Raw genomic sequence first — 60,948 nt, forward strand, 5'->3', positions numbered from 1 at the left:
AGTGTCAAAAGGCCTGGTACTTTTTTCCCTCCAAATTCTACTACCCCTTTACATCGAACAGGTTCTGTACGAAAACCTGGGTCAGCATCATCAACTACCTCTTCACATGCTGGTGCAGTTGACGAAGAAACATTCATTCGATCTTTTGAAGATGTTCCTACTGTTCAAATTTTTAGTGTAAGAGATCTTGATGAAACAATGAAAAAGTTACATGAAAGTATTCAAGATGGTAATGAACAATGGAATAAACGAGTTGAGTCATTAAAAAAAATTAGATCACTAGTTTTAATTGGAACTACAAAATATGAAGAATTTTTTAACAATTTAAGGTATCTAGAACATTCCTTTCAGACTTCTGTGAAAGATTTACGATCTCAAGTTGTAAGAGAAACTTGTATCACTATAGCATTTTTATCTCAGCGTTTAGGTATTAAATTTAATCATTTTGCTGAATCAATATTTAGCAATTTAATTGATCTTATTCCTAATTCTGCCAAAGTAACTGCATCATCTGGATTAGTTGCTATAAGATTTATTTTGGAACATACACATGCTTCTCGTATAATTCCCATTCTAGCAAATAGTTTAAATTCCAAATCAAAAGATATCCGTCGAGCATGCTGTGAATTTTTCGATCAAATATTACGCACGTGGCCAACTCATGCCTTAGAAAGACATATAACTATACTTCAAGATTCTATTAAAAAAGGTATAGCTGATGCTGATTCTGATGCTAGGGTATTATCACGTAAGGCATATTGGGGGTTTTGTGAACATTTTCCTGATCAAGGTGAAGCGCTATTGAACAAATTAGAACCAGCATATCGAAAAGTATTGTTAACAAATTCTGGTTCTAGTTCATGCTTACCCAAATCAATAATGGCTGAGAGTACTAGAATGCCCTCTAGACGTCCTGTTACACCTCAAAGTACTATTTCAATGAGGTCAAGTAGTGCCATAGATTTGCAAGCAGCTCAAAGAGCTAAAGCACGAGCACAATATGCAGCATTAGCAAGACAAAAAGTTAATCCAATGTCATCTCCACAGCTAATTTCTAAGAAAACTGGTGAAGAAGAAAGAGTAGGAAGATCCAGAGGTCGAATGTCTATATCTCAACCAACTAGTCGTTCTGGATCACCATCATCAAGATTTGCATTTGGTCAACCAAAATCTAGAAGGGGTAGTTCTGGAATACCTAGATCTCAAGATACTAGTAGAGAAGCAAGTCCTAATCGGTATAGTTCTTTAGGATCACATTCAAGTAGTAGAAGACCTCCTATTTTACCTACATCAAGGCCAATAATGGCACAAAAAATACTATTGCAAAGTAGGGAAGCAGAATCTGCCTTGGCTGATGCTCTGGGTACTACAGGGAGTCATAAGTCTCCAAGAAAAGTGCTTGGAAGATCCTTAGAAGATCATAGTGATGAGAGTGAAACATCAAGTATTTGTTCTGAGCGATCAGTTGATTCACACAGAAGACCATCAGATTCATTTTATTGGAATGGATCACAGCATAGGTTGCATAATAAAGATATTTGGGAAAATGCTAATTTAGACATAGTAGACATTATTTCAAATTGTGAAAGTTCATTTTGGAACAATCGAAAAGATGGCCTAGTAAATTTACAATACTATTTACAGCAAGGCAATAAAATAAGTGAAATTTTGTTAAGAAGATTGACAGATGTATTTACCAAAATGTTCATGGATTCTCAAACTAAAGTTATAAGTTTATTTTTAGACGCTCTCAATGAATTAATTGTAACACATAGCCAATATTTAGAATACTGGTTATATATTCTATTAGCAAAACTTTTTAACAAGGGTGGTTCTGATATATTAGGTTCTGTTCATTCAAAAATTTTAAAAACCATGGAGGTCGTCAGAGCATCATTTTCTTGTGATGCTCAATTAACAGCCGTTTTCAAATTTCTTACAGATCCTACTCAAACACCTAATGCTAAAATGAAAATAGCTGCTATGAGTTATATTTCAAAATTAGCAGTGACAACAGATCCTGGGTCAGCATTTCCTTCAGCCATTGATGGAAAAAAAGATTATGCAACTTTAGCTTTAACAAAAATGATTGGTTGGACTATGGGTAATAATATTAAACAAGGTCCAGAATTAAGACGTGTTGCTCAAGATGCAATATTGGCATTATATAGCTTAAATGCATCTCAAATTACACTGAGGCTATCTCAATTACCTGAAGAATATCAAGAAGCTGTGTCTGGAATAATTAAAAATAGAGTTAGAAGAAGTAGTGTGGATCAGTTGTTGTCTCCAAAATATAACCGTCAGTCACCAACAAACTTAGCTTCTCCCCCTCTACAACCTGACACTACAGATGCTTTTAATTCTGAAGAAATTTATAAGTCATTAAAACAAACTTCAGCTGAAATACAAAAATATAGTTTAGAATGTCATTTTACTGGTGATAGAGAAACTGCTTCCTATGATTCTGGAATCAGTCAAATGTCTTCTCGCACTGAAGTTGAAAATCATAACTTAAATGGCTACAAAAACGGACATACAACAACCACAGCAGATGGAATTGTAAAAGTTCTTGATGATTTGGACAAAGATTCTTTACAGTTAGATTATAAACAATCAAGTCTAAATCGTTTGAAAGAAGTCATTCGAGATGGACCTTCAGAAATACTAGTTAAAAATTTCAAAAAAATAATCAAAGTAGTTTTAAAGTTATTAATGGATAATGAACCTATTATTAGAGAGCAAGCAATATTATTAATAACATCTCTAGTCCAGAGACCAGAAATGGCTCCATGTTTTATTAATTTCACTGAATTAATAATTCTTAAAGTACTGAACATGTGTTGTGATCCTTGTAAACCAGTAGTTAAAGTTGCAGAAGAATGTTCATTTGCTTTAAGTGTGTCTTTACAACCAGAAACTGTAGTTAGAGTAATAACTCCACTTATATCTGCCAAAGAATTTCCTGTAAATTTAATGGCAATTAAAATGATGACCAAATTGGTGGATATGTATGGCAGTCCTCCTGTTGCTTCCCAAATGAAAGAAATAATGCCAGGACTTTTGCAAGGCTATGATAATCCAGATAGTGCAGTTAGAAAATCAGCTGTATTTTGTATGGTTTCTCTACATAAAGTATTTGGTGAACATGAATTTGCACCATATATATCTTGTTTGAATGGTGCAAAACTTAAATTGCTTAATTTGTATATAGAACGTGCTCAGCAGTCTTCTCCAACATCACCCAGAACTAATTAGTCAACTGATATTATTGTGAATAATTCATAATTGAACAACAAATGAGTCCAATGGAAATTAATTTCTAGAATTTGTAATACTTGCACATAATATAAATGCAAGTTATTTCTAGTAATTTGACCAACATAAGGATGCTCAAGCTAACTGTTAAAATTTCATTAACAGCTGTATTTTAAATTCTTAAAACAAAAAAGTGCTTTATGATTTTAAAATACAAATAAATATTTCAAAAAATATATTGAATATTTTAAAATACTAACATACATGACAAAAGTTACCAATAATTAACAGTACTTGCGTCATCAATCAAATCACATCATACAACTCACAACTAAATATATAAATTTTTTATTAACAACCCATATTGGTATTATATTTTATTCTGTTGTATTTTCAAAATACATTTACAATTTAAACCCAAGGCTAAAATTGTGTTATTGATAATTTATAGTACTATTGATTTGTTAATACATTATTGTAATAATTTTTTATTATTATTTATTTTTAATGTAATTCTTGAATGTCTATTTATAATAACTTAAGTACTGATTTCCATTAAATAATATTAACGTTTGTTTTTATTAGTTTTTCAAGTTTTTGTTGTCTTATGGTCATTTATGTTATGTCTCATGATTCACAATGTTAGTGCATACGTAGATATTTTTAAAAGATAATCTTAATTATCTTTTAACTCTTGCTATTTATTTTAAATCCTAATTTTTTTCTTACTTACATTGTAAAGTATAAAAGTTACTAATGTGCCACTTTTATTCAGTCATTTTATTATATAAATAAAGTTATGATAATGTTATAACATTTTTAGTCTTATTTTATACTTCCATTTTATACAATTGTAATATTTTATACAAACTCTACACATTAATTGTAAAAAATATGAAATTTTTATAATTTTTCACATCCATTTAAATTTTAATATTTTTTTTAAATATAATACTATTTTACTCTTATAGTAGTTAGAGTACCGTGATAAATATTTTTTGCTAAAACTAAAGATAAATAATTTATTAAACTTTCATATTTATCAAAAATTGCTTCCAAAACTCAAAAGGCTTATTATTTTGTAAGCCATTAAAAGTTTAAGGAAAAGACATTTACATTGTACTAATGCACAATTAAATAATTGATTATGTATATTTATATATATATATAAGTATCATAATAAAATAATATATATATATATATAAGTATCATAATAAAATAATATATATATATATATATTGTATTATATTATTCTCTTTTGATACTTCATGTCTTATAATTAACTATACAGTTTTCTTCCATCATAATTTTGTGATTTAATTTAAATATTATTGAATTGTTATTTTAATTTTTGTATTAAAAAGCCATAATAAAATTTAAAAATATGTATTAGTTTAATATGATTAATTGGTATCCAGTTTTTTCAATTAAAATAATAAAACAATTATCTCTGAAAAATATCCTACTCCACAATATCGATATTAATATAATGATTAACAATACGAATTGCTGTTTCAAGTACTGTAAAACAAACATGAATCATCTATTATGCACGGCTAAAGTTGAATATTTTTGATTTTAATATTATTTTATTATACAAAAAGAATTTTGATTAATTGCTTTTATATAAACCCTTTGATTAAAAGGTACATGCCTACTCTGAAAAATAAAGTTATCTAAATTCCTACCCAAAGTATTCATTTGGACAGTTTTTTTTCGAAATGTGTGGTCCGATCATTAATGTAATCGTATAAATAATGCATAAAAACTGTTAAAAAATATCTCAAGACTTGGACTAATGAAGACGAAAGAAAATGTTTTTAAATAGAATCGGCATCTAATTTATTTTGTAGTCTAGAATTTAATTAGAAAATTAGTTATTTAGACGAAATTTCATTGTACTCCATATAAAAACGTTATTTAGTTAACGTTTACATATATTTCTTTCTGAGTTATGACTTACAAATGAAAATAACCGACATAACATTATGCAATACTTTTTCATTCAGGATGCCCAAAAATGGTTATTTCAAATCATTAATAACCGGTTTGCATTGTAAGAAGTCAATACAGATCAGTATTTATTATCTGATTTATATATTCACATAATATAATAATAATTAATTATTACGTATCATTTTAGATCTAAATTTTCGTTAAAAATATAGAAATATCGGCCATTAATAAAAAAAGAATATTTGAGTTAATATTGTACGACTACAGGATATGTGAATGATAGAACCCTAAAACTATCAATGGAAATGTCAAAAATCGTATTCTGAATACGATAATAAGTATTATCTTTCTGCTCTAAAACATTAAAAGTTATTCTTTTGATAAAAAAAAAAGTACAATTGATTATTGGACAATAAAATTGAATGCATGCTGTACTATTATACGTTATATATGTTTTTAACGTAGCCTAAGAATACATTAATTATTATTAAAAAAATTCAACAAAATATTAATTTTATAGAAAGTTATAAAAGTTGTCACTTAAATTATTCAATCAGGTTAATATTTTATAAATAAAATGTATTTATTCGTGTTAATTATATATAATTCACTATTCATTAGAGAAAAAAATTTCTTATTACCAAGTTGTAATAAAATATATCTTATCAAAATTTTGAATAATTTTCATGTATAATTGTGTTAATATGATAATGAAACTTACAGTATAAGTTCTTCAAAGACAAAAACAAGTAAGAAATTAACAATTTAATTTCAATTAATCACAGGGTTATATTTAGTATTGATAAGAACACTGATAAATAATTTAGTGTCCAAACACTACTGGAAATACACTCATATTTTTTAAACTGAATTAAATTAGTATTATTTTAAATGCGAACATTTTAAAAAACAAAGTGTTTGTAATTTTCATGTAAAACAAATTACTTAAATTATAATATACAGTAAATTTGTTAAAATATAATATGATACAAATACCTCGTATAATTATTGTTTGCAAAAAAAAAACTTTAGATCATTATTTTCTTGAAAACACTAACATTAGATTACAAGCATAAATTTTATTCGATTATTTAAAACTATTTCCCTATAGGGTTTAATATAAATAATATTTATAACACCAAGTGTTTTAAAAAGTATTGCAAAATTGTCAATGCTTATAAAACACAAGGTATAGACAAAAATTTCAATAACCAATATTTTAATTCTAAGTATGATTACATAAATATATTTTAAGTATATAAAATAATTAAAATTTAATAAATATATATAATATATGTATTATACTAAATGTTTAATACTCAAATTTTATAATCGGAGGGACGATTGTGGTACCAATCAACCAAATAATATATCATACATTATGGAGAAATTACTGGTAATTTAAAAAAAAATCATTTAATTTGATCACATTAACAAATCAAAGTAATCAAATTTTATTAATATTACAACAATCTAAGAATCAGGTACAATTAGTGATTATTATAAATATATATATATATATANGAAAATATACTTAAATAATAAAATAATAATAAATATAATATTCCTCTGGCATTTAATACCTTAATAATAAAATCAGACATAAGTGCAACGCATTTAAACAGATTTCAATTTGGGTTAAAATAATCCAAGTTTCCCTTAGTTGGTCTAGCTTACATAGTAAGCTAATTTAATGAACATATCAATATGAGATTGGTACCACAATTTTTTGGTCTTAATATTATGTTCAAGCTAATGAGCCGCGTAGAAAATGAGAATATATGGTTAAATTAAATTAAAAAAAAAGAATTATTAGAATGGTTACCAGAAATAAAATAAAATTATGAGATAATCACAATTAAAATTATTTAAAATCTAGTATCAAAGAAAATAAAATCAGATAAGTAGAGATTAAGTTGGCAGGAAAATTGGAATACAAACGTCTAATTACTATGACTATAATACACACTTAACAATAATAATCATTAATTAATTAACTGTAACAATTACATTTTTATAATACAATAATCATGAATTTGAAAGGAGGAATGCATTTTTCATTGCTGCCGTTGGTTGAAACTCGAAAACAATATTCCGAAAAAACCTGTTAAGACTAGAATTTGCGCACTAAGATACTGGAAGTAATTAAGTGATGTCTAATTTTAATTAGAAAAAGAAGAAAAATAGGTAACAATACAAATACTAGCAACAACGCAAATTTAACTTTGGAAAATTTCTAAGAACTAGATATAGTTGGGAATTAATTAAAATACATACAAATATTTGTCAGAGGTCAGTAAACATAAAAAAAAAATTTGGTCTAGTTACATAGGCAATGATTGGCGGGTGGGACTTTGATGCCTTAAATTTATCATTTAGATAAAATTTTTTTTAATTGATTGCTTAAGCAAAGTACATAACTTTTTTGGTGTCAGCATGAACTGTAATGGCTCGAGCCATTGCACCAGGTGTTCTATCTTCACTACAACCAGATTGGTGAGAACCCTCTCCACTAAATCAATATCAATGTATTAAAAAATCATGTCAGTTAAAAATAATAGAATATAATGTAGTATAATACCTGTCATGTTCTTTTTCAACCAAATGATACCTCGCTCTAAATGCTACTAGATGAGCATAATATGCTGGGGCGGGTATTGATACAGAACGAGTGCATCTCACATAAGTATGACACAATTGATAAGTCAAACATTGTAACTCATCAGATTCAAAATGATTATCATCCCATAATACATGATAATGACTTGGCCTACTGGTTCCCTAAAAATAATTTTTTTTATAAAATAAAACTTCTAAATAAATAAAAATTAAAAAAACTAAGAGAAAAAATAATTTACAAAACATTTTTCAACAATAATTACAGAAAATAATAATACTAACTTGAATTCCTTGATGACTGCATAAATAAAAATCAAATTCTGTGGGATGAGTTATTCCAACATCAACTGTTGTTCCAGCTGGTATATTTCCAGATTTACCAGATTGTTCTTTTTTATCAGCACAGAATAATCTAAATAAAAATTATTATACATATTAAAATCAATATTAAATGTAGAAATATTATAATCTTAATAATCTAAATAATACAAACCTAGTGTGGTGACGTTTTTGAACTATGATAAAAGTAATACCAGGTTTGTAATCTCCTTCTAATTTAATACATGCTTCACGTATAGCTGTTAATTCATGTTGTAAAACCTAAAAGCACATATTTTAAATAAAAAAACCTAGCACAGTGGTGACACGGCATTATTACGACTAGTATGGACAATGACTTTTTATTATTATTATTCTATGACTGGCATACTATAGACAGCCCTAGAATTGCTGTTATGCTTTATTTTAAGGCGGGCACACATAGTCTCTAAAAATCACAACACAGCATGCCTTCCCATTAGTCAGGTCTTTTGGACATGCTGTACAATGTTAGTGGGAGCAGATATTTGCATTAGGTCAAGGCTTAGAAACTCATAAAATTATACATGTAAAATACATTTATGGTACCCTAATGCTCTAACCTAAACCAACATCTCAGGTTTTTCTAAACTGGCCAGTACAGCTGTTTTTCAACCACAAAGTTAAAAAATAAAATCACTTATTAATACATACATGAGGAAATTGTCCTTCAGATACACCATCGCGGTATAGTATAATTCTATGTGGTTTATATCCACCAGTGCTCTTATAAAACATAATTAACAATTCTCTAAAAATTAAAAATATTCAATTAATTTTTCACATGATATAAAAAAGTATTTCCAACAACATACCTGACCATAGAACTAAGCTCTTGTATTATTTCTTGCCTATGTTGTTGAACACGTACTGTTGCTGCATATCGACTAGGATGTGCATCCATTGATCCAACTACAGCAGCAATAGATGGTTTCTTGTTATCTCCAGCTGGAGGATGAGTAACATCTGCACCCAAAAATATAACTGGCTCATTGAAAACCTACATTAAAGTTATACATTAATTTGAATAGTATTATAATATATATATATATATAATATATATATATATAATGTTTATAATAGTTAAATAACCATACTTTGGGTCTAATGCTTGGTACAAGAATACTATTGATGCCTCCTAATTTAACATTAATTTTCAAACATAAATTGGATAAAGTCTGAGGAGAAGTTTTATTAACATTTTTAGCTTGGACACATTGAGTAGCCATACCAAGAACAGTATCCCCTACTCTTTTAACTTCCGCTAAATAACAAATAACACAAAATTAGTTAGTTAAGAACTAGTGTTATTTGTAGTAAAATTTACCATATACAGGTGTTTTTCCAGGTAATACAACCACAACAAGCTGTAAGCCAGTAAAAGTTGATTTTAAATACCGGAACATTGGTTCAACTTGATCTGGACCAGTGGCATATTTACCTTTATACATTAAAATTTATAAAGAATTATATAAAACTAGTATATTAACAAGATCATCTATAAAATGATTTAAACTTATCTTATAAGAATAATTTACTAGTGATAATTAAATACATATAATAAGATATAGCCGTAATACTGCAACAGTGCATACCTCTGTTTTTCTAGGTTTATAGGACGATCAAAAACAAATTTGAATTTTTAACACACATTTTAATAATAGAGATGATTTTTTGACAGAAGTATTCGTTTCACAAAAATTATTTACGAAAAAAAATGTTCAAAAAAAATTCTTTTATTATTATTGTCAAAATTTTTTTACAAAATTAAAATTATTGACATTTTTTTCAAATTTCGAGATACATGCTGTTGCAATATAAGTTGGATATTTTTTAATAAAAATTACACATACAAAAACAAGGCTGTCCAACAATTGGCATTCCTGCATCACTACTTATCTTTTGAAGTTGGGTTGTAAAATTTCTAAAATTATAATTTTGAATTAATTTTATTAAAAAAAAAAAAAATAAAAAATAAAAATAAAAAAAAAAAATGAAATTATTTTTGTATATATATTTACCTTAATGCATCCTCACGAACAGTTCTTTGTGGTGCAAAACATGCAATCGCCCAATTACGGATTTCAACTCCAGTAAAGAATTGTTTACCTCTCATATCCCAAACACCTTGATTAGGTAATGCTTGTTGTTTAGTTTGTTGGACATTTAATCCTCCCTAATATTAAGCATTAAAACATTAATATGATATGTATAGTAAATAAAAAGGTCACACAATGAATGAATACAAATTGAATAAATTATTTCAGAAAAATTCAAATACCAAATATTAAAAACATGACAATCAAGTTTAATTTATATATAACTAAATATATATATAGCTAATATATATAGTTTAATTATATACAGTTTTAAAAACAGTTATCAATCAAAATTATGGTTTAATACTCGACAGGTTACTATACAAAATAATACACCTATTATCAAATGTTAATAAATTTAGTTCAGGTCATGCTTATAATTTTGGCACAAAAGGACAATGTAATTAATAAATTTCAATGAAAATCTTAATTTTCATTAAAATTTAATTAGAGGAAAATCATATGAACTTAAATAAACGTAGTAAAAATATTATTTTATTTCATACCTGATTAGGTAATGTTCTACCACCATATTGCAATTTAGGAGGAGGTAAAACCCGACCTCTTACTTCCATCATGCTGTTTGAAATAGTAAGACCAAATTCTTGAACATACGAGTCATTGTTAAAATCTGCACGACGGACTAAAGAATTAATTTCACGTTCACGATCTGGAGCACTTCGCGCTGTTGCTTTGATCATTGTGGATGTTTGCATATCAGTTAATTTTTTTATACATCTTTGTCCCGCAACAATATTACAAACCTGTAAAATTTCAAAATAAAATACTCATTTTACTTCAAAATTAAAAAATAATTAAGAAATTTACTTCCAAAGGAAGATAAGTGTGTTTATGTTCTTGGCCAACTTGAAGACAGGGCAAATGTGGATATCTCAGTTTCATCTTATATTTATCCAAGAAATATTTAGCAACAGTACATTCTACAGTTTGACCATTTTCTAATTGTAAGGGAAAACTAAAAATTGATTTTAAATATTTTAAACTTAAATTTTAAACTAAAAGTAGATTTAAACAAATAAATTAGTATTTTTAAATCATTAATTTATTTTACTCTCTTACGATTGCATTTGAGCAGGTCTCCTGGTAACATTGCATACTCTGTATTTTCTGCGCATTGCACCACAGTGGGTAATTTCAATTTTTAATCCCTTAATTTCTTTTGTAAATTTGACTCTTTGAGAATCAGTTAATGGTTTTCGTTGCTCTCCAATATCTCTTATATCCAAAACTTCACACATAAACTCAATTACTGGCTGTGCTTTATAAAAGGCAGTTGCAGAAACTAAAAATTTAATTTAACTTTAAATATAGCAGATATTTTTCATTGAAAGTTCATATCACAGGATTACCATCAATATTAAGCATCATTTTCCATTGTGAAGGCCGAACTGACTGGTGAAAACCAAACCAAACTTCTCTACCACCACCTAATGGATGATAGTAACCTTCTGGTGAAGAAAAAAATGATCGACCCACTGGAGTATAAGTCATTGAAGGTAGATGTCTCATAACAACATCTAAAGCCTAATCATTTATAAAAATAAAATGAATTAAAGCATGCTATTTTTCAATATCAAATAATATTTTAACTTACTAAAATAGCATCATAAGGTATTTGTCTAGTACGACCTTCAAGAGCTTCTTCTAATGCAAATAAAGACACTTGAGCTAACCATTTTATATTAACACGAAAAACCCTATCTTTGCCTTCACCAGGTAAAGTAACCTTACAATAAATTATATATATAAATTATTTTATTGAACTAAGGTTATTTAAATCTTATGTTACATACTTCTAACTCCATTCGATCATTTCCTATAGGTAAAGGATCTCTAGTATATAAATTATTGCGTCCATCAAACACTGGTCTTAAGTTACCAAAAAGTTTGCTGTAAGCATGAACCATTGTTTCAATAATTTCACGGTTCACTTTTCGTGGGCACTTATCAGGTTGAATATTAATATCATAATGATGTACATAGCCACGGGGCATCGATATTTGGAAATGATTAGCTCGTAGTACAATAGGGCGTCCTTCCCGTCCCAAATTAGGACGACGGGGACAATTAAAAACTATAAAAATTTTAACACTATTACATATAACAATCACTTTATGTTAATAAAAAATTAACATAAAGGATAAAATTTTAAAATGATAATAAATTAGTCTATGAAAGTTGTTAGGTTAGAGGAAAACTACTAATTAAATGTGTTTACTTCACCTGGTACATCAACTAATTGAGGTTGTAAAGCAGGAGCTTGAGGTTGAATTCCCATTGCTCCAGGAACACCTACTGGTACTGGTGCAGCCACAGGAGGAGCCGGTGCTATAAAATAGAAATGAATATATATAAATACTATTTATCAAAAAGGTACAATATATTGTGATAACATATGTAAAAATAAGGTTAAGAAACATTTATATCATTGAAATAACAATTTTATAGAATTATAAAATCAATTATAATTGATTTGTTTTTTTTTGTTTAATTTTAAACCTTAACAAAAAAAAAAAATTTATTAGTGAAAATTAATATAATGATTTAATTTTACAAAGAGTTTATTTGGAACAATAAATATAAAACTTATTTTCCCATTAAACTACAATATAAAATACAACCAATAAACTATATATTAATGAGAAAGGGATCGAAAATTAGAAGTTTCAAAAACAAAATTTTATAGTAGAACAAATTAAAATATTTATTTTCTAACACAAAATAACTTTCATTAATTTTTTATATCATTATATTATTATATGTGGCCGACCCCAAGAAGTTGGGATTAAGCGAGGAGGAAGAAGAAGAAGATTATATTATTATATGATTCAATATTATAACTCATTAATTAAAAATAAATGATCTATAGACAACTCAGTCAAGTAATTTTAGTTTTTAAATAAAATCTTGGACTTGTTATAATAAAAGTAACTCAAGATTTGGGTTTAGCTTATATAGGTGTTCAGGAAGTAAGGAAAATGGTTTCTATTGTTCTTATTGTTTATAACAATTTACCTGTTTCCTTACTTACTGAACACTCAGTATAATAGTTACATAATTATCGATTTATTAAGGACTTATTAAGCATGAAAAATACTTGAATTATACAATTAACATAAATTATTACATTAAGAAAGTATGTATAGATAGATATTAGACAAGAAAATAGATATAGAAAAACTAGACTGAAGTCCAGATTCATAACATATAACACATACAATAAAGCCTATAAAAAGTAGGACTTTTAAATTAAAAAAATTGACAAAGATTTAGAATAATAATCATAATTTATACATTTTTATAACAATGACACAAAATGGATCAGTGTAGTACTGAAAAATAAAACATATAATGAAGAATTAATTATCTAGTTAATAGTTAATTTCCACATGAACTAAGAAAATTATAAAAAAATTACACAAACTCAGAGAGGTTTTAATCTTTGAATATACTAATATGTTGTGTTAAATACAGACTTAACATATTATAAAATAAATTATAATTCCGAGTTCCTATCGGCATAAATGTCAGCGCGGCATCATGGAAAATAGTCAATTCCAGTCACATTTATGAAATCTTTAAAAAAATGTTGAACAGTCAAAATTATTTTTATCTAATTTAAAATAATTTTTCATTATAAAAGGACTTTAAGACTTTAGAAACAAACTTTCATGTAAATTGATAATGATCAAACCGATATTCTAGGAATGGAGGTCATTGCCTCTGTTGATCAAATATAAAGCTTTAAAGCATAGTTCGTGTACTCACGTTGCCCAACGGGATACATAATTGATTCCGTCTTGGCCTATTTGCGTACTTATTTCTAAATATGATCCGTTTCAACGACGGTGTTAGATAATAGATCAACTTTTCGAATACATTTTTTGGAAATTAAAAAATAAATGCCCAAAGGCTGATTAAAATTAAACAACCACAACAACAACACGTAGATCCAAACCCCGCGACCAGTGTTGCCCAACTAATTTTTTTCTCGTTTATTCTATCGATGCAAATGGCGGATAGCTACCGCAACGTTGGTAAACATCAGTTACCACAACTGGAGTTACTAAAAATTAATGGTAAGTCGTAATAACACAACCAAATACCAAAGTAATATATTATTGATATAACTCAGTAGCGGTTACGGTTTAGGGCAAATTTTATGTTGGACGGGTGATTTTATTGATTAGTTTCCAGAAAAACATTACTTTATTCATGTTGTTACTATGTCTTTAGCTTTTTCTGGTTCAAAATCTAAGTCTGCTGGCGTTGTAAGCGCAATTAGGAAACAAACTCTTCTATTAAATCTCAAACCAATAAAAAAGGTGTCTGTCAAATTTGATCCTTTTAGTCAAAATGCAGTTACTGTCAGGTAAATACAAAACCAACAATCAGTTTAATACATTTACTAAATAAAATTGGGAGATTTATTTTTTTTATAAAATAATCCATATTAAATTTTTTATATTTTATAATTAGCTATTTAATTTTTCTCTGTACATCTTAGTTCTCTTATATTTAAAGAATTTTAATTTTTTTATATATATTATTATTACTTACATTTATTTCCATTGCAATGCCCATTTATATTTTCGTAAACAGATTTGTAAGTAATTGGTTCTTGACATAAATCTGGAGGTACTATAAAATTAGGATTTGCTTCCATAGTATTTACTTATTAGAATCTAGTCACCTGAAAAAAATTCTTGATTTAGTAAATTTTACATTTCATTTAAAATTGTGAATTCTTACAGAAATTTTATGTACTACTTTTTGTCACCTAAAGTAATCAATACAAATCCTTCATGCATAGTTAGAAATCAAGTTGTAAATGATCGAAGTGAACCAACAATCGATGTAACTTTAAGTAAGATATTATTATGGCATCTAACACACACAAACCAATATAACTGTTAAAATTATTTTGAATTTTAAAACCTAAAAAAACTTAATTTTTAGCTAATGGTGAATCTATTTTATTCAAGTGTAATAACTTAACAACTTTAGAGATATTACAACAGTTTAATAAACATATTACACCACTAGCCCCCCAGGAAGAAGTAGTAGATACTGCAGTTACAAAAGCAGATAAGAAAAAACGTTAAATAAAAAATGGCAAAGAAAGAACATTATACTACAACCATTATCAATAATTTCTATAATCAACTGCCCGCTTTCACTGACGTATTTGATGAAGAATCCTGGTATTTATTTGTGATATGTTTTGTAACATTTACATTAATAGTTGTTTACATTTTATCAAAATTTATCAAATTACAACCTGTAGACTGGTAATTGAACAGAAAATTATTTGTTAGTCTTTATTAACTATTATAATTTAACATAATATAAAACTATGTCAATGAGATTTTAAATCTTGTAGTTTATTTTTGTTAATTCTAATTTTTTCTTAAAATAAATAAATAAATGTAACATATAACTAACAAATTAAGTCTTGCATATTTGATTTAATTTTGTAAATTTCTTTAATATTATTTTGATTTACAACATTACATATAATATTAATAAACATAACTTATAATGTAACTTTGACAATGAATCTCAAAAATACTATCTTTGTTTGTAAATATCATGTTATATGAAAAAAAAACATCATAAATATATAAGTGATTTCTTAAAATATAAAATTAACAAATTACAACAAATATATAAGCATAATTTGCACAAGAGCAATTCAATGAATATTTTATAAAAATGTATGGATATACATACTATCCAAAACACTCTACACTACTTATAGTATATCATAATCATTCTAGTACATCATGGGGTCTAGATAGTTTATATAAGACACGTAACTTTATTTAAATTGAATTTTTGAGTTCTATAGATAACTGCACTTTTCCAATAACCAATAAAAAAAAAAAAATTTTAAGAGTATATTTATTAATGTACTAAGTAAAAATAAATTATTGAACAGTTTTTTGACGTATTAATTGAATATTTAATAAAGTTACACCTAGACAAAATCTAATTTATAACTGAAAATAGTATTTTATCTTGGAGGAAAGGAATATAATAAGAATTTATCATTATCCTCTAGAAAAAAAATAATTGTATCATCACTATGTAATTTTAGAAAAAAATTTCAAATTTCTGGAGAAGTACTCTGGAAACTAAGCCATCATGTCTCGATCCACCCTCGAATAAGTATTGAGTTTATATAATTATAACCAAATATTAAGAATTGGCTAAGCAAAAAAGTATAAACAAATTAAATTTTTAATCAATTAAAAAAAAAATTTATACAAATTAACTAGATACTTAGTTAACACATCTTAATATTAAATAACATTTCTTTTTTTAAACTATTTATTTTAAAATTTCTTTAATGTCCCAATAAACTTATTTCATGAAATTATATTTTACACCTTTATTAAAATATAATCATGGAAGAAAAATAGGCAGTTGTCTCCATTCATTTTTTTGTTGGTCAATTTTTATAATTGTGTATTTTACAATGTTTTTAAATTTAAAAAAAAAATTTTATTTTTATTAAACTATATTATATTTATAACTTTTTTTCTGCGAGGCCATAGGTGCCTATTAGAATAACACTTTTAACAATTATCTCTTTAAAAACACTATATATTTATGTGTATATATATATATATATGACAACATACATAATTTTTTTGGAAACTGATTCGTTAACTGAGGGAGCTAAAATCATTCTTTTTGTACCTATAGTAAGGCCCCCCTAAAAAGGCATGGTTCCCTGGCCAAGAACCCATATCACCCCCATTTAATCAACATTGGGTCTGTTGAACAAACGCTAAAAAAAAATATTTTGCTCCCCATGAAAAATTTCTGTAGATGCTCTTGGCCATAACACATAATACTGTAACTACTAAAGAAAACAATATACTAGATTACATCAAATAGCTGAAGCTACAAGAAAATAGTTCAATTGCAAAATATAATTATTTTTGTATAAGAAACGAAACGTTTTAGGTTTTGATCACAACGGAAAAAAATCAAGTTTAGTAAGATTTATACTGGTATTTTATCAATACCACCCACCAAAGGTAGTGTATAAAGTAATCTTCACAAATGTTTCATGAAAGCAATTCATACATCATAAAGGGACTAAAATTGTTAAACCTTCCAGTAAAAATTTTTTGATTACATGCTTGGTCTAAAATTTGTTCAATAAAATATAAATCTTGTCATTAATTATGTATCTAAACGAGTCTAAATTTAATTAGATAATATATAAATTCTTGATGTTAAAAACACATTTATATTTATAACATATAAAAATATAACCATGACACAAAAAAGTGTATAATGAAAAGGATTTTATAAAAGGGCCTTTATTTATGACTGGTCCCAATGGATCTCAAGTTCTTTGTTTCACTACTCTAGGCATAATAATTCATTGACTACAATAGTCTTAAGTTCATAAAACTTAATATTTACACATCCCTAAAATATTAAAAGTACAAAAACTATTATCTTATATGGAACTTGACCATTTTTTTTTTTTTTAATGATAAATTATTAACAGTTATACAAGTTATATGAGTTTCACATGTTTTACCATAAATGGAGATTAATATATCAGGATCCAGAATCAGTAAGAATCACTGAATATGACACACTCCGAATACCCAATTTATACTGCATAGTAATTAAAATTTTTTATTTATAAAAACACTTGAATATTTAATGGGGTTAATATTTTTTCTTTTAATTAGTAAAACATTTCTTTCAAATAATCATTATTTAAACTAGAATATTTTTGTTCAATTTTATGGATTGTCTACAATGTATTAATGAGATAATACTTCTATAGTAATCAACGGAAATTAAAAATGTATCAAATAATTGAAAAATTAGTATATTAGAAATAAATTAGAAAATAATGAAGAAGTTGAAAATGCAGTAAATATTTATTTGTTTTGTAAAAACAATAACAATCAAAAAGGTATAGAGAGTGAAGTTATATATGCTTAAACTGAATATCAATAATATTTAAAGAGCTCACCAATAGAAAAAACTGTCAAATATTTTTAGAAATTAACCATGATTTCCCTGTAAGGGATGGTAATGCTGTCTACTACACAACAGCGGCGACACTGGTCTACTGAACGAACGTCTCAAGGTCAAGGTCTCGTAGACAATGTTGTTTTCTGTTGCGTATACACACACGTTCTCTTATTGTTTTGTTTTCCAGTGGTCATTATCAGTACATTCGAATCATAATCAGTTCGAAATGAGGTAGCCAAGACGCAGAAATAAAAAAGAGAAAGCGTACGCGAAACACGAATTTCCTCGGAAGAGTTTTTTTTTTTCACGTTCACTAATATTCGCACAAACAACGGAACACAACTAATACAATCGCTGTTCTACAGCTCTCGCCGTGTTGTTGTTTTTGTCGTTTCGCACCGTCTGTTGATAATATAATAAAAACACCACTACACAGCCGTGCGCGCGCGCAGCACTCGACTAGCAGAATGTCGGTTCGGCTGCTGCACACTTGACCCCGTACGTTCCCGTCCCTTGGTCGAATGACCGTCAAAACGCCACGTTGGGGTGGGGGTTGCGGCAGGCGACTAAATAATCGATACGACCGGGCGGCCTTTGTCAGGGTCACCAGATACCGGCGTTGATACGAGAGGGGGATGATATTAACTCTGTACAAGAATGGTCTGTAGATATTTACCCGAACGTACCGGTGCTGAGGGCCGACTAGCGTTATGTCGGAAACGCAAACGGTTACTAAACGGAGGAGCTAAAATGCGCGTGGAGGTGCCGGTGTGTACGTAACGCGACATCAGTTGACGACGCAACGAAAAATTGTCGGTCGGCTCGTAAGCTCTGGCAGACGGATCACGTTAGTAAGACTATTGCCGAAAGCGAATCAAATGGTAGGACAACTGTACTGGTGTTAATATTGCGTTATTATCATCGAGTAAGTCGGTGTATTGGTGGGGACTTGAGTCGTGTATGTCCTGTTCGTTTGTAAACAGTGAGCCGACTACACAGTACGTAGTTGAGCACTTGAAATCGGTCTATGGAACGCCAGTAAAAAAACAAACATGTCTGCCAATGAGTTTTTACTTTTTACGTGAAAGTAAATAATTTCACTCATACTGCTTTTGATCTAATTGACACGCGATCGGTTGAGACTATTGAGCTTCACATTTTAATTGATATTAGTCTCTTATTTTGATAACAATAGCTGTCATAATAGAAACTGTTTACAAGTTTCAAGTACAATCAAATTGAAGCTCGCTAGTTTTGGTCATTGATGAGTAATATGCAAAACAATACATGAGATATTAATTTCAAATATTCGATGAATTAATAAAACGCATTTAGATTACCGAGTCTTAATTAATGACGGTTAATGAAGTCTAATCTCTTGTAATAACATTTTTCGTGTGCTTAATTATATATAAATAAACGCTGATTTCTGCTAACACTTATAGGCAAAATTCAAAATGATAAAAAGACAATAAATATTAACATACTAGTTTACATTTACCACACATTATACATCAATGAGTAATCGTGTATGTTTAGTAGTAATTAAGCTTCCAAAAAACAAATTTAAATGTATTGTCGATGAGTGCTACACGTCCACTATAATTCATTTCTAACAACATTTGAGATCTGTATATAATTATGTAACTTTACCTATTCAAAAATAAGTAAATTTTACAAGAAATCAGATTAGGATAATGACATATCATTTGTGTGTTCCAACTACAAAAATAAAACAATAAAATAAATTTTTTTTAAGTAAAAATTTTCTATAGAACGTTCATTCTTACAGAGTTCACTTATATTTAATTCTGATGTTTTTTTTCAATAAGAACGGGATTTACAAATAACTGAATAAAAATATAAGATAGCTGAATATAAAAAAGAATTGAGGATTCGTGACGATTGAATTTAGCTTTATACTATGGATTGAATTATATTGAAATAGTTTTAAATAAATAAATAATACGTATAATTATTTTTATTCCTAGTTATTCATAGGTGTAAGTAGTGTTTTGAACTTGGGAATGTTTAAGTTCCAAAGATAAAACAAATTTTTCGCTCCGCTCAAAATAATATACCCAAACTTCTTTTTATCTATTTATAGATTTAAGTTGGACAAATCTGGATAATCATCTAGATTTTTTAATTTAGATAAAATTAATATTATCTTAACTAGGTGAATTTATTAATAGTTATCCAAACGTCATCTAAGAGAGGATTTTTGTTATTTAGATAACAAACGATTGTATTAATCTATGAGTAATGAAATGTTCAGTAATGCTTAAAATTCATTGACTTTTTCAACTATTATTTTATTATATTTCGTACATTTATAAATTACACATTATGATAAAACCATAACCCGCAAACGTCTTATGATAATATACTAATATTATACACGTATATAATCTTAATTTTACTGATATTTTCAGTCTATTCGATTGTTTTGTACATACACAAAATTGGAAATAATTATATTGCTAAATATACAGGATAAGGAAAGAGATGTTTTTAATTTTATTATAATTATATAATTATATAAAAAATATATAATTATATTTAATATAATGTTATCAACTTAACGTGAAATCCTTAAAAGAGGTATACTTTAACAAAAAATATTTAAACAATTACATTGACATTACATCAATATGAATTTAAACAGCACAATTTAGATTTAAAAAGTGAAGTACAATCAAAATCCAACATAGTGAATTTGAGATATTTTGTTTTATTAATATTGATTGATATCTGACAATGGTTAAAATCATTTTCGTAAAATAATTTGGCGTGCATTTGAAGCAAATTATAAAAATTTATTAAATATTACATGATTTTTGTCTTAAGAGAACGATTGTTCATAAAAGACTCATTCGTGTAATGCTTTTCCTTTTTCAATCGTATACTACACAAAAAAAATTAAATTTTGATATAATTCAAATGATGTAGATGTTCCATTGCCATGCATATTCAAATTCGGTCATTTTTACTGAAAATATATGTATTTTGGCTTTAATGACCAATAAAATTTGATTTATTTTTATTAACCATATCAATATCAATATCAAGATTATTTTAAGAAAAAATTATTTCTAAGGGTAGATTTTAAGAGTAACTTTTAAAAATTAAGTAATAGCCTATTTTTATTATAAATAGAGATGAATGGTTTAAATAAAATATCCATTAGACGATAACCAGTTTTGTAACATTATTTTTTGAGATATTAGCAAATAAATATTTAGAAAAGTTGAGAAGTGAGGTAGTTTTTAGCGTCCCTCTATTTTAACCAAAATTCGCGGATAAGAATTATTCTGCGTTATACACCCTTCTCACCTATAACTAAAAATTATATTAATTCAAAAAGTAATGTTACAAAACTAATCATTGATTAGTGAAAATTCAATTCCTCATTTAACATTAGTAAAATAATTAGAGATTCTTATGTATGTTTGAAAAGTTTCCCCTGAAATCTTCTATCAGAAATAAGTTTTACTTACAATAAACTTGCTATTTACTATGGTTTATAAAAAAACATTTATTTTTTATTTTTTTTTTGTAAAAATTATTATTTAATAATAAAATAGAGGTAGTATTCACAATAAATCACACTGCAGAGTAATATAAGGGGTAATATTTTCTAAGGGGTGATCGGTTTATCATAAACCACTAGATAACTCGCAAAACAAATGCAATATTAGAAAAACCATACTTGATTTTTTTTAGTTACATATATTTATTGATTTATTAGCTATTAATTATTTTTTAGGATCATCCCTCATAACGTATAGGGATGTGAACTTTACTTTTTTAAATGGTAACATACATATTTAATTAACTTATATAATAGAAAATTATCTAATTAAGAAAATATCAACTTTTGGACCTGTATCTTGAAAGTCAACAATTTAAATTAATGACTGGAGGCGAGGAGTGAGTGTTGTTATTATGGATATTATTCTCATTTTTATAACTAGGTGGTACGAAGGTACAGCATGGAAATGACTAGTGATGAAAATAGCACTTAGCATGAATAGAAAAGAGGAAAAAATATTAAGAAAACTATTAATAAATGAAAAAAACAATTTGTCTGCATTTTATAAAGATAAAAGACAAATTATTTTATCTTTCATCTATGTAAATTTTTATTAGAATATCTTTATCTTATCCAGATGATTTATTTGTTATCTATTCCTAATATTGTTTGTTATTAAATTATTACGTGTAACAATATATTTATACATTTTTTTCCTACCACTGTGATACTTTAATTTTCAGTAAGTAAGGAAACGAATTTCTATTATTTTCATTGTTTGTAACATTGACCTATTTCCTTATTTACTGAACATCGTTTAAAAGTACTTAAAAATTCTTATACAGAGTGTTCAGTAAGTCAGGAAACGGGTTTCTATTGTTCTCATTGTTACAAACAATGAGAACAATAGAAACCCGTTTCCTGACTTACTGAACACTCTGTATAAGAATTTTTAAGTACTTTTAAACGATGTTCAGTAAATAAGGAAANAATTGAAAAAAAAAATTATTTCCAAAGTGTAATTTTATCATTTTTGATTTCTGATTAGAAAGACATTCACATATGAAAAAATATATTGTATTTCGTAGGTCATAGAATATTTTAAGTAGGAGTGAAGAAGACCTCTAGACCGTTTTCTTACCTATATTCATAAACATTGTCTAAGCAAGAGACCAATCGTTGAAATATTCATACTAAAATTGCTTTTGAATGTTCAAAAAGAAAATAGAATAGTAAAGGTATGCCAACTACCTGCTCGTACTATTCATACAATTCAAATATATATAACTGAACAACCCAGTTTTATCCTACTCTTTTACAAAATATTTCATTTACCTATGTAAGTCAGGCAAATAATACTTACACATCAATGGAATCCATAATTTTAGACATTAATAATATGCAAGTTTAATTACTTATACAGAGAGTTCAAAAGTAAGGAAACAGATCAATTGTTACAAACAATGACAACAATAGAAACCCTTTTCCTTACTTACTGAACGCCTTATTTCTATTAGATACAAATTCTAAAGCCGTTTTGTTTTATTTTATTGTATCATTTTATATTAAAATTAAAGGGCAAATGTTTCATGATAATTAAATGTAGTTAAGAATGGTAGTAATGTATTGTTATTTACATTTGATTATATCGTGTAACTATAAAAATTAGATTATTTCAGTTCTTCTTTTGTAAGTTTTATGAAAGTTCGTAAATTATCTAACTGTTAAAAAGGAAAATTTTAGCAAAGGTCATTTTGGGGACAAAAAAAAATTTTTTTAATATATTTTTGGAAAATCAAGTGTTTTTTTAATTTGTATGAAAATGTTGAGTGAAATACCAAATTTACTTCTATTTGTGGATTCCTCGAGGAGTTATTACGAAAAATCCTAATTTTGGAAATAAAGAAAAAAAAAACTGCGCTCTTTATTATACACTCTCAAGTTATCCATTCATTTATTACTATGGTTCGAAATATTTACACCTTTTAGAAAGACAAAACTCTTCAAAAAATATATTATTTTCTTATACAAGCTAGTGTTAGAAAATGCAGTGTTATATTTTTTGCAGTCTACTCTGAAATTATCACGAACCAATGTGAATTATGAAGTATATTTTTGAATTTATTTGAAAAAAGATTGTTTTTAAAAAAATAGTTACATGTATATGTGCTCATTGACGTTTTGATTTAGAATAAACTTAAAACTTTTAAATTTGTAAATCTCTACTGTATCATTTTTAAATCAAATTTTTAATTAATTTTTGTTTTTAAAAAATATTTTTTTTTATTTATAAGAAGTTTTGATAAAATTAAGAGATCTCAGTTTTTAAAGTCAGTCCAGATTGTGTGTCCAAAAAGGGCATCAAATTTATACTGTTCTTGGCTATTGAAATTTTTAATATGATCATTTAATGAAGGCAAAATTATTCACTACATAAAACATATAATAATATTTCAAAGCTAAATGCAACAAACCAAGAAAAATAATTCAATTGACAAATTTTATTATGCGATCACGTGGAACAATTGTGCATTTATTAAACTAACTACAGGAACCTCTTTTAAGTAACGTATAGGTGTGTTTACTCGATGTAAATGTTGTGCATCTATAGACTTATACAGAGTGGTTCTCTTAACGCTAGCCACTCGACTTATCTTAAAATAATCATTTTTTTAGCTTTGGATAGTATATATATTTACCCTTTATTAAATGTTTCTAATGTTCAATCCATAAGTAATTTTATTAATTACATTATTTTCTATTTTGTAAAATAGTTAAATATTTATGTTGCCATTAAAAAAAATAATTTATCACCTCTATAAAATATAAGGAATGAACGTAAAAATATTTTATAAAATATAAATATATATATATATGGAATTATCCAAAGCCAAAAACTTACATAAATATTATTATTTTAAGATTAATCCAGTGAATAGCAATAAAAAGACCACCATGTATATAATTCAATCAGCAATGTAGTATAGATATTAAACAATTCTATGATTATTTAGTTTCGAGTATTTTTGCAAAATTCTATGCCTTAAATTTAAAACAACGTTTTTTTATTTAATAATAATGTAGCTCTACCAAAGTGTTAAAATACATTAAATAAAGAATTCACATTTATACGAATACAAACACAGAACAAAACATTTATTCAAAGCAATTAATAATACTTGAAAACAGATAGTTACAAATTCTTATTGATCGGAAAATGTTTTTTTGTATTTTACTCAATGTATTTATACTATCAAAATTTAAAAAAATGTCTATTTAAAATACATATAACTGATTTTATAATTTATGAAACAGCATTAAATTAACATCGAAATTTACGAAAAATGTTAAGAAAATTAAAATTGCGATTATTGCAAAACAAAATATTCAATTAGACATCTAAAAATGTCTTTATTATATTAATTCGTCTTAACTGTGATGTTTTAAAATTTAATATTAATCACTTTTTAATTATTATCATTTTAGATACTGTTTACTTATTTTATACTAATATTACATTTTCATTTTATTATCTATTTGAATAATACTAATACGTTATAGTTAAAATTTACCATTTATTTGTAAAATAATACTATTTAAATCAGGTAATATTTTCATATTTAATTATTCCTGAAAAATATAAAATCATTAAAAAACAAATAACCAGTGAATACTGTTGTTATAAATTAAAAATTAATCTACATTCTTTTTGTCTATTTGTATATACTCAAATATACTTTGTATATTTGTACACAGCAATGGCAATAATTACTAATAAAATTCATTGTAATTTTAATAATGAATTGACGGCAAGTTGGGTATGCAATTATGATACGTTCTCGTGTGTTTTTAAATTCGAGTTTGAAAATAAGGAGATGCTTTAGATTTTTATTTTTATTTTTTTTAACTTATTACTTGATATCTAAACAATTTTTTTCGTATTTTGAAAATTTAAATTAACTTGTCATATTAATTTATGTTTGTAAAAATTTTATTCTTAGAAACAAGATTCCACAATAACAAATTTACAAATTGCATACTATAAGTAGTTGTTAAATGAAATACAATTCTGCCACAAAAACCAATCGGTTAAAAAGAGGACGAAATGTCTTCTTTGTTTAAATGAAAACAATGCAAAATTGTAATTTTCTGAAAAAAATATTATTTTTTTGACATGATGATTAAAGAAGATTAAGAATAAATTTAATTAAATACAAATTTAAAAAAATTTAGATGAACAATTTTGTACATTATACGCTTAAAAACAAAAAATATTTTGGGAGTTTCTCAAATAATATTTATAATCTAATATAATATTTTATAAATTGAATTTTTTAAATTTACAATAATTTTAGGATCTTTTTCTTGGGTACTTTTTTAATGATCTACATTTTAATGTTAGTGATTCTGTACTAATGATATACCAAAACTGCAGTTTTTCTAATCAAAAAATCATATTAATCTCACTATTATTTATTTAAAAAACTACATGTTTTTAATGACAAACTATTGTAAGTGTTAAAAAATACACATAAAAGATTTTGAATACAATAATAATTATTATAATGTCATTCGACAACTCTTATGTGAATTTTTTTCTATGTTAGTGATAACATAGAAAAAATTAACAAGATATATAATTTAAATTAATTGAATTTCAAAATTTAGTGTGTGAAATTGTGTTTATTTTGTATAATACATTTATTTGTGAATAATGTTGGATACACTAATTATAAACGAACCTAAAATATTTACTGCGCTGTACCTGCTAAATTATTTATTTTTTATATCAAACAACAATAATATTATTCAATTAAAAAAAAAAGATTATTTTTTTCGAGTGAAAAATAGTTTTGTTTTAAACCCAACATTTTGTATTACTAATATTTTTTAAGAATATCAAAAAATCTAAATCCAACCCAAAATGTTGCTTCCAAGTATAAATGATCATCCATTCAACACAATTTATACTACGTTATTATGTGTATAATAAACATATAATCAGTTGTAAGTTCTAATTAAATTATTTGTTATTTAATGAACTTAAAATTTCAACACAATTACGGTAGTTAATTTTTGGGTTAATACAATCCTGTTTTTACTCGAGTTGTTGTTTTGTTTATAATGTAGTCAATTGAATAATTCATTAAAATCATTTACGTCCTAAAGGACTAGACTGAATATAATTGGGAACATCTATAAGAAACATTGTACACTTTTTACAATCCTTTTCAGTTGAGGACGTAATGGTTTAGCGCACTCATTAAATCCAAACCAGTCGACTGTCAATACGCACTGCATGTCGCATATCTTTTGAATGTAACGTAAGTCGTCATACTCAGATGATCACGGGAAAACTTTGTCGTCGAAGAACAGTGCCCAATGATGGCAATGACCTTGTAGTTTCCAGAAATCAGAGTCATGGTCGATTATTTTATATGCCTTGATTAGACACAACACACTCGGATTTTCGTAGGATAATCATTATTACAAGGCGTGGTGTTTTTTGTTTGAAAATTTATTTTTCTCAGTAACTAATAAGTCGGTCATTAGTCACCAAACGAAGAGAACGATTAACGTCCGAGTGGAGTGTGACGACAAAAATACATGTTTGCTAGAAAATTAACTATAATTTTGGTTTATTCAATAAATATTAAATTTACAACATAATAGAATAATAACAATATAAATATAAACATATTAAAGTAGTTCTGTGCAAGTCTGTACAAAATATCTAGCAGTTTAATACTTCACAAATTGACAGTACGTTTCATTATAAACAGATTCACTTCCGCAGTCTTCTAACTCATCACAAATATGTTGGATTTTTACACATCGGCCGTTTCTGTAACATAAAAAAAAAACTGGTTAAAAATGACACTATACAACACCAATCTAGTATGCTACACTTCAACCGCGCCCACTGTGTTGCAAAATAAATTCATTTAGAGTGGACAAGAAGTGAAAATATAATTTTTACTTGAAAGATTTATGTACATATTTCAATATATACATAATTTATAAAACAAAGGCGTGTCGTTGAAAATTACTTCTAAGCTACTTTAGGTGCATAAGCGATTCAGGTGCAAAAAAAAAAATGACTTGTAATCGTATTGCACTTAATTTGAGCGATTCGAGCGTTCTACGGATAAAAAACGAACAATTTCTTTTGAAACGTGACAACAATTCTACAGGAAGAAGTGCGACGAATTGATTATACCTGCAAGTTATCTCATTACTTCTGCAGGGAATGTCGCAACCGAACGGTTCGTCTGACTTATCTGAGCAGTCAGCATACGAATCGCAATACCTATGCACACTGACGCACTCATCGTATGTGTTGCAAGCGAATTTACCGTCTTCGCAATCTAAATTTCAATAGAAACAAATCAGAAACCTAATAAACGGGCGTACAGATAGTCTGGGTCGCATCACAGTACCTCCGTAGCGCATATTTACATATTTTCAATCGACAATCAGTTGGATTACTTACGTGTACAATTCAGTTCATCGTGCCCGTTCCAACAGTCCAAAACGCCATTACACATTTTAATTTTTGGCAAACATTGTGTACCGCATTGAAAATGTGTATCCAGATCGCATTCTAAACGGATTAAAAAATAATTTAGTATATTTATTTTCAACGAAATTCCCAGACAGTTTATTGCTGAGTTTTACTTACCGCAGTCTTTCTCGTCGGATTGGTCAACACATTCAAATGTGCCGTTGCATCTGGACTTTTCCGGAACACACATACGATTTGCACATTCGAATTCATTTTTAGAACATGACGACGTATCCACACATCTAAAAAAGTATTAAAAAATTGATAAAAAAAAAAAAAAAAAAAAAAAANAAAAAAAAAAAAAAACGCAAGACCAAAAAAATCATTTAAAGTAATTTCCCGATAAACACTCAAAATACCATTATTATTATTATGAATTATTATTACAATGAACACGTAAATTTTGATTAATGAAAAGTTAATCGATTAAAAAGATGGACTCATGGTTTCTAGGCTGCGGTTAATCGACCCAAAGAAAACAATTCAATTGAACCAAGTGCAGTCGATTCTCCGACTAATAAAACCAGTTTCGTTAGTATTCTCGATTACCATTAAGTGTTTGTTTTGATTGATTTAATAATAGTAATTCGACAGCACGTCAGAACGTTTTAAAATGAATGTCGAATTGCAACGGACCAAAAGTAAGTTTTTAATTATTTTTTAGGGGTTCATTGCGGACCGGCAACGTCGGCGGTTACATGCGAACCATACGATTACCAATTATACATAAATGATGTATAAATTGACATCTTTGCAGCAATATCGACGAAAGTTCAATACTTTATTAATAATGCACTTACGTGTAAGCATTTCTGTGAATATTTTGACAGTACTGAGTGTTGATGCCGCAATGGCCTCCACAACCGGTTAAATCTTTAACGTCCAAACTCGGCAGACACTGCAGAATTCCTTCGTCGCGGTCGGCTAAACAGACCTCGTCAGCTTTGCACTCGTCGCAAATCCAATTGTCTTCGACTGAAAAACATAAACCAATTAATAATGACGTCCACAGTGGAAGTTATTTGATAAAATATTACTTACCATTTTCGGAGGCTTTGTTAGCCGGAGCCTGTTCCACAACAGCTTTTGCCGTGGAAGTCGGTACAGCGGGTGGTACGGTAAAGTATTCGTCCAAGTCGGAGTTTTGAGACAAGTATATCCTGCACGGCATCAAATCCAAGTCACTCTTATTACCGGGTATGAGCAGACAACGGTCTACGCTGGTGGGCTCCCGGGTGTCTCGAGTCAGACACTTCCGAGTCCTAGTGGCTACGTAGTCTCCGGGATCTTCGCATCCGCTCCATTCCGACCACTCGGTCCAAACGCCCAGTTCGCCACTCACTAAAACCATACAAGTTACACCATATCATAATGCAATCGTTGCGCAGTGTAAGATAGACCTGTCACGGTGGTCTAAAGTTACTCATAAGCACTAGCTCATATTATGTATACCTTGGAACCCGATGGACTGTACGTCCACACTGTAATTGCCCAGCCACGTGTGACCGTGTTGTATGCGCAGCGTTTTCAGAAACGCGATGCCAATCTGGCCGACTCCGATGGCTGCCTCGGGTTCTTGTGAGAATTTGATTTCGCATTGCACCTGGATCCCTTTCGACTGGCCGGGGCTCATATCTGTCACCTCACAGCCATCGTACCACAAAAACAGTTCACTATTTTTGAACGTGTCGTCCAGCTGTTAATTTACAATATAAAATCAATTAAAACATTATTATTATCGTGAAACTTTAAACCGATAAATACCTGAGCAGTTATATTGGCACTCAAAGCTAAAAACTCCGAAGAATTTCTATTGACAAAACCAATCGTGTAAGGAATGTTCGTGATTTGAAATTCTCCTTCGACTACTAATGGAATTTTATCTTTGTGCGGAACTACAACGAAACAAAATTTTTTATAAGCAACTGTATACTATAGTGAATGAAATAAGTAGTATGAATAGATGTAGAGCCACAAGCAGAAGTCATTATTATCGCATCGGAGATACTCTTTAGACGCAACGTATTGAAATAATTAATTTCCGAGCAATGTGCGTTCAAAATGTTTAGCGTAAAATAAAATAACCTTTATTTGTTTTATTCGTTTAGAGTAAAATTCAAATTTGAATAACGTTGATTGATTATTATCTAGATAAAAAAACTAATCAACCGTATTGTGTAGTGATGATTGAAACGACTAATATTTAGATAGACGTAAGGAGTAGTAAAGTATGATTCGAAAAGTATTTAACTATGTCGCCGTTACTTTAGTGAGAATTAAAAACTACCGAAATTATTTTGCTCGCTGGAGCGTTTGATACCAACAGATTTCTCAACGTTACATCGGCGAAGAACTTCACTAAGCGTCATAAAATTGTGTTTCACAGTTAATTTAGTTTTATCAATGGATTCATCGTTGAATTGAAATAAGGTTTTGAATGGCATTCAGTCGTTTCGGGCACACAAACGACGTATTAAAGATGTTATCACGGGCCGTACAATGTAATCCAACTACCGATCTAACCATTTAATAATAACGTACATCATACACTGTGCTATATTATTATATATTTCTTTTGTCGTTTGCTTTAAAAATCGAATTACTTCACCGCGGACCGTTCGTGTCCCATCGACACCACGGCTTTGGTACAATAGAACTTTGGGGGGATAGGCGCAACAGAGCGATATTAATGGGAATAATATTAACAATTATTGATGGTACTACCACGGCGACCGAATAAAACACCATACACAAATATATCTCACCTTGTACACGGGTGACGTAGAGGAGTATGCTGGTGGCCAGACAGATGAGTGCGGCGAAGAACAGAAACGTGTATAGGGCGAACATGTTGGTGTGGCACATGGGCCTAGGTGGAGAATTGCACTTATGCAAATGCGGTATGTCCGAAGGCGGTTGCCAGCAGGTACACCTCTTAGGTTGCCGGACAGACTGGAATGTTCCCGGCGTGGGCGTCACTACGGTGGTGCCGTACACGCGTGGGTCGTAAATGGTGGACACCGTGGTGCCTCCGGCCGCTACGTTGTCCTTTCCGGACAATAACCTCGCGGCCAGACACTCGTTGGCCATACGCTGCCCTTCCTCCGGGTTGTAAGCCGGATTTTCCATGTTTATTACCCTATCCCTTGGCAATGTCGTGACTTCAACTGGAAAATAAATCAAGACTGAATTAATTAATTAAATACAATTATTCTTATATTAGACATCTACGGTAATTCTGTTTAATGAATCAATTCTCGTTGGAAGGAGGAGGCATAGGCGAATGATAAAATAACGTTTTTCAAAGCAACACAAATTAAAAAGAACTATTCCCCCAGCTATGGGAAAGTACGGCATGCGATCGAAGAGTAAAAAATGTTCGAATGACACAACATCGATTGGACAAAAAGCGTGAACGATATCGTCCGGAGAGGCTATTGAAAAGTTGAGAGATAAAAATTTATCGCGGAACAAATTCAGCTTTCGACTTCCATCGAGTTTACCGAGTGTTTTTTATTTACTACGATAAGCCCATTGAATAACCACGACACATCACGTTGCGTAAACGCCGGCGGCTGATGATATTTTTATTATGAACGACCGGACACGGCGCATATTACAACAATATTGTTATTCTTCCGTTGTTGCTAATCAATATGAATGAAACATCAAACGACACCATTGTTGGATTTAATATATTTTCTCATATTTTCAATGGGTCATTAAAATCGTGCGTTTCAGGCATCGACCGTACACAATGGGAACATGTGTCCGACCGGTGTGCGCCAACATGATAATGACCAACGACGACCGAGTAAATATGGAATTTTTTTACGTGGGTGTGCGAGATGATACCAACGAAAACATTAAGCGATTGTAATATTAAAATATCATACAGGTTTATATATATATGTGAATTATAAATAAGACTAATAACAGAACAGTTCATGGGCAATGTCCGAGGGAACGCCGCGATTTGCATAAACATCACATTTACCGACAGAGTCGATATATTGTATTGTACAAACACACGTCGGGTTGGTGCGCATACATAAACTCGGAATGCTATTTGATAGTTTTTTATTATTTGGTCGTTGTTAAGGGATAGGTGTGTACACGAAACACGTTTTAACTTTTACACTGACAAAACCGTCTGTATTCTAATGGACAATTAAATGGCGTTTTATTAACCGGCAGACACGTTCGCGAACGTTTTAAATCGTCCGATAATTACTTTAACATCAAACCCACCCTGGACCATGTTCCGGACCTTAAAAAAGTGTTACGGGTAATATTCTCACGGTAATCGTTCGAAACGTCTCGAGAGTAAACATTTCATCGTCTCGTGTCCTTTAATACGATTAATACTCTCGATCGAGATTCGGACGGCATGTGTAACTCGGACCTCGTTGGAAAACAATCCAAGAATTCTGATTGATTTTTTTTTTTAATTTCCAGTTGTGCGGATTCCATCGAGCCGATCTCATTCCGATACCTTTTGTACACAATGCGCTTTGCTCAGCGTCGTTACTACAAAGACGTCAGTACACAAAACTCTAATACGAAGAACTACATATAATAAATACAATCGCGCGCATTCTGTCCAAAATAAATTACATCTCGATCATGAATGGTAAACTGTTACGGTGATTTCCGATATGTGTGCGCAAGAAAACTAATTAACCGGTTCGTAATTACACGGTTCAAGCACGCTGACTCGTCATCATATTATGAAAGTAATCATGGGAATATAGCGACGCCAATGAATACTGTGCCGCCGCCGCCGAGTACCTTATTATGGTTTCGACGGTAAATTCGAGTATGGGCCATATAATTTGTAAACAATAATAAACCAATTGATTTTTTACTTGGTTATTTATAAATAGTATGTATCCGAGTAACTTGTACGAGTCACGACAAATACCAGAGGGAATTGTCTAATTAAAACAAACCTACGAGTCATGGGGTTTGCTCTATCAAAATACAATTACGTACTTTTCTACCATCGGCCAGGGACAACACTTAAGTATGGAAAAAATCCACCTGGGAAGTCAATTTAGATGCTATGCGTTTAAATAGCACTCTACGACGTAAGTGGCTAAACCAAACCCGGTGGAGAGCAGCAGGTAAGTACTGCATGCCGTGACATGACATTATTTTCTTCATTCGACAATAGCCTCAGAAGGTTTTCACTCGGAAAGAAAAGAGAGTAAAACTACTTTATTTTTTTTAAGAATGAACACAGATAGGCGTTTGGTGAATTGAACGAAAACTGAATATGAATAGAAATATTAAAATTGCAACTAATACCGACGGTAAAAAAAAAGAAACAACTCAACCGTAAAAATCGCTCTATATTTATCAACGACCTTTGTTGCGATTTTAAAAGAAATACGATATACCTAAAAACTAATCGACGCGCACTGTATTACTTTTTACGATACACGAGGTAAAGTAGTGGCAAAAAATCAGATTGATACTATTTATTTTTGGCTATAAAAAAATACAATAGGTAAAAAATGATTTGGGTATTTTAAAAAAATTACTGCTGCGATTTATAAAGGAAAAAAACAGACAACAGGTTCTCACTGCTATGGAAACTCTATTGTTGCAATGATAATATGATTGTTAAATAAGAACCTGTCCCGTACCCTACACGTTAATTGTTAGGTATAATAAGTCAACAAACGAATAAGCGGTCATAATAACTGTTAACTTCCTCGTTTATCCCAAAGACGAGCTCCATTAACGAACAAAGATTTTATTTTCCCAAGTAAAAAAGCTTAAAAAATATATTTAAATAGTCAAACATTACCACAACCAATAATTAAATGACATGTACAGTATACATAATTACGACGGTGAATTTAATTTAAAAGTTAATGAAACAAGTCACATGTAAAACTTAATTAATTAAGAGCAATTTCGCTGGTTTAACGGAATTTCGAGTAAGAATATAATTTGAAAAATTCGAGTGACACACTCGAAAAGCAGGTACGTGTTGGTCACATAATGTTTAATGTTTATTCTTACCAACTAGTACAACATTATACCAACAACCGGATGTTATATTATTTGAATAAATAATTAAAACGAATAACTAAGAAGTCAATTAAAAAAATTAATTTATATGGTCACCAGAGTTTGATTTGGAAAAAAAATTAATCACTCGGTAGACACACAAAATCAATTAAATAAAGTTTACTTTTCACATGAGATTTAAGTACTGCGACCGCCCGGAGACTATTATGTACTACAAAAAAAAAACAAAAAAATTAGTTCGTGCACGGCAACAACTATAATTTACTTGAGCACAATTATTTTATCGTGTATCATTCTCTTTTCGACAATAATGGAATTTTCGGCTCATTGTTTGACCACGTTATTATTAACGTTAATTATAATTGTTACTTCCAGATCCTGACCCTATCAACACATACTGGGGGGATTTATTAATTGATTACTTGCTAATTTGCCGATTATTAACAATTATNTGTATCATTCTCTTTTCGACAATAATGGAATTTTCGGCTCATTGTTTGACCACGTTATTATTAACGTTAATTATAATTGTTGCTTCCAGATCCTGACCCTATCAACACATACTGGGGGGATTTATTAATTGATTACTTGCTAATTTGCCGATTATTAACAATTATAAATTTATTTATGTCATCATTTAATCGGCTTGCTACAAAAGTTTACTGTAAATACCGACTCTAATCAGGGGAAAGTTTTACTAATCTAAAGTTACCGAAAAATAACGTTCACAATCTAATGTAACTCGGCCGACCAAAATGTTGATTTAAAGCCCGAGGGTGTAACGTCAAATTTACTCCCCAAGCTACATGACATTTAAGCTAAAACAAACATCTGACCCTTTTTATTACCAATTACACGTTTAGCGTATCAGGTCACCTAACTCGACGACCTAATAATATGCTAATTTATAAAGACGCGTGACGTCAGAAGCCGATTTTCCTATTAGTCAGGTCTGGCGTAACCACGAGCAACAAAAATGATAACACTAATGTAATAAAAATCATGTTGGAATTTCAAAAACAGCAATACGCGAATAATTTACTTTTCGTCTTATCAATTCATTTCTAGTGTTTGAGCACTTGAACTTAATTTGTAACGCACAAACCTGATACAGAAAACTAGACACTTGGAGGTTTTTCTTGGGCGCTCCGCCAAAAACATCTTCATCGTGGGCTCAATTTCAACAAAACGTATGGTTTTTCTGAAATTTTGGAGAGCCCGTATTAAAGTATAAGCCCCTCAGTTGCGTCTCTGACTCCCATAAACCACAGAAATTTATTCAGTCTCTAACTACTGATAAAAAACACGTCTAAGTGGAATGAACACGAGTACGACATTGTCGGCAAAAGGTAAAGACTGACTAGAAATGTACGAGAACTACTTTACTACCGAAGACAGACAAATTAGATAACCTTCAAATATCATTTACCTTAGAAAACGCGAAATTAACTCTTCTTGGACGCTAGCAAAATCCAACGACTTCTCTCATGATTCACGAGATCGGTGACAAACGCTGTTACCGGTTTGCAGCACTACAATTATATTATGATACTCGCATACAAATCAATGTCACCAGTTGGCGGCACAAAACACAATTTTTTATAATACCAAACGCACAACAGACTAGCGTATAAATTAATTTAATATGAGAATGGCAACGTGCCTACGAGATCCGGTACGCGACTGTTGTGATGATGTTGCGAGTCGTGAGCGAAATAACCAACTGAACCAGCTCGAACAGACACCGGATGGAACTGCTGTGCCGCACTACCAACACCGCCACCTCCGCCGTCGCCACCCCTCTACCTCTTACTTTTTCGTGAAATACAAGTATTAATGCGTTCCTAAATACAACAAAACACCTGAATATACATATATGTGTACACGCGGTTGGCATACACCACCTGGCGCCCCCACCATCACTACGGCCGTTGAGGACAATACCTTTTTAAGGCACCGTTCACTGCGCCCGGGGGATGATAGATTTACATGTCGGGAGCTAAAACCGAAAGAGTTCGACTGGAGAATTAAATATGCGACTGCGACCACAAACGTCGTAAACTCGACACGTTCTGTAGAGTCATGAGAGATAATTGCACGAGAATCGTGTGGTTCGCGAATATCGGTAATGTTTCTAAGTGCTCAACCTGAGCTTACCAAGAAACTTTAATTGACCACCAAAGATGAAGTATCGCGCGAGCTGAAAAAAGTTCAAATCGTTTTGCTGTACAGCTGCTGTGAGAACGATGCCGCCGTCAGTCAGTCATAACACGCTACCCGATTTCCTGCGGTGTCCACCGGATGTTCTTTTGTGTCTCATACCGACGTCGGCATTAACAGCAACAGCCTCCCCCACTACCCTCAGCCGTTACGGCCGTACGCGATTCATTCGTGCCAGCGCAGCATACGTATTATGACTCAATGACTGCGGTGGGCCTATATCCGATTTCATCGGTGCGGAGAATCCGAAACCGATCATTAGGCTCCGGCAGATCGTGACCCGCCGCCGCCGCCGTCCCACCGTTCCGTCATCAATGGATCGCTAAACACGGAGGACGCATCGAAATAATATTAAGCTGATTAGCCGGGACGGCGAGACGTGCCCCGAACAATAGGGAAGTTCGATTTTCTTTAGAAAACGTTTTTTTTCTGTATTATATTTTACACTATTCTTCCGTTATTATTTATTTATTTACTTTTTCAGCGGCACACGCATTAATTTTCGATATTATAATATTCATAATAAACTACTCACGTACTTATTTAACCGGGTGCGATAATTCTTTACCTTATTTATTCACTGTTCCGTTCCCAGAAACAAAAACGATTTGGCCTCTTGCAGTTTTCACCGACGCAATTTCATCGTATTTTCATTAAAAAATAATAGTCAATTATGTTTATAATATATAGGAAAATTTAGCACATAACGCCAATTCTTTGCAACGACAATAATGGTGCCGTGTAGTTGTTGTCAAATACCAATAGAAAAATAGCTTACGCATCAACTATTGTAATCAACTATTATCATCTTTTTTTTAACCGGACGCGTTGAATTTAGACGATATCCTATGAGTGAACGTTATCTGTAACACATGAATATGAATACAAAGGATAACATTGTGTTTTAAGTGCTTTAAATAGGTTGTACATCATAACTGGTCTTTGCACAACATCCTTCTTGAAAAACACAAGAGAAGTCATTTAGAATGAACATTTGATTAAACTAGTTATAATCCTTTAAGTATACTACGAGTTTGATTGGGTTAGGTTTCATTTCAATTCAGCAGGATGACATATGTTATAAACATTGGTGTAGGACGAGTAGGTCCAATTTATGAAATATCTAGCCAAAATTAGTTTTTTTTTTTAATTTGATTCTGATTTAGTTATGCTATAATTATCAAATAAAAAATTGAAATTTCATAAAATTTTAATCTAGATGTATAATATGTAGTTTAAAATATCTTATATATATAAAATCTAATGTCAGATTTTTGTCCGCGATGGACGCCGAAACTACTGAACCGAATTTTATGAAATNTAGTGTATGATTGAATTTTCATAGTTAAAATTAAGACATATTATATATTTATTATTTAATTTATTCTAGAAAATAAGATTTAAATGCAAAAATAAACTTATTAAGTTTATCAGTAAAAAGTACGTTTAAAGGGCTAATATTTAATGTTAAAATAGAAAAAAATTCTTTCTCCTATAATTGAAATTTAATTGTATTAATTGTAAAATCATTTATTTTTTTTCACTAAAAGTCCGTACAAAATGTGCTCAATGAATCTAACTTGTAATAATCTATACACAAAAAGTGTATAGATTATTTACATAATATATAAATGTTATTAATTATAAAAAACTTGTTATACTTATTTGCTAATGAATTGTACATTCGTTATTAAAACATAAAAATATTGATAAAACGAAAAAAAACTGATTATTTTTATCTTTACCGATTATGATCAGATTTAGAGTAAATTTTTTTTGATTATTTACATAATTTACACAAATGTTTTATTTCTAATCTACTACTAATATTTACGTAAATCATCACCCATTGATTTATTTTATTAATATTTATGTTGTTATTCTATAATACAGATGATATATTCTGATCTGAATTTATTGACATTCTATTAATCAGATCGCAATTAGTGACCTCTTTTGAACATTTTCTTGTATGATATTGTGTGCAATTGAAATAAATTAGATAAATTTATCCGTTTTATACATTTTTTAATTTAATATTTATGTTGATAATTGTTACAAATCTATTGTGTAACGTGTTAAAAAGACTTCATGAGTTATTTTTATGTAGCTTAGCTGAAGTTAAAACTAAACTTAACTAAACAGTAGTTTAAAACTATTAAACTGTTTGCTTTTCCCGGAGAGTGTAAGAATACTAATTTTAAATTATGATACTTTAAAAATAAAGTAACTGATAAAAGTTATTTAAAATTAATCAAATTTTGAATCCTTCTAACCTTACTATAAAAGTAAAATATCAAAAAAATATTACCAGATTTAAATTCAGTGAACTAAAAAGACATATAAATCAATGCATTACACACGTAGTTGACCTAAACCAAATTTTGAACCTACCTGAGTCCCCATTAAAAAAAGATTATCAAAACACTAATTCGAGATTTAAATTCAATGACCTAAAAAACAAAAATATGATTTTTTTTGACTGCTGAAGAACAAATTTTTTGTACATGGTTTTCCAAGTTAATATAAAAATTAAAAACAATTTTTCCTGTATTCATAGAAAATACTGTATGAAAAATTTAAACATAAATAATATCATCTTAAAAAAATTATTTAAGAATATTATTAATTTATAGTGTAATATCTATTAATTAGTAATAATAGTAAACGTATATGAAATAGTGGATAGTATACAATGAGGCAAGGGGCAGAATAATTTATCTAAAGTGCTTCAAAGAGCTAAATACGCCACTGGTTCTAAATAAAAAAATTATGCATATCAATGTCTTTATATCGTCACTTTACCTAATTAGAGTTATTCACAATATGAACGTTTCATGATCGGATATGGGCGATAGATCCTCCACACGATAAAAATAAATATACAGTAAAAATATTTTTGAAGGAAGTATAAAAAAAATGTTCTTATTTTTAAGAAAAAACTTTAAGAACGCCTTTCGATCACAGTAAATGTTTTTATTTTGACTTTTAAAGTGGTACACAGTAATTATAAATTAGAGGTCTAGAACACTAATTTATTCTCTTCTAGTAGTGTTAGTGGATAACCCCAGTTTATATTAAGTAAAATAGTTAATGTATATTATCTTTATGAAAACGAAAAAATTTTAATTGGCTTGTATTTTTGAGGTATAATTTATTTATTTATACAATATAACAAGCATTAGCCTTTTTACTGTATAGAAAAATACATATTGACGAATACAGTGGTCGGTTTATGGAGAGAGGGGTGTCCAGGTGATTTGGACTCTTCCCAGACATTGATATTTTCACATTAGAAAGGTAAGATTCTAACAAAATTCCAAAGTATATTTTATTCTTTAGGCATCTCCCAAAAAATATTAAAAATCCACCACTGGATGAATGTAACAACTTATTACAACAATAACTTCAATATATCACAAATAATAATAAATTACTAAACAAGTAAATTAATTAAATTAACTGTTTCATTTATTTAGAAACTTAAGATTTTAAAACGTTTTATTTCTTAATGTCAGTGATACATAACACTGGAACATTTAATGATTTGAATAAAAAATTTACTATAATGGACACCTCATTATTCTATAAAAGTACGCATGAGAAAAAGAAATTGTACTCGAAGCTTTTACAATAGTGTGGAATAAAATATAGATCAAATGATCTAAGGTTACAGGTGTATTCCTTTTAATGAAATCTAGTATTTATTTAATTATTATGTTATGATGAAATTTAAAAAATAAATATGATTCAAAATGTACATCTAAATCTTTAATTATAGTTCTGTAAATTGTTCGATATTATTATAATTTTAATTAAAACTGAGTAATATCAAATATTTTACATTTGTTAATATTTAGAGAAAGGTATTATTTAATATCCCAAGAAAAAAATGAATACAATTGCTCTTGTAATACCTCAACATCTGAAAAAGATTTTTTCATCATCAAAATGTAATATTTTAACGTCGATATCTATTATTATATTACATCATATTATACTATATCTATTCTGTAATCTATTAACTATAATTACCTAGAATGACTTACTTTTCTTTGTTTTATGGCATAATTACCTAATAGATATATTTTCATATAATAAATAAGAATGTACCAATAAATCGCATTTAAAATAGTATCGTTGATAAGATTCAAGCTGTTTGATAAAAATTATAATTAAAAAAATATTTACTGTATTTTAACATTTAAGTGACTCATATCTAAATAGGCCCTTAAAATCCGTGGGCCTTGGACGCCCCATTAATCCGAGTCTGATAACAATGTCAATCAGCACTAGTCTTTAACTATGATTATAAATGAAAAAAAATGTCTGAGGAAAATTATTTATTGTATTTGACTATTGAATATTTAATTGAACGTTAAGGTGAATTGTAATTGTCGTTGACGACTATCAAGTAGTATTTGCTGCAGTTTTTAATCTTCCTTTTGTTGGTCGATTTGAAAAAAGAAAAACGAAGCACTTTGCGATGACATGAATGATCAACAAGGCGATTTGGTAAGAGCAAAAGAAACCGCCTCTGGTTAAATTCAGCTTATGTGGAGGTTAAACGCATTCAGGGCACTTCTTAAATCACATCTCAACATAGTCGACCGACGCAGCACAAAGCAAACGGAACACCGTCAATACCCACGAGGATACGTCTTTATAGAATTGGACGTACCTTTGGGCGAACAATAATGGCAGTAATGTTGTTTGAACGATAACGTATAAAGGTTTCCACAAATCGAATAATACAGTTTTATGCACATCAACGATTTGCCAACACCGGATACCCAAAACGTGCTCTAGAATCGCTTAAAAAAACCATAAGAATGATAATATTGCTTTGGATTTAAATAATTTAATAACGAAAACGGACGCTGCTGCTCGTGACAGATGATCGGTGTGACAAAAAAAAAAAATGTGTTAAATGATAAATTATTATTATTTTGTGGTATGTGTATCGCCGCGGCAGTGTTTTCCGCCGTAACGCGGTTGTTAAAGTCATCGGTTGACGACGACGACGACTCCGAGAAAAATAAAATGTGTATAAGAACGTTCAGGGAGTCGGTTATGCTTCACGGTCCGGATACCACGGACCAAAGAGATGCGGACTCTGAACCGAAGTCGTATACACGTATTTACGTATGATGTGTCTCTTTGTTACATCTAACGGCTCGTGAATGAAATAAAAAACTGAGTATAGTAGACCAAACTGAAATTCAACTACTGCTGCCGTAAAACGTTCATGAGGGAAAAATCAAAAGTACTGCTGTGAATAGAAAAAATAATAACACTGTTGTACACTAGTCAACGCAGACACGTCTCCATAGAAAACCCTTTTTATGATAAACCTCCGCGTAGAATACTCACAATGGCATCTCGTACGAACGACTAACAGTGATTTACCACTCTGTAACACATTAAACTGATGCTCCCAGCGGATTAAGTTTGCAACGTAAAAAACTGCAGATCCTAATAAATGTTTTTTCATGAATGAGTTATGGTATATTTAAACTCTTAGAGACAACTGTGGGAGAATTTCACGTTTTTACGTTGTAAAATAATGACCGTCCCAACATTACAGCACACGATTTTCAATTTCCGGAGTTTTTATTTTCCCCGTATCTGTTATGTTACCTCATTATTTTTATTTCCCTTTAATCCCTCTGACATTGACAGATTCTTTTTTTTATTTTTACTATTTCGCGTGTTTACACGATGACTGGGACTCGGTAAAACTCTGCAGTCTTTTCTTGAATTTGGAAGGCTAAAACTGTTTGCTTCTGTCACCCTTAAACACATAATGTAGGCATGCCGAGTAAATTAGTGACATGATTGACACAACGGTTTGTATCTTGCCCCGGGCTAACATTTGTTCAGGACAACGAGGCTATTTTTGGCGGTCATGAGGTTACCATATTTCGTCAGGAAAAATTTAAGTATGCATTGTCACCCCTTGCAAGGGTATCCGTTTACTGGCATATGGCACACGGAGCTCACAGCTCACGAGCCTTGTGTATATTGTTACTTTACACGTTTGCAGCTTGCACACATCCTTTCATAATTACGTGTAAACACTATAAATCATGTCTTTTTTTCAAAAAGTAAACCTAAAAATACGATCGTTTACATAGTAGAAAATGATAAAATAAGCGACGAAGAAATTGTAATCCTTGTAAACATTTTACGAGTAATAACAAACACGTATCTAACTTTTTCTCGTCAAATAAATTTGCACGGTTGGTGTAAAAAAGAGATTCGGCGTACCATAAAAAAAAATTCACATTATTCCATTATTCTTAATAGTTTTTTTCATGAGCAATTTTCAATTTCTTATAAATTACCGTTTTCGTACACGTGAACATCATTAATGAGATGACTTGTGATGGTGTTGTATAATTTTCTCCTCGGTCAAATTACGTGGGAGTTGCCGTATGATTATTATTAGATACCTAAGAAATGAAAATGGTTAGCTGTGATTTACGATTGTTAGTGTTGCTCATCGATCTGTGTAACATGTATAATGACGTTTTAATTGACAACGGAAAATTTCGTTTTACAAAAACCGCTTTGATTTATTGAATTCAATTCGATAGTCAAAATTATTTGTCAACCGTTTACGTAATTAACATTCACTGGATGACATTGTGTGATTAGGCAGTGCAAAAACAAATAATAACGACGTATAGTAGTGACACGCGTTTCATTCAACACATTGTGTGTGACTCAATAAGCTAAGCGTAAACGCATAAATATTCATTGATGATTTGTATTCATAAAATAACTGGAACGTGTGTTCAATAAAAATACACGGTAAAATTACCATAAAATGATTTTTGAGAAAAAACACATTGGTCGTGAAAACAACATTCAGTTGACATAAACGATTTCTAGACAACATACATAATTGTACGCTTAATATAATTTTCAATTTAATCAGCGTAATAAGATTTAATGGAGATTATGTACAAGTTTATATGGACTAGTATTCACTGAATTATTTATTTAATATTAAAAAAAAACTAAGAATATCGATTTCAACTTTTCACTTTTCAGGACAGCCAACCGATGGCGTTTAATGAGTCATTACGCAATTCAGGAAACTAGTTGATATTATTCCCATTATTTATTAAACATGTCTAGACTGATAATAAAAAAATCTATGATATCTGAATATTTATTTAAATAAAACAATGTCGGACCTACACTTGAATTAAGTATTTCTGTACCACACGACTTAATATAGAAATAGATTCCAAGGGAATGCTGAGTTGGTATTTTTTAAGATTTTTAGAAAATTTTTATTCATACCTCTCGATTTTATTTTTCTATTAATTGCTACCTAACCAAAATTATTTTTAATTACTATGCATATACGATACGAGTTAATTTTAATTTTAGAGTCTAATATATTTTATTTTTCTACCTTCAATGTGTATTTGTTACCCGCATTCGTACTCGGCACACTCCTTCGATTATAAGGTTTTTGGTATTTTTAAGCACCTAAATTAATACTTAATGCATTAAAATAATCGTGTAGGCTTTTGATTTTTGTATACATCTGTTTTACATACAATCGACTCGTTGTAATTTGATGGTTCGTAAGCTGATAAAGTTGGACAATCCAAATGGATACCTGCACCTCTTTTTGAATTCCGACCTTAATATTATTCTTAAATTCGGTAATTTACTTTCCTTTTAAGTATATTATATAAACCGGTACGCAAAGCGTCTGGTATTAAAGTTATTTGTCTACCCTCTTTCGCGTCACCTATACTATATAACATATAAGATTCATTATGACACATGGGAAAAACATTTCACGTTAAATACCGTTTTTATTACTAATGTACTTAAATAAACCTACGTTCGCTGTGTAGTCACCGGATTAACAGGAAATCCTATTAATCTAAAACAAATTTTAATTTTTTTATGTAAAATATATCAACATAAGTATTGTAGGTTGAATTCAACAGATTTAATATCATTTACTATTATTTGAGTATATTAGTTAAGTATGTAACGATTTTATCTATTAGAAATCATAACTGTTGTTAATTTCTCGAAAATCGGTAAAAATGTTTTTCCTTTGTAATGAACTTACGACCAACATCATTATTTTGTATCGCTTTTTCAGAGTTGTATCATGACTCATTAATGAATAGTTATAACAGTATTAAAACAGAATGGCTTTTCTAAGTTTTACATAAACAATTTGATCTCGCATCCATGTAACTATTGATGTGGACAATAATATTATCTCAATGATTGTAGACTATGGAGACAATATTTATATAAATCTATTTCTATTGACGCGCATCATTTTTTTATTCACAAAACATAACAATTAATTTGTTTGTTTTGAAGAATATTTTATTATTTTTTTTCGTCGGTCGTTTAAATTGAAAATTATCAGAAATGTTTTTGAATTATTTTGCGCTATATTTTAAAATTACCTCGTATATTGGCAGAATCCAAAAACCTCGTTTTTGGATGTTTAGTGTAGAAATGTATAACGATTGTGATAGCGCAACGCCATACTCTTAATGCACAAGAAACGTGTCAACCGGTACGACATGTAACAATAAAAACGGTTCGTGGAATATACGTGAGTTTTGTGAATGGGAGTCCGTCGATTCATAGTATGTAGTGTAGTCGGCAAGCAGATGATTCGGCCGGGGGGGTAGTTTGAGGGTTGTGTTTTTATTGTACGAGTATGGAATGCGCCGTCGTGCTCGGCTCGATCACAGCGAAGAGTGTACACAACACACTGTGTGCGCGGTACACAATAAAAAATGGAAACGTGTAAATTGACGGCGGCACGAAAATACGAGGGTGGTGCGAAAGAAACGTATAAATGTGTATGTGTGTGTGCACTACCGTGAGAGTGTGTGTGTGTGTGATGGACAAATAGTTTTGTGGAGGTCCTAATGACTGTGTGTGCGGTCGGTCGGTACGGGAAAGAGAAAGACAGAGAACACACCCTTCGTCAAATAGACACAGCACGCACGTACTGACACGAGGAGGAGCAGACGAAAGAAAAAAAAAGGTATAGAATATATTTAGACCGGTTCAATGGGCGACAAAAACGTCACAATAAAACACGGCAACAGCCAGCATCCGGTATGCGCGCGCGTTAAGTACGCCAGGGTTCAGATATGGGCGGAAATGAGTCGAAATGTTTCTCCCCCGATTGTTCATTATGTTTGTTTTTTGGACTACAATGCGGCCCATGTTTGAAATAAGTAAAAAACAATACAAGTTAAACCAGACGTTTTTTAATAGAAAAGAAATGTATAAAAACAACCCTGAGAATGACTCTTCTTATACCGAAATTTTATCATAACTCAAATTCAGAGGTCTTAACGCTTTAAGGGCTGTCGGTTTCGTTATGTTTAATGCCTAGGGATAATAATTTTTAGAAAAAAATTATTTAAACTATTTGTCCCATTTTATTTTTCGTGGAATTACTATAACCAAGTATTGGTACCGAATATAATAAGTATTTTGTTAATAAAAAATATTACTTTTTAGCTGTATGATAATATGGTTAACTCTTTGACTTAATCCATGTCAGAAACTACATATATTTCTTCGTGTACAATCATAACAAAAATGTCGGAATTTTCACATACATCTATTGGAAGTTTTTATTGCAAAATTTTTATATCAAAATTACATTATTTATGTATAAAATTTACGTGTATATTAAAAATATCATACTGACGTGTAGAAATTTTTGGATCATTTTTAACAGTTCAATTTATAGCGTTAATAGAAACTTTTGTAAAAAGATAAAGAAAGTATTTTCAGCATTTCATATTTCCTTCATTTTTGGTTTGTTCAAAGTAATTTAGTTAAAAAAATATAATAGAATTTGTTCAAATTAATTTATTTGAAAAAAAAACGTTGAATTTTTTTATTGAAAATATTTGGATTGCATCTATACTAAAATGTTTCTTTTGGGAATGTTATTGTTTATAATAATATTATTATTGTCTTCGAAACAATAACAAATGTAATATTAAGAAGTCATATAAATGCAAAAACATTGAAAAGCCGTAGAATTACAAAATAATAATAATTAGAATCCATAGGATCATTTTTGATTCAAATTTTTTTTAGAAAATTTTTCATATATTTGTTATTATACGACTATCAATCAAGTAAAAGATTACTTGATTTTCTTCACACATTACTTCAAAATATTTTTCGGTGTGATCAAATAATATTAAACAAATTTTTTAATTCCACTTTTTTTATATATTTATCAGTAACAAAATGTAGAAGGATATTTTCAAGAACAACTCCGAACCGAGATAATTCTTTTGAGAATTATTCTTTCGTTACATCACTAGGTGTAATTTACCTTAAATATAGTAATATATTTTGGTTTCAACAACTATGGTCAAAATAAGAAGATATGTATGTATACAATGTTATGTATGATTGTTTATTTTAAATAAATTAATAGAAATTTAGGTACTTCATTTCGAGCAGAGCTAGAAAAATTTTTTTAGTCTTTGAAACTTGATCACTCTCCAAATTCAAAAGATCAAAACTAAATCAAATTTTTTAGCTTATTTCAAAAAATTTCTCATTTGATTAAAAAAAAGAAGACGTTCTGACAAATTGTCTTCTATCATGTAATTTAAATAAATAAATCATGTATATTTTGGTGGAAATATTACATTTTTTTAAATTTATTTCAAATGCACACATCGGAACGATTTACGACAGTGATTTTAATCACTGCCAGGTATCAATTAATTCTAATCTAAAAATACCTCAGGTCTACTTTCTTTGCTAGATCACTATTGTTCTTTTGTGTATTTGAAAGTAGTGAGAGAAAACCTAATATTTTTAGTGTCATTTATGTGTTATACATCTGCATGATTACTAAATATATTTCAGAAGGTCAAATTATTTAATACAGTAATTAATTTAAAAATTATGCATAAAACTCACAAGGGTCAAGTTTATATAAAATTGAAATTACAATAGTAAACGTATTAACACATTAATGGAATTTCGTGAATAAAACTTGAAATTAACATAGTTAATAGTTTTTCATTTTCATTTTCATATACAAACAATTTGATTCCTAATAAAATGTTTATGATACTCAAAACTTTACCTATTTTTAAAAACCATAAAAAATTAATTTATATAAGTACATAAATTATTAACAAACTGAGTACTGTGTTATTTTCGGTTTCATTACTTGGTACAAGTGTTTAAGTTTATTTAGACCGTATTTGTTAGAAAATCTCATCTTTTAAATAATCAAGAAAATAATTCTTAAAAGCCTAATAGACTATACAAACCAGATTGTTATTTAATTAACAAGCTAGAATGACGTTTGTAACAAAATCTTTTTAGTTTGACAACCAGCCAAACACCGTCAATGCTCTAGGACAGACACATATTAAGACTTTTGACAATATGATCCTCTAAAGTAATTCTACGTCATTAGTATTTTTTGAACAGCTTTCCGACTCTAAGAGAAGTCTGAAATACTCAATTGTTTCCATTTTGACTTCAACATTCAAGATTTAATACATGAATGCACTGATTTAAGAAGATTATAAATGACTGGTTTCTGTTATTATAGTATTAGAAAATTCCCATAAAAATTTTCCCCAAGTCATTAGCTATAATATCAAGTAGTAATAAACATGATTCTCCACATTTATTGACAATTAAGTTGCCTATACAATACGCCCAACATTAATCAACACTGGTATGCTTAAAAAATTTCGATATCAGTATTGTGTTAATAAAATGTTAGAATACATTAAAGCAAATTTCATTTATGCTATAACTAAATAATAGTTTTCAAAAAAAAATTATTTATTACTAGCATAACAATAAAAATTGAAGTCGCGTCTAAAATTTAAATATACTTTTTAAAATTATTAATTATGAAAGGACCAAAAGCGATTTCAAAACCAAATATTTTTAATGTTGTTAAACATGTTTTTTTTTCATTAGCTACAATTGACAACCCTTTATTAATTGAAGAGTAAATTATAAAGCTAGATCGACTAATTAGTCTTATGCATTTTAATTATTAAAATATAACAATTATTGTAATTGTAAATTTCTAAAGTTAAATACTTCTAGTTGCATTTAAATCATTTCAATTCTAAATTTATACTTTGGAAGTCGACGTCATATTAACATGTCATACGTCGGTAATACCGCGATGTAGACACAAAAATAAATTAACGCTATAAACAGCAAGCTCGTCGTTTTGGCTCTTCCAAAGTCCTGCTGTTGGGTACACTGGTCAGCCCCAATCCCTCCAGTTGATGAACTACTAAAGTTAAACGTCAATACCTTTTTACTTTACTTGTGTCTCTTTATTTTATGTCTCTATTATTGTTCCCACCATTTTTCTCTTACATGACATAATTTTACTTAAGAATTTAAAATATTATACTATACTAATATGGAAATTTATTTAATATCTTTTTTAGCTATTTACTACATAGGAAATAAAATAGAAGGCGTTAAATAGTAATACCGCCAATAAATTTATATTTTCGGAATGGAGTAACAAATCAAAAAAAATATTACTCCAATTCGCTTAGGTAAACCGTTTGTTTATACTTCATGTCGTAATAAAGACAAGTAAACTAATTCTCAACATAATACCATACGAATAATTTAATTAGTCATACCAATGATGGTTCAACATAATAACTACATAAATAAAAATTAATTTAGTAATTACGTTTGAAATAAAACTATTATATTGGTAACAAATAACATGCAGACAATGAGCTCATTTCAACACATTTATTTTTGTAAAGAGGTTTTAACAACACATTAATCATTTTACAAAAATTTAGTCATTTTTGTTTGAACTAGTGGTATATTGTAGCCAATTGAAGTTTGCACTCGATAGATCATTGTTACCTTTAACAAGTTTTTTTCGTAAATTTACAAAATAATTCACATCTTAAAAATGTTAAAGGATAGAAGAAAAAGGCAACACTCAATCTTAGTAAATTACTTTAAAATTTAGCTACCACTGTATAAATGTATATATATATATATATTTTTTAAATTAAACAAATTGCAAAATAATAAATGTGCATTCTTATACAATTACAATGGCTGCTTATACATAAAATGAAAACTTGTATCAATGGTTTAATAATTTAATTTTTACCACATACATTGTATAAAAATTTTCAAAATGGAACACTTATATATCAATATTTTTGTTAAAATCAAATCTAAGTGAATTGTCAGGCCGCGTCGTAATGAAAAAAACTTTACGAGACAGATAGAACATGGAAAAGCGAGGAAAAATAAATTGCTCATTGAATGTTTAATTTAAATAATAAATTATAAGTACAATTACAAGATTTGAAAAAAATGTGTTTAAGTATAGATCAAATCTAGATAATCCAGATAGGAAATGTGTTACTAACTAGATCACAGTGAAATGACCTATATTTAATAAGTATAAATAAAAATTATTCAATGAGTAATGGATAGGTTTCCGAAACCAGAATATGAAATAAGCTAAAATCAAAGTAGAAACTAACTATATTAAATGATATTTTAATAACATTTCATCAAATAAATTACATAATAATTTAACATTAACTTGATTGTATACAATATTATTTAATAAATATGATTTTAGTCAATTGTTCAAGAGAAACTGGTTTCGAAACTATTGTATAGTGGATGGTGTCTCGCATTGAATTCTGGCAAAAAAATTTTACAAATAAAATATCCAAAAGACATTAATTGCCAAACAAAAAAATTGTTCTTAATACAGTTTATACCAGTATTCAATGTTTGAAAAAAGTGTGAACTTTGAAATGAAATATTTTCAAATGTGTTTATATATATGATATATATATAATTTTCTTTTTATTGTAATAATTCTATATAATAATAGTTATAAACATTCAATAATAATTAATAGACTAATAAAGAAAAAAATGTGTTTATTTATTCATATTCAAAGTTTTCTTGTTTTTTTTAAAGAACTGGTATAAAAAAAAAAAAAGAAAAGAAAGGATAAACAAAGAGCGTGTTGTGAGAGCGCAGTAGTGGGGATGGTGGAAGATGAAGGGGCGCAGATTCTCGCAGAAGTGTGTAAATATTTGTTTTGCTTTATTAAAAATTATTATAGTTTTTTTTTTATTTTGTTTTTAATGTTTTTAGTAAAAAGAGTTAGTTGTCTCCAGTTGCTTCCTGGGGCTCATCGTTGTCTTGTGTGTCGGACGTCCATAACGTCAAATTATCACGCAATAATTGCATGATGAGCGTTGAATCCTTGTAGCTGTCTTCATTTAATGTATCCAGCTCGGCTATTGCATCATCGAATGCCTACAAATATGACACATTACTTAACAATTTCATAATTTAAACAAATTAAAATTTCTTTAGTTACACAAAACAAATGTAAATTTAAAAGCCTTAATAATAATTGTTAAAAAAAATTAGTCTATGAATTATTTCTATTTTTGTGTACACACAAACATTACTTCTAAATTGAACTAATATGAAAACAACCATAAATTTATGAAATTTGAACTAGTACAATCAGACTCGGAGTAAGATAACTAAAAATAATGCATATAATAATCTGCCCAGTAGTAATAATAAAGTTTATAATTAGAGAAGCGTATCAAATCAAACATGTTAAAAGAATATATTTAATCATTGGTCAATTGATTTTTTGTCAGTGAAATGAAATTACAAAATATAGCTCAAGAATTTTATTAAATAGCACTTTACACATTCAAAAATTGTTGAGGCGTATGGGAAATCAGGGTACCTGTTTTGCCAAATGGCAAGCACGAGCTGGGGAATTAATGATTTCATAATAAAAAACAGAAAAATTCAATGCCAATCCAAGTCTTATGGGATGAGTAGGCTGCATTTTAGACTTAGCTATATCAAATGCTTCCTGATATGCTTTTTGAGAATCATCCACCACCCCTAAATACCAATAAAAAAAAAAAAAAAAAAAGATTATAAACTGTGTTATAAATACCTGTTTTGCCAATTGGCAAGCTTTGTCTGGTGAATTTAAAATCTCATAGAAAAATACTGAGAAATTTAACGCCAAACCCAACCGGATTGGATGTGTTGGTTGCATTTTTGCTTTACTGATCTCAAATGCATCCTGGTATGCCAATTGAGAGTCCTCAACCACAGCTATTTTATGACAAACAATTATTTTATTATATTAATAGTTAATGCTCAACAAATTTAGTATCATTAGTAAATGCGAGAATAAAATTAGCTTAACTTGTAAATGTACATCTTTATTTTAATTAACACAAATATATCTAAATAAGACATTACTATTAAAATTCATATAAAATAGTAACTAGATAAGAGTCATTCACATTTTTATTTATCATGTTATTAAAAAATCATCAGGCAAAAATTAGTTCCTCAAAAATATTCAGAAGAACGAAAGTTAATATTTGAACATCATATGATATTACTACAAATATACAAGTTAGTAAATTATCAATAAGTTAATACTTTTCGTTTTAAAAACCATTAAATTTGAAAGTCTCATGCAATGTTAAATTCCAATTAAATACTCATAATAATCAAATAGAATCTCAACTCTAAAATATTGAAGTGAGTTAACCAAAATTTACTAAATAAAGAGGCACTGCTACTTATAAATAACATATATAAAAAAATTTAACAAAAAATTATTTGTAAAATCTCAAACAAACATCATCAGTGAAAAAAAACATTCTTCAATTTCAATCAGTAGAACGAAAGTTATTTAACTAACATCATGTGACATTAAGATTTATCAAATAAATACAAGGCGTGTTTTTAAAGTAAGTACTGTTTTTAAATAAAAATAAAATAAGTAAAATTTTTTTTATTTATATGAAAACTCATGTTTTATTGCCTGTAATAGTATGGCTTCAAAAACTATCGCCCTCATTTCTGTAACACACAAAAATACTCAATGCAATGACCAAATATTTGGTCTTGTGCACCTCCATCAACATTTTTGGAAACCCAGTAAGCGAGCACACAACTATCCATAATTTAATCAATTGACCACAATTTTATAGAGAAGACTTCTTGAATCTGCAAGAAATTCTTGAGACAAAGATGAAGCATGAATCGTCTGTTTTCTTTCACTTTTTAGAACAAGTTTTGAATTAGAATTAACACAATTGAATGCCTACATAATGGCATCAACGGCTTCCCAACAGATCTAGTTATACAGCGAGCCTGCTCCAAACATTAACCACAGCGCTGTAACCGTGATATTTAAAAACGGTACCTTACTTTAAAAGGACGCTGCCTATGTATATGTATTTATATATACACGTAATTAGATGAAATTTAATTAACATAGTAGTGCCTCAAAGTAATAAAAAATAGCAATTCGTTAAATAACTGTCCTATAAAATAACTAGTCAATCCAGAAATTTTGGTTAATAATTACTTAAATTGTAATATTGTATCCATTCATTATCAAATAAATATAAGTATAATTAAACAAATATAACTTATTATGAACTTAATGAAATCAGTATGATTTATTCCTCACTTATATCAGAAGAACGAAAGTTTGTTGAATTTACATCATTTAACAATAAAATTTAATATTAAAATTGCTTATTTTGGTAAAAAAAAATAGACATTTATAAAACAAAATTAAATGAATAATTCTTAAATTTACTATTCTTAATTAATAAGTACAAAAAAAATGGTTATCCAATATATTTTACCATTTCTAGTTTCTCCAGTTGCTACTTCTGCGAGATACCTGTAATAATCACCCTTCATTTTAAGGTAAAAGACTTTGCTCTCAGCATTACTTGCTTTAGGGATAAGGTATTTGTCCAACAGATTCTGAAATAGTAATATAACTGTCACTAAGTAGCAAGTGTCTACTGTTCATATTAATTTATATACTTTTTTAAATTTATGTTTTACTTAAAAAGTAAAGAAAAATTAATTTTAAGAAATAAAGTTATTTTTATATTTTAATTGTACACAAGTGTTGATTTAACTTACCAGTACATCATAGCAGATGTCTCGAAGTTCTTTTTCAACCTTCTCCCGATATTCTCTAGCCATTTGTTGTTTTTTCTCAGAACCCTCGGTCTTCTGTTCAATTGAAGATATTACTCGCCATGATGATCTACGAGCACCAACAACATTTTTATAAGCTACTGATAATAAGTTTCGCTCTTCATTGGAGAGTTCAACACCAGTTTCAGTAACAGATTTCATTGAGCTGGCCATATCGTCGTAGCGTTCCGCCTGTTCGGCCAGCTTGGCTCTCTGAACCGAGTCCTCTTTATCTCCAGACATTTGTTAATGAACTTGACCAACTGACTTAATTAACCTAAAATAAAATAAAATAAAAATTATTAAAAATAATACAATACGACTACCTTAAATCTCATTTTAAACAAAATTTTCTCCTAAAAATTTGATTATTTCTTTGAACAAATATAATGGAAACTATGATTAACCGTCATTCATTTATCGATAGGTCTAAAATTCATGACTCTATACTGATTAGGACATGTCTTTACACTTTGATGATAGATAAACTAATGATGGTTACTTGAAGTTCCACTAAAATGATAACTTTAAAGTATCAAATATTTTGATATTTCAACCAAGGTTTTAATTTAATTTCGTTTATATGCACCATTTTGATCATTGGATATAGATACAAACAGTATTATTTTACAACATAAAGTAACTACTCGGTAATTGATTTTATTTCAGTAATTTATAACATTTTTATTACTAATAATTTGTAACAACTCATACTTGTTTTTCTTATACATAATTTAGGTATTAATCTAATAATAATCAATCGTCAATACTAAATTATTATGCGATGATTAATGTGCACTAAAAGTGTTACAGTCTATTGCGACTGCAACGTATATTATAACGAAGTATTATGTTTTATGACGATTGCTACAAAATTGCACCAAGAATAACATGATTCATCGATCATGATTTTAGCATGTAGAAATGTGCTTTAAGCGAGCAAACGCATTCCCGCGTGACGCACAACATAAGTAGTGCGTTATCAATTTCATTATTACTACCACGTCTCAGGCGAAAGAATAGGAGGGCCGATCAGATCAATTATTCATTTGCGACCCACGGTGCACACGCAGAACGTGATATGCGGCTGCAAAATGGTATTTCTCTAAAATCACTACAGCATGACATGAATTACATATCTACGTATTTCATTGTATGCAAGGAATCAATGATAACGATACTCCACCTGCGATATTTTCGAACGCGTGACAAAACAGTGGAATTCCATCATTTGAAATTAAGAGGAGTGTTTCCTTCAAAACACCATACGGCACACTAGATATCTGGCAAAAGATATTTTCGTTAGTGAGGGCCATCATAGATAAAGTATCAAAAGGGTTTTGTAGATATTAAACCCAACTAAAAACCACAGGGCCTAGTGCGCAGCACTTAAACTATACACAGGCAAGCGGCAACCGGGTAATTTAAAAATAGAATAGTTCTACTGCCGGCATACTCACCTATAATGGATGCGTGCGGACTGGTGGAAATACGCTTCAAAAATGTACAGTAGCCACGATTGCTTAAACGCACTATCGTCGGCGTTGATGCGCACAGAATAAAAAAAACACGCAAATAGAAGATATCGGCGAAATATTTAAAAACAATTATTATTATTTCTGTACAATTAAATAGATAAATATAATTTATGTGATAATATAAGTGTACGGTGTGCGCGAGGCGGTGTCGGTACGTTTCGTGGCCGAACGAGATTGAAAACGAGACGGACTATAATGATAATAGGGTGGCGTGGTGACGACGGGCTGTGGAGTAGAGGACTGGCGGTGACGGCGGCGGGCGCAGCTAAAACGCGGACGCTGCGTCCTATCCCCACTAGCTACTACGCAATAAGGCTGTCTATCGTATGCAACACAATCGATTGTTTCTGACACGCGTTCGATTTCATTTGAATTTGTAAAGCGCGCAATTCTACTACACGCCACTGCCTATGATAATAACGAACCGACATATAAAATTTGACCTTCCCGTTCGGACAACAAAAATACACACGCCCTGATTTACAATAACCACTATGTCAATCAAGCAAAGCCTAAAAAAGGGGTATCTGGACACGAGAAATCGTCTTCATAATTCATAAATACAAATCGAAAAAAACGTATTTCAAAAGGTTATTTAGGTTATTAAGATACGCAATAATGAGCGATTTAATAACAAGTTTGCGAACGTAGGACTGAGGTCAGGGTTTTTGGTGATACAATAATTCGAAATTTCCTTTAATAGGCATTTGAAGACTAAACACGTAATTTCATAATTAGTCTCGGTCATATTAAATAAAGTGAAATCTGAATGGACAATAATTGAAACGCTAATACGCTTTCATGAGCGACAAAAAATTGTTTTGAAAAAATAATACATTTTTGCGAGTGCCTAGCACGAGATCGAGTATGAAATTACTATCGATAGCGAGAGCATCACGAGACGTGATAGCTGCACAACACCCGAACACTGTACACCGCCGGGTGGATGACGCATGCGTAGTGTCGAGTGTATGAGCAAAACGGTCCGCGTTCGATCGATAGGTATGCGCGACGAACGTCGGCCCCCGGACATCACCGCCATAACACCAACATCCAAAGGAACGTGACAGGCACGCGCGCGAGGGTGGGCAGACGGACGTATACGTCGCGCGCGCGCGCCGAATGGCTCACCACCGTAACCGCCGCTGAGATATGGCAACAGCGGTTTTGTGTTCGTCATGGATTAACGTTGGCTGCTGCTGTTGCCGGACGTTAAATGGTCAGCCATCGTCAGAGACAAGAGAGTAACTGCTGTGCACACGAATGTGTATATATAAATCAACAACGGTCGTCTGGCGATAGGATCAAAAAACGTCCCAGCTAACATTTGTCACTCATAAAAAAATTTGCCTCGTAGCTAGGAGCGGGCGTGGTCAACAACTTAAGACACAAAATATTTACCCCCTTCATTACTACGATTAAAGAGAAAAACATATTTCTTTAATACTCTCCCTCATCAGGATATTAATAATTCCAAAAAAAATATTTTTCAGAAGATTTAAGATAACTGTACTAAAATAAACCAACATTAATAATTAATATCATAATAAAGAATTTATCATAAAATAGTACTAGAATGGAAATCTGTGACTACCTACTCTGGTTATATTATTATAAAATACAAGGCCAATTCCTTATTATGGTCATGTAAGAGAACTGGAGAATTTTTGGAGTGCCATTCCATATTTGCATTTGAAATTATCAACATTTTTCAATGAAAATGTTATCAATGTACAGATATAGTGGAAAAACTTTTTTTAATTTTAGATTTATATAAAAAACTACACAAAAAATTTTTTTTTTAACTCAGATGTTTTATACATATAAAATTATTACTCGAGCTTAAATGGTCAACAAATTTATAACAAATCGTCAGAGCTTGAAATCAATTAAAATCATATTTTTTCATCAAGAAGTGATTACTAACATTTTTTTGTTTTAGAAGTAATAACAATAATCTGTTACCAATAATTGAATATATATTTTTTTAATTATTTACATGTACTCAACAAACACATTAGAGAATTTGTCTTTAATGTCTCTCAGTAAAAAAAATGATCACACTGTTAAAATACAATTTCTTTTTTTTTAGGGGAGCAGAAAAATATTTTTTTAAGTATACCTCCTCAGCAAAGACTAACTGTACTACTGCAGTTATTACTACAGAAGTAATTTTATGTCAATCCCCAATGAAAAAAAAAATAATTAAAAGTTAAAGATACACTAGAAAAGTGTCTATTGAACAATATTCCTGATTTTTTTTTTGTGAAAATAACTATTTTTAAATTTTATATTATTACTAACCGATTTATACCAATTACCAATAGCCAAAAATCATAACTGGTTTGTAGTGGCTAAGGTTTATTTTCTTAATTTAAAAAAAAAAACAGTAATTGGCACATTTTGCAAAACCTATATTTATACTGGATTTAAGTAAAAATTCGATTTTGCAGAGACCAATTAACTCTTTTTTTTTTTTTTAATGTTTTTAAAGCCCTGAAAAATATATTCTCAGGCTACATTTTCTAAGCACTTTTTTCAATCATCATTTAACAAATGTTTATGTAAAAATAGCTTAAACTATATCATTAAATGAAACAAGGCTGTATTTATTGATATTAAAAGTATTAAAAAATATTAATATAACCAACAAAATAAATGATCTAAATTATCCTTAAGAATCTTAGTTAACATAAAAAAAGAGCAATTAAAAAATTATTTCCCAATGAAATTTTGTTGAAACTCTTCTCTAAAATTAAAATAATAATAAATATAGGTATTGTAATAATATCTAACAAACAATCAGTTTTGGAATTATTCTAAAATTCCAATATTAATTGTTTGATAATTTAAAAAAATACCATTTAACTGTTTAATTATTGAATTAATATGAAAATAAACTATTCCAACAATTGAAATTTAGGTATCATTTAAATTGAAGAAATAATTTTTTTTCAAATACTACTATTTTAGGAGAGAAGAAAATTAATTTAACTATTTGGAATAGAATTGAACCTAGATACTTCATCAGAATCATTTTATTTCCAAAAATAATATAGGTAATTTGGTTATAATTGAAAAACTTTACTGGAAATTATATTTTTGTTGAAATATAGCACAAAAATGGTTCTAATTAATAATTAATAAAATATTAATTCAGCACAAAAAACTCAAAAAATTTGTTTGATTATTGATAAACACAGAAAGATAATTTCTAAACAAATTGATAATATTTAATTGTCATGTAACAATACAGTATTTTAAGTTATTTTGTATAATATCTTACACTAATAAAATTTAGAACTTGAAAATTGTTAACTTGAGTTAATAAAACAAAAATAATCAATATTTTTTTATCTTATTAACCATAATAAATCTGTTTTTATCAATAATTTGATTATTTATAGATAACACTGAATGTATTCATAGAATTGTTAAGGTTTAAAATAGAAAAACTAGTGTTTAATTTCTTCACTTAAAATTTTTTTAATATTTTTATTAACGATCTATAATATTTTTTTGTATTAAATAAAATGATAACAAAAGACAAACCCTTTGAATTAAACTCAACACAATTTTTTTTTAATTTTTTCCAAAGTCATAATTTGAAGACAATTTTTTTTATTAATTTCCTAATGGTTTAATTAATAAATCATTAAATTTTACATTTACTATGATAAAAATTTTAAAAGAATGTCAATGAAGTACAACATTTTGCTATCTAATACTTTAATAATAAATGATAACCCGCTAACAAATGTTTATTTAGCAAAAACATGTCTATGATATATTTAATCTTATCTCGATGATTATTTTTCAGGTCCATACATTTTACTAGCATTTGGCACTTATCAAAAAAAGTACTTGAATCAAGAACTGTAGTTATGATTAATAGTCTAAAATTAAGCAATTTAGGTAAAATAATAATAATTGTTAAATCAACTCAAACACCTAATTTTATTTATGTATTATAGATTTCTCATAATACTGTATTTATGAATTTTATGTTACTTAGGCATTAATAATTTGTATAGTAATCAGGTTGAAATAATAGACTTAAAAAGTTTTAAAATTAATAAAATCTAATTAATTTAAATACTTGTAATATTTATTTAATTGTAAAACCATTTTTTCACAAGATAATTGGGACAGAGAATACATTGTTAAAAGAATACTTAAAATGACATTGTCATTAGATCAAATATTGATTTTGTTTAATTTTATAATGTTATAATAGTTATATTTCTATAAAAATGTTTTCGTGTAATTTATCAACACCATAACTTTAAATTTCATCACTTTTACAAGAAATTACATTGACCTCAAGGCAACTCAGTATTATTAATATCTATTACTCAAAGGTAAAATGTTTTAGACATATGGATATTTTTAATTGTATTAAAATATTTTGTTCATTACTATAACACTTTAAATTTTACATACATATTGTTAAATAAGTCTTTAAAATTTACAAATTATAAGAAGTAGTAAAACTATACACACCAGATAATTTTAAATCGAAAGACTAAAAATTATTTCATAAATTTAACATTAGAATCTAATATTATTTGAACACAAATTAGAAAAAAATTACGTCTTATCTTTGAACGTGAGGAAACACCACGAGGCTATTATACTTAATACAATAGACTGACAATAAAATAAGTTTTTGACCTAAGATATGAAAATTAAGTTCAAAAATCGAAATGTTATATTTCATTTAAAAGCTACACGTGCGAGTCACGATAATAATTAACTTTTTTAAAACATACCTGTGCGACAAATGTTAGCCAAAGGCGTACCTACGGATGGCGTCCGGTAATAGTCTCTAATATAGTATATGAATCCAACAATACCGTTAATTTACGGCGTAAGATTCACCATAAATCCCAACAGCATGTAATTTTATCCTTTTAACTTCTAATGTGAAATAAGACAGCAACAATCATGAAACAATTGAAAAGAAAAAATTAAAATTATTGTGTCTTAGAAGACGATGAGTACACTAAAACTAAAATTAAGTACAATTACAAAAGCTGAATAAAAAATTTAATAGGTAGTAAAAATAATCATTCCAACCTACTGCAAAAATGTAATGATTGACCGGAAACGTGATGCGTTTAAGTTGAAAACTATTCACTCGGCAGCCATGTTTGATACGGTTATACTGCTATGGTATCGTCGGCAGTGTTGCGCACGCGAGGGCAGCACTTGTCCGGCCGGCGATGAGTCACGCAATCGTTTCTTTCATACCGGGAGTAGTATTTTGCTGTTGCCATCCTTATTCAATGTTACCAACTTTACTATCATTTAAATTACGTATTTATGATTCACCGATATGTAGTCCCATTACAAAATAGATAATATTTTATCTATTTTGTGGTACAACTGTCGTATATTAGCAAAAGAGTATTATATTTAAAGTAGTTATCAAATAATTAATTTGTTACCGTCTAAAATTTTAAAGTACCTCACAATTGTAATAATTTAAGATATTGGAGGTGTGTTGGTGAAACAAGGGTTTGGAATATTCATTTAATTAATAATAATAATAGAGTTAGTTATAATGAATCACTTTGTATGTTAATTTAAGTATGAAAATAATATATATATTTAATTTCAAAT

General features: G+C 29.1%; 6 protein-coding genes across 13 annotated transcripts in view; 3 read left to right on the forward strand and 3 right to left on the reverse strand.

The window, feature by feature from the left end:
* The window catches only part of LOC126896062 (CLIP-associating protein 1), a 5,750-nt gene extending 2,352 nt beyond the window's left edge, over positions 1-3,398 (forward strand). The window contains exon 2 of the mRNA XM_050668506.1: positions 1-3,398. This exon is cut by the window's left edge and continues 885 nt beyond it. Within this exon, the coding sequence (XP_050524463.1) occupies positions 1-3,258 (3,258 nt within the window). The 3' untranslated portion in view covers positions 3,259-3,398.
* Positions 3,399-6,810: 3,412 nt separating this feature from the next.
* On the reverse strand, positions 6,811-15,189 carry LOC126896063 (protein argonaute-2). 2 transcript variants are annotated; one of them, XM_050668507.1, is made up of 19 exons: positions 15,063-15,189; positions 14,871-15,003; positions 12,534-12,638; positions 12,104-12,384; positions 11,905-12,036; positions 11,660-11,834; positions 11,370-11,592; positions 11,118-11,265; positions 10,796-11,053; positions 10,212-10,366; positions 10,044-10,114; positions 9,518-9,631; positions 9,288-9,454; positions 9,006-9,190; positions 8,845-8,941; positions 8,327-8,433; positions 8,116-8,245; positions 7,796-7,995; positions 6,811-7,726 (listed from the first exon to the last, which is right to left on the reverse strand). In XM_050668507.1, the coding sequence occupies exons 2-19, from the start codon at positions 14,974-14,976 to the stop codon at positions 7,618-7,620; spliced, it is 2,763 nt and encodes a 920-aa protein (XP_050524464.1). In that variant the 5' UTR covers positions 14,977-15,003; positions 15,063-15,189; the 3' UTR covers positions 6,811-7,617. The 2 variants fall into 2 exon arrangements, with proteins under 2 accessions (XP_050524464.1, XP_050524465.1); XM_050668508.1 differs by lacking the exons at positions 14,871-15,003; positions 15,063-15,189 and adding an exon at positions 14,079-14,302.
* Positions 14,443-15,415, forward strand: LOC126896064 (39S ribosomal protein L53, mitochondrial). The gene is made up of 3 exons (XM_050668510.1): positions 14,443-14,682; positions 15,065-15,177; positions 15,270-15,415. The coding sequence occupies exons 1-3, from the start codon at positions 14,537-14,539 to the stop codon at positions 15,413-15,415; spliced, it is 405 nt and encodes a 134-aa protein (XP_050524467.1). The 5' UTR covers positions 14,443-14,536.
* A 7-nt stretch (positions 15,416-15,422) lies between these two features.
* LOC126896065 (uncharacterized) lies at positions 15,423-15,685 on the forward strand. The gene has a single exon (XM_050668511.1). It carries the CDS (start codon positions 15,423-15,425, stop codon positions 15,603-15,605), a length of 183 nt encoding a protein of 60 aa, XP_050524468.1. The 3' UTR covers positions 15,606-15,685.
* An 11,794-nt stretch (positions 15,686-27,479) lies between these two features.
* On the reverse strand, positions 27,480-37,432 carry LOC126896197 (prolow-density lipoprotein receptor-related protein 1). 4 transcript variants are annotated; one of them, XM_050668769.1, is made up of 10 exons: positions 37,254-37,432; positions 31,189-31,590; positions 30,188-30,318; positions 29,876-30,119; positions 29,465-29,764; positions 29,224-29,398; positions 28,541-28,665; positions 28,352-28,462; positions 28,079-28,226; positions 27,480-27,703 (listed from the first exon to the last, which is right to left on the reverse strand). In XM_050668769.1, the coding sequence occupies exons 2-10, from the start codon at positions 31,550-31,552 to the stop codon at positions 27,601-27,603; spliced, it is 1,701 nt and encodes a 566-aa protein (XP_050524726.1). In that variant the 5' UTR covers positions 31,553-31,590; positions 37,254-37,432; the 3' UTR covers positions 27,480-27,600. The 4 variants fall into 4 exon arrangements, with proteins under 4 accessions (XP_050524726.1, XP_050524725.1, XP_050524728.1 ...); XM_050668768.1 differs by lacking the exon at positions 37,254-37,432 and adding an exon at positions 35,895-36,213; XM_050668771.1 differs by lacking the exon at positions 37,254-37,432 and adding an exon at positions 35,571-35,590.
* Positions 37,433-50,233: 12,801 nt separating this feature from the next.
* LOC126896198 (14-3-3 protein zeta) lies at positions 50,234-60,574 on the reverse strand. Of its 4 annotated transcripts, none has more exons than XM_050668775.1 (6): positions 60,407-60,574; positions 60,096-60,243; positions 53,729-54,062; positions 53,440-53,563; positions 51,498-51,661; positions 50,234-51,046 (listed from the first exon to the last, which is right to left on the reverse strand). In XM_050668775.1, exons 3-6 carry the CDS (start codon positions 54,026-54,028, stop codon positions 50,891-50,893), a joined length of 744 nt encoding a protein of 247 aa, XP_050524732.1. In that variant the 5' UTR covers positions 54,029-54,062; positions 60,096-60,243; positions 60,407-60,574; the 3' UTR covers positions 50,234-50,890. The 4 variants fall into 4 exon arrangements, with proteins under 4 accessions (XP_050524732.1, XP_050524730.1, XP_050524731.1 ...); XM_050668773.1 differs by lacking the exon at positions 51,498-51,661 and adding an exon at positions 51,717-51,880 and having other exon boundaries at positions 60,407-60,573; XM_050668774.1 differs by lacking the exon at positions 51,498-51,661 and adding an exon at positions 51,717-51,880 and having other exon boundaries at positions 60,403-60,566.
* Positions 60,575-60,948: the final 374 nt, after the last annotated feature.

Source organism: Daktulosphaira vitifoliae, unplaced genomic scaffold, assembly GCF_025091365.1.
Source record: "Daktulosphaira vitifoliae isolate Bord-2020 unplaced genomic scaffold, ASM2509136v1 Scaffold_1, whole genome shotgun sequence".
In the NCBI taxonomy this organism is placed as follows: domain Eukaryota; kingdom Metazoa; phylum Arthropoda; class Insecta; order Hemiptera; family Phylloxeridae; genus Daktulosphaira; species Daktulosphaira vitifoliae.

Bases quoted from the DNA above. Each gene is read 5' to 3' on its own strand.
- LOC126896064 (XM_050668510.1), top strand. From the start codon at position 14,537: ATGTCTTTAGCTTTTTCTGGTTCAAAATCTAAGTCTGCTGGCGTTGTA. The intron at 14,683-15,064 runs GTAAATACAAAA...GAATTCTTACAG, and splicing joins CAAAATGCAGTTACTGTCAG to AAATTTTATGTACTACTTTT. The intron at 15,178-15,269 runs GTAAGATATTAT...CTTAATTTTTAG, and splicing joins AACAATCGATGTAACTTTAA to CTAATGGTGAATCTATTTTA.
- LOC126896063 (XM_050668507.1), bottom strand. From the start codon at position 14,976: ATGGAAGCAAATCCTAATTTTATAGTACCTCCAGATTTATGTCAAGAA. The intron at 12,639-14,870 runs GTAAGTAATAAT...TCTATTTTATAG, and splicing joins GCATTGCAATGGAAATAAAT to CACCGGCTCCTCCTGTGGCT. The intron at 11,266-11,369 runs GTAAGAGAGTAA...ATCAATTTTTAG, and splicing joins AGACCTGCTCAAATGCAATC to TTTTCCCTTACAATTAGAAA.
- LOC126896065 (XM_050668511.1), top strand. From the start codon at position 15,423: ATGGCAAAGAAAGAACATTATACTACAACCATTATCAATAATTTCTAT.
- LOC126896197 (XM_050668769.1), bottom strand. From the start codon at position 31,552: ATGGAAAATCCGGCTTACAACCCGGAGGAAGGGCAGCGTATGGCCAAC. The intron at 29,399-29,464 runs GTAAGTAATATT...TATGTTTTTCAG, and splicing joins TAACAAAGCCTCCGAAAATG to TCGAAGACAATTGGATTTGC. The intron at 28,463-28,540 runs GTAAGTAAAACT...TAATCCGTTTAG, and splicing joins ATCCGACGAGAAAGACTGCG to AATGCGATCTGGATACACAT.
- LOC126896198 (XM_050668775.1), bottom strand. From the start codon at position 54,028: ATGTCTGGAGATAAAGAGGACTCGGTTCAGAGAGCCAAGCTGGCCGAA. The intron at 51,662-53,439 runs GTAAAATATATT...ATTGGTATTTAG, and splicing joins AACTGGAGAAACTAGAAATG to GGGTGGTGGATGATTCTCAA. The intron at 51,047-51,497 runs GTACCCTGATTT...TCATATTTGTAG, and splicing joins CTTGCCATTTGGCAAAACAG to GCATTCGATGATGCAATAGC.